This window comes from Pinus tabuliformis, chromosome 6, assembly GCF_031772625.1.
Source record: "Pinus tabuliformis cultivar Carrire ecotype Pingquan chromosome 6, CPIR1, whole genome shotgun sequence".
Lineage (NCBI taxonomy): Eukaryota > Viridiplantae > Streptophyta > Pinopsida > Pinales > Pinaceae > Pinus > Pinus tabuliformis.
The window spans coordinates 1,082,823,883-1,082,895,971 of NC_142292.1; the positions used below are offsets into that span (position 1 = coordinate 1,082,823,883).

Below are 72,089 nucleotides of genomic sequence, written 5' to 3' on the forward strand. Positions count from 1 at the left end.
TCAAAAAGCGTTGTCCTCAACGCTTGAGTAGTTCTTGATGCTTCTGTAAAACATTCTTGTCCTCCCATGTGGAATCTTCAGCGGGTAAGTTCTTCCACTTGATCAGATACTCTAAAATTGATCGATTTCGTAGCTGTTGGGTTCTTTTTTCTGTGACTGCTCCAGGTTCCAATATGATTTTTCCTTCCTCTTCAATTTTTGGCAATATTGTTTGAATTGGGATCTTTTGCAACTTTTGAATAAGTGGCCATACTTCTTCATCCTTCTTCCATTCATCCCTTGCTTCATTTATCCAATCTGGTTGGATGATAGAAATAGCACAAAATAATGCTTTCACATCCTCATCCTTGAAGAGTCTTCCCATTCGGTAAGGTCGCCATTTTTTAAGTGCATGTAGTATTGCCAACATTTCCTTCTCATAAATAGCTTGCTTGAGATGTAGCATTAAAAATACCCAATCACCTACATCAAAATATTTTTCACTACCATATTGATCTACTTGTTGTTTCGTTTGATTTTGCACCGAAGTGGCGTTATCGTTTAAAATTTGGAGAACTTGTTGTTGATGCTCAATGTGATCTTTCACTGCTTGAACCTTTTTCTTCTTGGTATGTCCTTCTATCTCTGGAGTTTGAGGAGTGGTAATTTCTTCCAATCCTTTACAAGATATGGTCAGATTCATTTCTTGATGCTCGATGTGATCTTTCACTTCTTGAACATTTTTCTTCTTGATATGTCCTTCTATCTTGATAGTTTGAGGAGTGGTAATTTCGACCAATGAATTACAAGATATGGTTGGATTCATTTCTTCTTTATCGATGTGATCTTTCACTTCTTTCACCTTTTTCTTCTTGATATGTCCTTCTATCTTGAGAGTTTGAGGAGTCGTAATTCTTGCCAATGCTTTACAAGATATGGTCTGATTCATTTCTTCTTTCTCTGGGGTGGGGTCCTGGCGTATATCTTCTACTTTTGATGTTTCTTGATCCTTTTCTTCCTCCTCTTCATATTCTATGTAAAATAATTTCTTCTCGGCACACTTATGACCTTTAGCGCATTTGCTATCACAACTGTAACAAAGCCCTTTTTCTCTTTTTTCTTCCAATTGTTGTGGTGTAGCCCTTGTAGGTTATGGAAGGCTAGGAGAAACAACACTTCCATCTTTATAGTTGTGAGGGGTATGATTCTTGGTTTCCATAATTTTTCTTTCCAATATGTCACAATGCCCTTTTACTCTTTCCAATTGTTGTGGTGTTGCTCTAAAGAAGGTGTTGCTCTTTGTATCCTCATAATGTGCTATCATTTCCTCTGTGAAAATTAACCACGTAACACGTTTTTTATGAGAAAAAAGCCCTTAATACCATAAAAATTGATCTGGTTCTTAATATGAAGATGCAATACATACCTTTTGTAAAAGTGGCACACCATGTAAATCAAAATATTGCTCCATCTGAAGTATCCAATTTACTGTATCCTTGCCATCAAACTTCCTCATCTTGTTTTTTCTTGATTTTAGGAGCTTGATCTTGAAATGACTCTAACTCTGTACTTTCGGATCTTTAAGTTCTGAAATTATGCCCTGTAGTAGCCCTCTGTGTCCTCTTTCCAATGCCACAAGTCTGACCCAAATTGGATTCTCCAAGGAAGAGTTATGTGAAATCTCCCACAATGACTTGCTTATATACTAGTTTAGTAGAGCTAACTTGTACGACGTGCCACGAGTCACTGTTTCGACATTTGGATCTAAAACATGCATACATGAAACTACAGTCTGTCCTCTTTCTGTACCTTCTTACGAAATTTCAATTCGATCCCCAGAGAGGAAGTTATGATGATTTTCTCCAAGTCACCTGTTTTGAATGTAGTTCAGGAATCTGCAAAAATACCAACTTGCTCAGATCATATCTCCGCAAATATCGTGGGAAAAGCTCTGAAATTCGGACCCAAGGCTCAGCGTAATTTCTTCTCAAATGGGTTTTTTTTGCGACTTCTGAAACGTCACAGAAAAAACGTTATAGCGAAAATGCCACGATGACCTGTTTGGAGCAGCGAAACCCTAGAATCCAAAGCTCTGATACCAAATGTTATGAAACCAGCTCAAGAAAAGATAGAAAAGATAGATCAATGCCTTAGAATTCAGCCTCTTCGAGGGGGTAACCTCCTTTACATTACATAAATGAACAATTCTTTGATGATACAAATGAAAAGACCTCCTTTCTATATATAGGAGTCTAAGGGGTTATAACATAATCAGAGCCGACATAACAATAATAATGTAAGGGCACAATAATAACAATAGTGGGCTTCTATGGGGCACAATAGTAACAATATGGGCACTACATGGGTACATCAATATAATAAGTGGGTTTTACTAATAAAAACAAGGGGTTACACTAGTAGTATAGGGGCCTAACATATACTGACGTTTGAACTTGTTTACATTATTGACTCACATGGAACCCTTTAAGGGTGTTGGATAAATCCTTAAAATATGTGCTGCTCTTATTATTAGTTTATTTTTCGTCTAACTTATAACTAGGTTAATTAGACCGCTAGGGTTTGTACATTTTGATAATTTCTATGTAAATGCGAATAGCAACAAAGGACTCTGTTATTTTATTGCTTGTGTTTATACAATCAAGTTCTATACTCAGAGAGGTTTCCTTCTGTTTGAAATGAGGCTTTACTTCCTTATGACAACTGGTTTGCCTAAGTCTTTTAAAACTGAAATTCTTATAGAATTAATGTCAGGTATAATTTCCTTTCAGATGAATTTTGTTAGTTTATGACACAAGACTCTGTTGCCTTTAACTATAATTACTACAAAACCTTTCCATTACTATTTTTCCATTCCTGGGTTTGCATTTGATGTTTCGTTACTTTTCTAAAGAATTACTGCAATTTTCATTAAAATACTGAAGGTGGTTCATTGTTATGTTCATGTAATCTTTTAATTTAAGAAACTGTTTAAAAGAATCCCTATTCTTCAAAAGGGATATATCCTACTCATATCTTTCTAGAATAACACAGACTAAATAATCAAATTATGCAATAACTCAGAAAAGTAAAGTTTTCTTTATCTACATAATTCTAAACTTTACCTAGAATTTATCACTTATTTGTATATGCTGTTTTTTGACAGATTTTAACTTATCTGAATATGTTGCTTTCGATTTTGGTTTACCCAGACCTGAACTTTGTTTTCCTCCCTACCGTGAGATTCATTATGCCAGAGAATCTCCCCACGTGATATCCCTGACCCCAGGTAAATTCTTTCTCTCCTTAGAGAATGTGTGTATATCCAGCTATCTGGTCTTAGCCAGATATAGCTCTCACAAATCTGTCTGACCTCTTAGCACAATCTTTTATTTTTTGTTCACCTCTCTTGATCTCAGATACCCAATCCTCTTGATCTTTTTCTTTAAAATACCCTCCAAGATTTAGCTTTTGTTTTCTTGGAATAGGTAACTGTCTCTTTTAACTAATTAATCAAAAGAAACAATATTTACTAACACCTGCAAAATTCATTTCCATAACTTAATTTGAGAACAATTTATAATTTTCAAGAAAAAGTAATAGTTTGTTTGGCTGCAGTAAAAACAAATATTTACATTAATGGGGAATATTACATCTTCCTCCCCCAAAATGGAACATCGTCTTGATGTTCTTCTTCCGTAAATAAACCTGGAAAGTTTTCTTTCATAACCTACTCATCTTCCTAGGTGGCCTCTTCCGGCCCATAGTAATGCCATTGCACTTTACCTTGGGTGATAACTCATTTCCACAACGTTCTCTCCAATCTAGTATAGCCAGAGGTTCGACCAAGAACTTGCCTTCTAGTTTGACCTGAACATAGCAACAAAACACATTAAGTCTTTAGCCAGTTTATATAATACATTCTTAAAGAGAAACTATATATATATATATATATATATATATATATATATATATATATCTTACCTGGATGTCCTGCCATTTGATTACATGATTAGCGTCATAAACATATTTCTTAAGTAGAGACACGTGAAAGACATTGTGTACATGAATGTGACTAGGTAACGCAAGTTGGTAAGCCATTGGTCTGATTCGAGCCAAGATTTGAAAGGGCCCACAAAATCGGGGTGCTAATTTAGCACTCCCAGTCCATTGCAAGGTTATTTTCTTGGCTTGCACTCGAATGTATACATGATCCCCTACCTGGAATTTCCGGAAGCTCCTCTTCCGATCAACAAATTTCTTTTTCTAGTCTTGAGCAATCTTTAAATTGATTCTTAACTTTTTCACCATTTCCTCCATCTATTCTAACATATCCATACCTAACAACAACTTATCCTCCGGTCCACTCAACCCAAGGGTGTCCTGCACTTGTGCCCGTATAACACCTCAAAGGGACTCATTCATAAGGATGCATGGTACCCATTGTTGTAGGAAAAGTCTACCAGGTGTAGATAACATTCCCATTTGGTGGGCTGCTGCATTACATAAACACGCAGCGTGTCTTCAATAGCTTGATTCACTTGTTCAATCTTCCCATCAGTTTGTGGATGATAAGCTGTACTGAAGTGCACTTGTGTGCCCAATCCCTCAAAGAGGGCTTTCCATAAGGCTGATGTAAATTTTACATCTTGGTTGGAAATGATCATCTTGGGGATTTCGTGCAGTTTAAAAATGTTTTGCATAAAAATATTAGCAATTTGGGTTGCTCTATAAGTTGATTGGACAGGTATAAAATGAGCACACTTGCTCAATTTGTCCACCACCACCATGAGGGAGTTGTTTTTCTTTCTTGATTGAGGAAGCCCAATAATGAAGTCAATAGATATTGTTTCCCATTTCCATTTTGGGATGGGCAGAGGGTAAAGTAACCCTGCTGGATGTTGGTGCTCAACTTTCACTTGCTAGAACTCCAAGCATTTGGCTAAGTACTCTGCCACCTCCTTCTTCATACCAGGCCAAAAAAATTCCTTCCGCAGGGCAAAAATCATTTTCTGGTATTTGGGATGGCCTGCATAAGGAATCTTATGGTATTCATCTAAAATTAAATTTTTAAGATGTTGTTGGTTAGGCACATATATCCTCTTCCTATAAATCAACAAATTTTCTGCATTTATTTCATAACCCAATTAATGTTCATGATTGTTAGGAATTTTTGCTTGCTGCCATAAACGTTTATATGTTGAATCATACATGGCTGATTCTCGAATCTGCCCAAGAAAGGTAGTTCATGATTCACTAAAAGAAATTTCATATACACAGCTTACCTTGTGGCTTAAAGCATCTTCCACCCGATTTTATTTTCCTTTTAAATGTTTGATTTCGAAATTGAATTCACTCAGGAAATCTACCCAATGAGCTTTCCTTGCATTTAAAGTTGGCTGTTTGAAATAATTAATCAGATTATGGTGGTCAGTCATCAATAGAAATTTCTTACCCAATAGGTAATGCCGCCACATTTTTAAAGCATGTATGACCATTGTCAGCTCCAAATCATATGCTGAATACTTTTTTTCATATTCTTTAAGTTTTCTAGATTCATAGGCCACCACTCTACCTTCTTGGATTAATACGCCGCCCACGCCTTCCTTACTAGCATCCGTACAAACCAGATATTCTTTGTTGGGATCAGCAATGCTTAGAATAGGTGTTATGGTAAGAAGATGTTTGAGTTGATCAAAGCTCCTTTGACAGTCGGGGGTCCATCTGAAAGTCTTTCCTTTCTTTTGTAAAGAGGTAATAGGATATGCCACTCTAGAGAAACCCTCCACAAATCTGCGATAGTAACCAACTAGGCCCATAAAGGATCTTATATCGGCTACATCCTTTGGTACCGGCCATTCCATAATGGTTCTTATCTTTTCCGGATCTACCGCAATTCCATCCTTGGTGATGATATGTCCCAAGTATTGGATTTTCTCCTTAAAGAAATCACGTTTACTATACTTAGCGTACAGTTGATGTTCTCTTAGGACTTGCAGAACAATACAAAGATGTTCCTTATGTTCCTCCATGTTTCGAGAGTAGATCAGTATGTCATCAATGAATATTAAAACAAATTTATCTAAAAACTAATAGAATATGTTGTTCATGAGACACATGAAGGTTACTGGGGCGTTAGTTAGCCCAAATGGTAAAACCACGAACTCATAATGTCCATAACGCGTCCTAAATGCAGTTTTTGCAATATATTCCTCCTTTATCCTGATCTGATGATACCTAGAATGGAGATTGATATTTGAGAAGACGGTTGCACCTTTCACTTAGTCAAATAACTCGTCTATATGGAGAAGGTGCTATTTGTTTTTAATGGCCAGCTTGTTTAGCTAGCAGTAATCCATGCACATCTATAGGGTTCTGTCTTTCTTTTTAAAAAATAATATCGGAGCTCCCCAAGGGGACACATTGGGGCAGATATACTTTTTATCAAGCAACTCCTGGAGTTGCATTTTTGATTCTGTTAGTTCTAGTATGCTCATTTAGTAAGGTGCTCGGGAAACTAGGCGAGCTCCCGAAATTATCTTAATGGTAAAGTCTATGTCTCTTTTTGGGGGTAGGCCTGGTATTTCTTCAGGAAATACATTTGGAAAATTTTATATCATAGGTATATTCCCTAGGGATACAGATTTATCTTTTGAGTCAGCATTCCCTACTCATATCGCATAAACTTGACAACCTTTTCTGATGCATTTGGCTAATTGGGAGGATTTTATAGGTCTTAATTGTAGAGATTTATGCACACCTTGAATTCCCTGTCTCTCCCTTATCTCATCTCGGAAGCAAATAGTTTTTGTCTTACAATTTATGAGGGACCAATGTTTCTCCAACCAGTCCATGCCTATAAGAATGTCGTATCACCCCAGGGGTAACACATTCAAATCATCTATAATAGATTGACTAGCTATTTTTAAAGGACAATTGCTTACTTTAGAAAAAACTCTTCTTTTTTCTCCTGTGGCTAGCTATACTAACCATGGATTTTTAAATTTAATAGCTTGTAATTTACATTGTTCCACTATCCTGGGACTAATGTAACTTAAAGTGGCCCTGAGATCTATTAAAATAGAACAGGTCTAGTAAAAAATAGTACCTTCAAATTCAACCATGGTCGGTTGAAAATTTGCTTGATGATCGTCGAGAGCTGCGTTAATTTTAGGGATGCTTCTTGCCACTTCTCCCACCATAGATGCCTCTTGAATTTGTGAGATTTGATCTTCTCCTTTGCGGTGGGGATAGTTATTGACATAATGCGGGCCTCAACATCCCCAACACTGTACAGGTGGTCTGTTAATAAATTCTGCTTCATTTCTACCGACCTGTTCCTTTGTCCTAGTTTCAGCTGGTACTTTAAATCTAGGTTTATTCACATTTCGGCTAGTTTGAACTGTATACAATCCTTTGTTGTTGGTGCCGTTATTCCTCTTGTGGTTGGGAATAAATTTATTTCCTTTTTTATCTGCCCACTTTTTTCTCGTATCATCCTTTGGTTTATTTTACTAATAGCAGATCCGTGCTTTCCGAATGACTTCGTCCATAGTTTTTGGGTTGTCAAATTCCAGCCTTTCCTTCATGAACATCGAAAGATTGCTGATAAACAGCTGTACTTTCGCCTTTTCTTCACAAATATAAGGAACGTACTGCAATAATGATGTAAATTGTGTTATAAACTCATCCATGGTCATTTGGCCTAGAAAAAGATCATGAAATTCTTTTGCTTTCTCATCATAAAACATTTTGGTTAGATATTTTTCCTTATAAAATTTCTAGAATTCCTTCCAAGTTATGTTTTGCTCATTGACCCCATGGACTATTTTTACTTCTTCTCACCATAATGTGGCTTTCCATTGAAGCTGTAAAATGGCCAGATGAGGCTTCAAATTGTAATCATACTTTTATAGCTGGAAATACTTATTCATATTAATTAACCATTCCTTCGTCGCTTCTTCTTGCTCATCATTGAAGATAGGAGGCTTGATTTTCTGAAACTCCCCTTGGAGTTCAATTTTTTTCTTTTTATGAGTCTTGTGATTAGACACATTACCTAATTCTTATTCTTGGTTTTCTTCACCTCCTTTCGTTTCCACATTTTCAGTTCAAAATTGTTGTTCCCCAGTTGTATGGCCATGTTTTGGACTAGGAACTAGTGGTCGATGATTCTATCTATCCGATAGGCTTTTGAGAATTTTTTCTTGTTCCTGCATCAATCTTTCATTGTCTACCCTGAGTCGGGCCATTTCACCTTTCAATTCTTACAAGGTCACCCAGATGTCTGTATTGGGATTTTGCGGCTCATCCCCTAGCTGCACCCATACCTCAGGATTACCCTTTAGAAATGGTGTTGGTCATGTTCCCAATACCGAACCGTGTCGTGGATTCCCAATTCGCCTCATACTAAGTTATGCTGCCTCCTACGTGGATAGCATTGAGTTTGTTATTCCTTATTCCAGAGGTCTCAGTTTTCAAAACTAGCTTTGATACCATATGTATCACATCCATATAACAGTAAAAACAAATATTATCACCCATTTTCGATAGTAATTACTTCAATTATTTTTTACCTTACTATGGACTAAGAGTTAGCATTACAAAACTAAATACAATTCATTAATATTTTTATGAAATACACTGACATATAAAACCTTAGTTTATTATGCATGGGTTCATAAACCATGAGGGTTCATTTGCACATGTGAGCAATTAATATTATGGTTACAATCATTTTATATTTATTGAGGTTTGTACTAAGGCATTTATTGTCTATCGATTCCCATCCTCAAAACCTCGCCAACTATATATGACATTTAATAGACTTGGATGTCCTGGCCAGGTGGTAGTCCGATCTGCTCCGAGATATTCTTCGACTGCTCTTTCCTTCGATATACCTACCGCATCAACGACTCCTGTCGACTTGATGGATCATTCGGAACTCGAGGGTTTTGAACTTCAACTCTCGGTGGTTTTTCTCCTGTTAATCATTGTGACGTTTCAAAAGTTCGCTTGTCTTTGGCTCTGCTCTAGTCTAGTGACTTGGGTCTTGGTTCCTTTGGTTGTCTCGCCCGATGTAGGGACTGGTTTATTTAGTAGCTCCATTCCACGATATCTCGCTACGTTTCAGAACTATCTTTCACCTGTCGTAGGCTCTTTAGAGACTGAACTTCATTTTGTTGTGCCAGGGTTTTACTCAGGCTCCTACTTGATGGTAAGATTCAATCGTTTTGGGCCTTACACTTTCCTGTTATATTTCTACAGTTCTTATGAGGTTGACAACTAATCACTGGTTGTTTGCTTGATCCTGTGGGCGTTCCTCAAGTGTTGAAGCTTTCACGAGGTGCCAAGGTGGAAGCCCTCTTACCAGCTTTGTCTTTCTAGAAAAAGAAACCTCCATGCATCGGGTATTTAACTCGTACTCCTCTTTTCCTTGGTAACACTCTGCGGCCAAAGGGCCAGAATTTTATTATAATTTTGGAATTAATTTCATGAAAGTTCTTTTCCTCGGCTTATGGAAGCTTCAATTCCTTTGTTTAGTTTTTTTCCTTTAACTGTGTGAATTTAAGTTGTTCAACCACATATTATAACTCTGGGTATTTTCCTTAGACCATCGTTTCGTGCTCACAGTGTCATTGGAAACTATAAAAATTTGAATGGTTCTAGCTATTGTTATTATATCTATTTTCCTCAGTTAAAACATTGTTCGTGATAGTTCCATTTTATATATGTATCACTGGATTTCTGTAAGGGTTTATTTTATTATAATGGGTCATACATTCGGAATTGTCAAGCTCTATATTAGCATAGAAATGTCTTTATTTTAAATGTAGTGGAGGACTAGATTTCCTAGCTTATGGCGCATTATAGCCATTTATGATGAGTCTGGGAACAACTCAGAATTCTCAATTTCTCTTTTTCATTATTATGTCTGTATAGGGTGGTATACCGACGTTTGAACTTGTTTACATTATTGACTCACATGGAACCCTTCAAGATTGTTGGATAAATCCTTAAAATCTGTGCTGCTCTTATTATTAGTTTATTTTTCTTCTAACTTATAACTAGGTTAATTAGACCGCTAGGGTTTGTACGTTCTGACAATTTCTATGTAAATGCGAATAGCAACAAAGGACTCTGTTATTTTATTGCTTGCATTTATACAATCAAGTTCTATACTCAGAGAGGTTTCCTTCTCTTTGAAATGGGGCTTTACTTCCTTATGGAAAATGGTTTCGTTGAGTCTTTTAAAACCGAAATTCTTATAGAATGGATGTCGGGTATAATTTCCTTTCAGATGAATTTTTTTAGTTTATGATAAAAGACTCTATTGCCTTTAACTATAATTACTACATAACTTTTCCATTACCATTTTTCCATTCTTAGGTTTGCATTTGATGTTTCTCTACTTTTGTAAATAATTACTGCAATTTTCATTAAAATATTGAAGGTGGTTCCTTGTTTTGTTCATGTAATATTTTAATTTAAGAAACTATTTAAAAGAATCCTTATTCTTCAAAAGGGAGATATCATAATGATATCTTTCTAGAATAACACAGACTAAGTAATCAAATTATGCAATAACTCAGAAAAGTAAAGTTGTCTTTATCTACATAATTCTAAACTTTATCCAGAATTTATCACTTATCTGTATATGTTGTTTTTCGATAGATTTTAACTTATTTGAATATGTTGCTTCTGATTTTGGTCTACCTAGACCTACAATTTGTTTTCCTCCCTACTGTGAGATTCACTATGCCAGAGAATCTCGCCTTGTGTTATCCCTGACCCAGGGAAATTCTTTGTCTCCTTAGAGAATGTGTGTATATACAACTATTTGGTCTTAACCTGACATATCTCTCACAAAGTTGTCTGACCTCTCAACATAATATTTTCTTTTTTTTTCCACCTCTCCTGATCTCAGATACCCAATCCTCTTGATCTTTTTCTTTAAAATACCCTCCAAAATTTAGTTTTTGTTTTCTTGGAACAAGTAACTACATCTTTTAACTAATTAATGAAAAGAAACATTATTTACTAACAACTGCAAAATTCCTTTCCAAAACTTAATTTAAGAACAATTTTTAATTTTCAAGAAAAATTAATAGTTTTTTTTGGCTGCAGTAAAAACAAATATTTACATTAATGGGGAATATTACATGCTTTTTATTTGCTATCTGAAATTAAATGAGGCTGAAAAATCAGTCGTCGTGAAACGAAAAACTGTGGCAAAGATGAAAGTGATTGGTTTTATTTTGTGGGGTTGCTCATCTTTTGAAATATGACTTTTCCTGCGTAACTTTGAAGCTGTTGTCGAAGGCGTATTGTGTTGACGTTAATGGTCACAGAAACATGAGCATGGGTGGGAAAGAAATCAGTGTTCTTTCTGATAAATACCCCTCCCATTTGCCATGGACAAACTTGGGTGTCGACATTGTCATTGAGGTAGGGGCTCTCGAATGCTGTGCTTACATATGCACTGAAGATGTAGATATGGTCAGTGAATTACATGATCCTTAAATACAATTCAATCATACAAGAAATTGGAAATTCTACAGACAAATTCCAAGTTGATAAGCACATAGGAGCCTGGGCTAGGAAGGTTATCATTATAACACCCAGAAAGGGCGAATATAACCCCACATATGTTTTGGGAGTCAATGAGGGTGATTACTTTCATGGCTATGATCACTACATCATTTCATTCCTCTGTTCGAGTCATGTTACTCACATTTTCATTTCCATTAATCTTTATAATGGAAAAAATGACAGTATAGTATAGATATGCAATGACCATTCAATTTTACTAGACAAAAATGGAGAAAGATTTACATATCCAATTTGGATGCAATACGGATCGTTAGTTCCGTCACTAAAACTTTTAATATTCAAAATGAATGATTTTCACAACATTCTTAACCATTTGTTTCGAGGGTTAAAGAAAATGGGTTATTTGGAATTTTCCAGTGGTTCCCTATATCTTTAGGTTGATTGTGCTTTATATGGTTACAGTGAAGTATAATAAATGGTTTCGATATGTTTATAGAATGAAATCACTATTTTCGATTTAGCTGGAGCCAACAAGTCCATTTGTGTACTTTTAGCCAACTAGAGTTTGTAAAATTTGTACTATGGTGATTGTTTGTTTTTTTAACTAGGTTGAGTTTAGGTTAGGGTTAGCTTAATGAGTTTAGGTTAGCACCAATTTAATATTGGATGAAAGAATAATCTTCCCACTAATGGAATGTTATTATCAAGGTTGTGCAAAGATCTATTGGACTTGGACACCTCTTGTACTAGTTTAATTCCCCAAAGTGACTATGATACTTCCCTATTAACTTGAAACCACCACTGTGACAAAAATTATACTCTCTTTTAAGTAAAGTGTTTGTGAGAGTGGTGGTTTCTAACTTATGCAATATTCCGCGGTGGAAAGGATTTCCGCTATGCCAGAGCAATATTTTGATGGTTAGCTCAAAATAAGTTCTTAGAGAACTATAGATTTCATAAAATGGATATAGATTTCAGAAAATGAAAGAAAGCTACATTTGAATTAGGGGCAGAAAGAAAAGCTGTAATTAAGACATTTTTTTTATATAGAATGATAATTTAGTCCATCAATTATATAAGATTAAAAAAAAAACCACATAATTACAACATTATAAAAATCACACATTACTTTCTTGGAAACATCTAAAACTCAAAAAAATAAAGAAACATATAAAAACTACTAAAGATGGAAACATCTCTATAATTGTTTTATCTAATAATGTAATTGATTTTTATCTCTTATATTTTGTAATTAAAGTTTTATAAGGAGAATGTTTACATTGTCTATAAAATGTTCATCTCTTCCTCACAATAAGATGGTGGAATTATTTTCTAGAACATATGTGTTATTTTCTCCTTTCTGCATCTTTTTAGATCTACATGTAGATCAATTGGTATTAGAGCATAAGACCTTGGAAGCCATCCACCTATTCAAAGATTTATTTTGGGGGGATTTGTGGCTTAACAATTCATCTCCCTTATTAGTGCACCCCACTTGCTTTATATTCCCATCATAGATTGTCGCTTGGGGTCATACCTTTCAATTCCTTTAGTGGATGAAAATCATGACCCCTGTCAAGAACCCTCAACCAAGGACTCACTAGTCCATGATTTAGTCATGGCTCTTCAAGAGCTAATTACACTGCAACAACAGAGACACCCTCTTGGGATAATGCCACTGGGTACACACTTTAAATTGCGCAAATTCTCATGCCAAATTAATGGAGAGGTTTTTTTATTCTTGGCTCCACCGTTTCCCCACCTATTTCAAAACATGTCCCACAATGGAAGAGGACATGAAGCTTGAAATCACGAGTCTGCAGTTGGAGGGCTTGGCACAAACATGATGGGATACTCAACTTGAGAATATATCTTTGGTCATTGAGCTCAAGGAACCAACATAGACCATATCCACATATATCACATCTTGGTATGACTTCTACCATGCCTTAAGAGCATGCTTTTATCGCATAGGATATCTCTAAAATCTCCTTGCCAAATGGTTGCAACTCCGACAACTACCAAATTAATCAGTGCAAGCATACATTGATGTTTCCTGTAAATTGCACATTCAACTCCATATCTTTGATCTAGAACATGTATTAATTATTAAATTTAATTCTGGTCTACTAAGGGTTTTTCGTTAAGTTAGCTTCTTTGACAATACTTCCTTCGACAAGGCATTTATTTCGGCCTTGGCTGTGGAACGTAAAATGGATCCTCAAATCCGATCTCCTCAAACCAAAAATGGCCCATCTCATGTCGGTCCATCTAATGTAGCCCTTGCCTCATCCCTCTGGTGTATATTTCATAATACCAACTCACATGTTTCTGTAGACTATTGATCACTTCATGATGTGCACCCCAACAAGACTCTTTTTATAGAGGTAGAGCAACCAAATTCCTCTACCTCACTTGCAGTTGTTTCTCTTGACAATCCTACCAAAGTAGACCCTTCTCTCATCCTTATGACTACTAATGAAGCTGACACCTCTGCTACACCTCTATTTACCCATAATTGTCAAATCAAACATAAGCTGGTGACTCTTATCCTCCACAATGGGAGTCAAAAGAATCTTGTGGCACACAACTTGGTTCACTGCTTTAGCCTTCCCGCCACTTCAAACCCCAACCCATATCAACTAGGTTGGGTCCAAAAGGAATTCCCTTGTATTACTATCTCCCAACGTTGTGCTATCACCTTTGTTATCAACCCTTTTCAAGATACTGTGGTATGTGATGTTTCTACTCTCGATTGTGCTTATTTGTTACTAGGCATTCCAAACCAAAAGGCCTAACACATTGTTTATCATTCTCAAGATCACAACTGCCACTTGTAACATGAGAACCACACCTATGTGCTCACATCCTTGGTCCTCACATCAACCCAACCTCTTATTGGTAAAGCTCCCATTAAGAAATTCAATATAAATCAATGCATTTCTTTCTGTTTGGTTCGCTTTGTCAAGCTAGAAAACAACACCAATATAATAACTCCTATCATGGCTCCACTACAACCAAAATTTGCAAATGTCTTCACCCAACCATGGGGTTGCATCCCCCATGTTCTATTGATCACTAAATCAATCTTATTCCTGACACTTCCTTATCCAATTCCCCATCATTTTTCATTTGTTGGAAAATCATCTATTGGACCTAATTCATCAAAGAAACATGTTGTTGCTAAATGTAATACTAGACTCAAAAATATGTAGTTTGCAAAGGGATATGCCACATCCAATGGTGGTAATAATGGGGTTTGTTACCACTCAAACTAGCATGGGCCCTAGGAGGGGATCATATATAACAACTACTATGTCAAGGGGAAACAATGGAATGATATCCCACTATCACCTCAGCTAAGACTCCCTGCTCTTTACAGACTCTCATTGATGTGAGGAGTCTAGGTAGGAGAGGAATCACAAAGGAAGATGGATCAATGATAATATATGGTGATTCCTAAAGCCTATTCACAACAGAGGCTCAAATAATTGGTTACTTGCTTTGAAAGCAAGGTGATTAGATTTCTGTGAAGGGCTATGAGGATACCTATACCTAAGGATGGGGAATATCCTTTCAAAAGAAGTATCCTAGACATAAGAATCCTAAAGGAGAAATGGCTTATATGTGACCCTTGTGGAATGTGAGTTACAAAGTTGTGGGACGAGAAAGAACCCAAGTGGGCCCAAACTAGGTCAAGGATGCTGCGTTGATCAAGACTAGAGATGTTTGACCATTTTAAGGAGGAGAATATGATCAAAGGATAAATTCTCTTTTTAATTTTAAATGCAATGATCCAAGTGAGGACACTAACCCAAATTAACCTATGGAAAGAGATGTTCTTATGTCTAGGGCTTGCTATATCTCAGGATTTTGCTGTCGAATTTGCTTCAAACTTGGAGGACCTATTGAGAAAAGAAATTTGCAGCAATGGACCAAAATTCAAGGGTTTTGAAAGGATACAAAGGATTTTTCTTGATGCCCTAGGTGACCTACTAGGGTTAGGCCTAGAAAAGAAGGAAGGAGGTGAAAGGAATTTTCCTTTTTTGTGATCACCTTTGGACTAGACCAGTGCCTAACCAATTGGAAGAATGGAGTCAAATGAAATCAAAGTTTAGGTAGGTTTAATTCCAACCAAGGAGTTCCCCAACAACTTCATATGGCCGAAGAAAAAACTAGGTTACAAAGGGAAATTTATACTTCTTTATATTCCAAATGATGACTTATCAAGGCAATTAATGAACATTCATGTACCTCTAGGATAATAATTCACCATACTTCAAATGATCATATGAAAAATATCTCATAAAGACAAACCCAATAACTTCACATAAGATAAAGAGCAGCTACACCAACTTCATGAACAAAACTATTCCATAGACAATTTATGAGACAAAATTACAAATAATCATGAAAAGGTACTCATAAGTATAGCGATATTATTCCAATCATCAAGTCTATACAAATAAATCAAAGCTTCAAGATAATAAATTAAGCTTTTACAAACATCAAAATGCATTAGATCTCTAATTTATCCCTCAAAGAGGCTAATAAAAATTGTTAAGAAGAGATAGTCCAATCCAAAAATGTGGTGAGAGAAATGAATGAGCCTCTCATCAACTTATACAATCCATAAGGGATTTTGAATAGTCTAGTTAGCCTAACAATGCCCCAAGTAATAAAATAATATACAATAATGACATGACTTGGTGACAAGCACACCAAGACAACTCAATAATACAAAGATAAGCCTCTCAAGAGGGCAATATAGCAAAAATAATGAGTCGTTGGTCCATTGAGAAGGCCTAGTGGACTCCAAAGTGTGCCAAGGTGAGAGAATAGACTCCAAACATGGTGACTAAAGGGTTGACCCCTTGATATCCAAGCAAGTCACATGTGGTGTCCCCAAGTGGGTGTGGGGGTACAATGACATCCTCATGGGTCTCCAAGTAGATCGATAATGCCTGTAAACGATATGTAAGGGGTAGGATGATGACATAAGCCCTCCCTTTATCTCTCGTGGTGAGAGACATCTTCTTTTGGATCCTAGAACCTTTGCCAAGTGTGTGGTACAAGTATGAAGCTGGTTGGGCATGATAATCTACATACATAATCCTCATCCAAAAAGGTGGAACACGATCAATCATTGAATGACATCGGGGATCCATGAAGTGCTCTCTTCTATAGTGGAGGCATGTGGCTCTTTATGCTCACTGCACAAGTGTCATTATGTCCCCTTGGAGAGCTTGGACCTCGTATAGGGAGACCAAACCCAAAATGGAGACCCAACTACAATCCTGCATTAGATCCAATATGTCCCCTTGCCCTCTAGTACAACAAACCATTAGAGTAATCAAGTAAAAGATTTTACAAATCATGGAACTGAGTGGACACTTCATGGTGGCATGCCCTTCTATAGTGGGCTTTAGCATGTACAAGTGTCTCCAAGCTCAATAATGGGGTTAACCAAGGACCCTATTAGTTTGTTTCAACCTTTAAAGGGGGTGACATGTCTATGGTACATCCATCATGCAATAGGTGGCATGTGATATAATGATGGAATGTAGTGGGGATTAGGGGAAACCTCTAAGCCACAAGATATGGTTCAAGGGTAGCTATAATGAGGGAATCCCACACTTGGGTATATGAGTGTAGGAGGGGGAAATCATGGTACATGAGTTACCCCTGCCTTCGTTTTTCCACCCTTCTTCATATGCCTTTTTCCTTTGATTGATTTTTTTCCATAACTGCTCGAGGCTCCAGGGGATGAGAGCATGATGTGTAGGACACAACAATAGATACCCCATTTAAGGTGGGGTGGTTCATTTCCCACCAAGGGTTGGGATAGTCATGGGTTACTTAATGTGGATGGGAATCATCTAGGGCCCATGGGACCAAGGTGATTGTCATATAAGGGGTAGAGCTCATGTTTGGATTTTTCTCACATGCTAAATTTGTATGTCCCAACCATATTTTTCATTTTGTGGTACATTTATTGTTGTAAGTGGAAAAATTATGCTTTTCCCTTTTTTTTTAGCTACATCAATCTTTGGGGCATAATTTGAGGTGCGACCCAAGGCGTGGATAAGGGAAGGGGGAGGCTAACCCTTTATGGACCCAGTGGAAAAATGTGGACCCGGATGGGAAAATTGATAAATGGGGTTAAAATGAGTGGAAGGGAGTGATGTATATGGTGTTAGGAAGCGGGGCCATGCAACCAAAATCAAGATTTCCCATGTAGTGTTGGCCCTAAAGCTAATAGCTAGTAAAGGAGATCCCACATGACTAAGATACAAGGATAACAATCAAATTGGGTAGAGGAGATAAGAATATAGACATAGCCCACTTTTTTCGTCGAACCCCCCCCCACACAAATCCATGCCCAAAAGTGTCCATGATAGTAAACAAAATCACTCAATTACACCAATGAGAGCCATAACTTTAGGGTTGGGAGGCTCACCTTCAAATTACGATCATTACAAATGGGAAGGGACTACGTGGATGGCTCGGGTGGCAGAGATAGTGGCACATCGAGCTATCTGGCGCTACAAAGGGTTGTTCGCAACTGGTTGAGGGCCATCTAGGAGAAAAATATTCTCCTATGGGTACCACCCACGAAAGGTGGGTATCAGGGTTCAAAGAAAGTCATCAAATGGTAGTAATGGATGAAATGTCAAGTTCAAATTCTAGTAGCAATAGTGCCACACAAGTTGGGGCAAAGCTAGAATCAACAACTTATGGGCAGAGTGTGGAAACTGTATTCTACAACAAGCAAATGACTCAAGATGGTAGTTAATGAAGGGCCTTGTTGTCAAAGATTTTAAGGACCTTGTTGAGGAAGATTATGTGGTAGACAAGCAATCTTTTGCTTGTTCTCAAATTCATGCTACTTTCTATGTAGAAATAATTTCAATAGCTCACCGCTCACTGCTTTTGATGGGAAAGTTTGCAAAGAGTTTTGTTGTTTCATAGGGGAAACTCTCACGGAGCAGAATGGCATCGGTTATGGCTACCAATGTGGCCCCTGACTTATCATATTTTGTTGGTCGGAAGGGACACACACTAGTGCATACCAAATGGTTGACAATGGAAATATTGGAGCACACTTTCCCTCATTTGATGGAGGAAGTCGAGATGCACTTGGGATGCTTCCCACTCTAAATAGGGAGGAATTGGGAAACCAAAAAAGGTCCACCAATCAGAACATGTGACTCATTGGGAAACAAGGAAAAATCAAATTTCTTTCTTGGAAAGATCTAAAACTCAAAAGGAAGGAAACATAAAAAACTAGTAAAGTTAGAAACACCTCTATAGTTGTTTTATCTAATCATGTAAGAAATTTTTGTCTCATATATCTTGTAATTAAATATTAATAAGGAGAATGTTTGCATTGTTTATAAAATGATCATCTTTCCCTCATAATAAGATAGTGGTATTGTTTTTCAGAACATCTATTTTATTCTCTCATTTCTGAATATTTTTAGATGTACACTTGGAAAATGTAATTCCTACTTGTCTTAGTTGTGATTTTTTCTACGTAAAAGATCTGTTCCTGTTCCTTAGGAGTTGTTTAAATATAGATGTTTCCTAGATTAGTTTGTGGTTGAGATATTATCTCAACCAAGTGATTTTGTATCCAAGATAGCCTACCTATCTTAAAACAACACTACATGCATTTATATGTAACATTATTTTATTAATTTAAGTGTGATCAGGTTTTTAAATTAGTATTAAAGCATGTATGGGCCTGGGGCCTTGGCCCCTCCTGGGCCAAGGGAAATAAGAGAAAATATTTGAACTGTTTTAGTTTTTGTTTGTCCATTATCATTGTTCGATGGAAATAAGAGAGATCTATGTGCTCAAGCGGTGTTTCATCATTCAACATGATTCCATATCTCCATGACTCTAGAATGATGATGCAGATTCTTCAATTTATTGGAGTAGAGGTGCACAGATCAAGTTCAGAAGTGGTAGTGAATCCAGATTGTGTAAGATGCACGAAGCCATGCTAAGAGGTAGTCAGCAAGTTGAGGACTAGTTTTTTTTTTGTGATCGGTCCTCTATTGGCTCGGTATCGTGAATCCCATGTGGCTCTTCCTGAAGGCTGTAATATTGGAGCTCACCCAATAGATCCACATTTGAGAAGGATATAGGAAGAAAAATCCAACCCACAGGGCCTCATGGCTTACGGATTTTTCCATCTTAGTGCTTGAGATGTGACGTTGTTGTCCTTGAAACAATTAAATGGGGTTATGAATCATTAGGACAATGAAATAAATATGCCATTGCTGTTTAGTATTTTTAATGTGTGAAGTGTTGTTGTTGCTGAAATTATCATGGAGGTGGCACATGAGCATGAGACGAATTCGTGCGAGTTGCCACAAAACTGTATATCTCATATTCTCTCCTTCACCACTCGTTTCTGAGTTGCATAAGCATCGATTTTTTCGGGGAATTCACCCCCTTTTCACCACAAATTTGTGGGTATTTTCATCTCACAAGACAATTACCAGTTCTACTTCAACACTCCACGCAATTTCTATAGACTTTTAGTCATATCCAATGCCCAAGTTAACAACAAATCGTATTTTCTACAAAACACCTGGATAGTTGATGTGTGGTGGCAGAGTCGGCTTGTGTGGGCACAATTTAGTTGCAAAACATGTTTCTCGACGGTCAACAACAGTCAGAGAAATATTGTTTGGGATTCGGCATCCATTTTTGCCTCAATTGGTGGGGGACGTGGAGACTGACAATATTGTTTCCAGGGTGTGGATTTGAGTAGCGATTACAGAGTCGTTGACTGGTGCGTTGTCCAATCCAAAAGATCTTTGTTACCACACCTTCCCTGATATTTCGTATTTTGGGGCTTTTTTGGTTGTGTTAGAGAAATCAGTGCGCAACTAAATAAAAGACAAGCAACAGCATATAAACACATCACAAGAAAACACAGGAGTTTTAACGTTGTTCACCAACCAATCTGGGCTACGTCCACCAAACATAGGCATCGACAATCTTTATTATCAAACAGGAGATTACAAGATAATCAATTTTCCTCACAAACTCTCACACCCACCCAAATCCGTATGAACACCTGTTTTATAGCTAAGAGAATCTAACTGCCTCATAAATCCTCTTACAACAAATATAGGGTGCATTAACTCTCTCCCAACAAAATAGAGCTAATATAGCAACTCAATCTTATTGTTGTCACCTACTGAGATTTTTGCCTAATTTATTGAAACCGAAAATATCAACAATCTCCACATTGACAACAATTAGCCTGATACCCTGTTTCTTTATTATTTAATTTTTCTGCAAGCCAAGAGAAGCCAAACACCAACGCAGCTTCTCTAACAAAACTGGTTTCGTGAACATGTCTGTACAGTTTTCCTTTGTATGCACCTTTTCAAGAGAGACTCCCCTTTCAGCGATAGCTTGTCTTACAAAATGGTACTTAATTGGAATATGCTTTGATTTACTATGATAGGCCAGATTCTTAGCCAAATGTATTGCACTTTGACTATCACAAAGTAACTTGATGTTGTCTTGTAACCTACCAAACTCACCAAGCAAACCTTTCAGCCAAACCGCTTCTTTGCAAGCATGAGAAGCAGCAATGTATTCTGCTTCAGTAGTGGATAAAGAAACAATGTTTTGTAGCTTTGACATCCAGCTAATAGCTCCACCTGCAAGAGTAAAGACATACCTTGAAGTTGACCTTCTCTTATCCAAATCACCTGCAAAATCAGAATCAACATACCCGCAAACAAATTCACTACTCTTATTGTAAGTGATACAATAACTACTTGTGCCTCTCAAGTACCGAAGCACCCATTTCACTGCTGACCAGTGTTCTTTACCCAAATTTTCCATATACTTGCTGACAACCCCAACTGCATGTGAAATATCTGGTCGAGTACAAACCATCGCATACATCAAACATCCTACTACATTGGCATATGGAATTCGAGATATATAATCCTTTTCTTCATCTGTATTAGGACATAAACTAGAAGAAAGCTTAAAATGGGAAGCTAAAGGGACTGACACAAGCTTCACATTTTTCATACCAAACCTCACAAGTATTTTCTCAATATACTTCTGTTGTGATAGCCACAACTTACCATTGCTCCTGTCTCTGAAAATCTCCATGCCCAAAATCTGTCTTGCTGCTCGTAGATCTTTCATATCAAATGTCCTTTCCATCTGAGTCTTTAACTTGTTGATTTCTTCAATGCTTTTGCTTGCTAAAAGAATATCATCAACATACAACACTAAGATAATGAATATGCCATTACTTAACTGCTTAAAGTAAACACAATGATCATATTCACTTCTTATATATTTTTGACTCAACATGAAAGAATCAAATTCTTGTACCACTGTCGAGGTGACTGCTTCAGACCATACAATGATTTCTTGAGCCTGTAGACAAATTTCTTATTGCGATGCTGAACAAACCCTTCCGGTTGTTCCATATAAATTTCCTCATATAAATCTCCATGTAAAAATGCAGTCTTAACATCTAGTTTCTGTAATTCTAAATCAAGCAAAGCAACTAATGATAACACAATGCGAATTGAAACTATTTTAACAACTGGTGAAAATATCTCATGAAAGTCAATGCCTGCTTTCTGAGAAAACCCTTTTGCAACCAGCCTTGCTTTGTATCTGTCCTCCGTATCATTCACACCCCGTTTTACCTTGAAAACCCATTTACATCCCACAGTTTTCCTGCCTTTGGGAAGTTCAACCAGATCCCATGTGCCATTCTTACCTAAGGCCATCATTTCTTCCTTCATGGCTGCTTTCCATTTGTCACTCTTTGAACCTTCTACAGCTTCTTGATAACACAAAGGTTCATCATCGTTAGTGGTCAAAGCAACTGATGTAACATAATCATCATACCTTTTCGGAGGGTGTTTGATTCTTGTAGACCTCCTTAAGGATGTTTCTGGTGCTTCCACAATTGGCTGACTACCATCTGTAGGAACTTCTTCATGATCACCATCTGAGACCTATTCATGACCTACATCTGAACCCTGTTCATAATCTGATTCTGAAACTTGTTCATGACTAGAATCTGAACTATGGTCATCATGACTATCATTAGAAGTGCTGTCAAACTGAATGTGCTGAAAATCAGATACATCATCCTGTTTCAATTTATTATCTACATCTAACTGTACAAGAGAGGATTCATCAAACTTTACATCTCTGTTGATGATGATTTTGCGGGTAGTAGGATCCCACAATCTAAATCCCTTTGTTCCATCACCATACCCAACAAAGATATACCTTTTTGATTTAGGATCTAATTTAGTTCACTGATGTTTAGGCACTAGAGAATATGCATCACAACCAAACACTCTGAGTTTAGGATAATCACAAGGGTGTCCTTTCCATACCTCTTGAGGAATCTTACAACCTATCGCTGTCGATGGTGACCGATTTATCACATAACAAGTTGTAGCCACCGCTTTGTCCACAACTCCTTCTGCAAACCAGCATTACTCAGCATACTCCTTGCTCTCTCCAAAAGAGTCCTATTCATGCATTCAGCAACTCCATTTTGCTGAGGAGTATAAACACTAGTCTTATGTCTCTCGATCCCTGCATCCTTGCAATAGTTTTCAAACTCCTTGGAGGTAAACTCACCACCATTGTCAGTTCTTAAGCATTTTATAGTTCTATCAGTGATGTTTCCTACCAATGCTCTAAACTGCTTGAAAACTGTAAAAACATCAGGATTCATTTTCAACATGTAGACCCACACTTTCCTAGAAAAGTCATCAATAAACGATACAAAATATGACGAGGCACCATACGAGGTTGTAGGTGCTGGACCCCAAACATCTGAATGGATATAATCAAGTATTCCTTTACTAGTATGTTTGCCTGTTTTAAACTTTTGCTTACTTTGTTTGCCAAACAGACAATGTTTACAGAAATCTAACTTTCCAGACCTTAGATTAGGAAGTAACTCGCGATCAGCCAAAATCTTTAACCCGGTTTCGCTCATATGGCCTAACCTTTGATGCCATAGGCGAATAGAACTACTGTCATGTTCAGACACGGTAGACACATGAAATGACCCTATTCTTCCTTCTAACTGAAACATATTTCCTACTTTCTTAGCTTTCATTACTAGTAAAATACCTTTGTAAATTTTCATTACTCCACCTTGAATTACAGTTTTATATCCATTTGTGTCAAGTGCCCCCAGTGAAATTAGATTTTTCCTTAAATCTGGTACATGTCTTACATCAATTAACATTTTGGTTGTCCCATCAAACATTTGCAGCTGTATACTCCCTATTCCCACAATATTAGACGTGACACCATTACCCATGTACACGACTCCATCATTAACTGATCTATACGTCTTAAACCATTCTCTATGCATACACATGTGGTTTGATGCACCGGAATCTAACAACCAATGTTGATCATGATTTGACAAATTAACTAATAAGACTTCGTCGCTCATACCTGAACCAGATGCCAAACCTGTATCGGTCGTATTCGCTTCCTTCTTCTCTGTCGATGAAGCTTCTTTAGAAGTTTGTTGTCGCTTCCAGCAATCCTTCTTCAAGTGCCCCGATTTGCCGCAGAACCAACACTTTACTTTACTCTTCTTTCCTTTTGACTTTGAATGCGAATTGCTGCGCTTACCAGAGCGTCTTTCTCTAGAACGACCTCTAGCCATCATTGCCTCTAATGTAGAGGTGTCAGCATTCGACTGCTTCCTGGTCTCCTCGGACAACAAAGCTCTAACGACATCATCAAATTCAATGGTTTCGGATGAACTAAGACTTATAGAAGTAACAAAATGATCCCACGGCTCGGGCAACGAGCACAATAAATTTATGGATTTTTCCTCGGATTCAAATTTTACTTCTATGCTTTCTAATTGCACCATTAGAGTATTAAAAACATTCAAATGATCAGTAATGGAAGTACCTTCCTTCATTCGCAAACTCTATAGCTGCCACTTCAGGAGAATCCGATTTGTCAAGGATTTTGTCATATACAGCTTCTCCAACTTCGTCCACAAACCAACAACAGTCTTCTCTGACACGATGTTAAATAAAACATCATCAGCCAAACACAGTCAAATACCGCTCAAGGCTCTTCCATCCAATTCATTCCATTCATCATCTGTCACGGGGTAAGGCTGTTTGGATTTTCCCAACAACGCCTTCGCCACACCTTGTTGTACCAGCAGATCATGCATCTTTAACTTCCAGATCTCGAAATTGTTTTTGCCGTTAAACTTCTCGATTTCAAATCGGGCACTCTGAGTTTTCGCCATCTCGTTTAAAACAAACAATCTCCAAATCCAACTTTTAAATAAAAGAAGTTAATATATACAAACCTCCTATGTCTTATATTACACTGCCTTTGCTTTAAAAAAAAAAAAATTGCTGTGCGAATCACAATAAAAAAACCCAAAAAAAAACAATTGCAATTTTTTACCCACGCAATCGTTGGCGCATTGGCGCTCTTGTAACTCCAGAAAGACCGCGATGGTAGAAAAAACGCTTAGAGTAAAAAAAATGGCACGCTTTCTAATTGTGGATCTGCGCTAATCTGAAAATTGGCGCACTGGCGCTCTTACTACAGCCTTATCCACGCCTTTCTAATTATTGGCGCTATTGTGTTAGAATAACCCGCGCTAATAAAAGAAATTAGACCAAAAAATATGCACTCATTAGTGGTACCATAGTCCGCACCACTCATCAATTTTCCTGCGTGTTCTGGAAATCAACACGCACCAGCAATCGACACAACACGCCAATTATCAATGCAACAAAGTTTAATCCACCGCAGCAATGTTTAATCCACCGCAGCAAAGTTTAATCCACCGCAGCAATGTTTAATCCACCGCAACAAAGGTTAATCCACCACAACAAACGATGTCACGTGGAGTTTCACGCATTATTTCAACGGTGTTCCAGTTCTCTTTGAGAACTGATGCGTGCACAAATTCCAAATAACCTGCGCAAATTCCAAATCACCTGCGCAAATTCCTTTATTACGCAGCAATGGAGTGCAGTTTTATTATGTGTTTATGGTTGGGAGCGCCGTTCAGCCAGCCACACAAAACCAGAGAGACAGCCAACGAATCGCACGGCACCTCCGAATAGCCTTCACCACCGTTCCCAGGCACCACCTAACAGCACGTAGGACGTTCAATCCATAGTACCTCAGTACCGCTGTGCGCTCCTCCACCTTGCTCTAATACCACTTGTTAGAGCAATCAGTGCGTAGCTAAATAAAAGACAAGCAACAACATATAAACACATCACAAAAAAACACAGGAGTTTTAACGTGGTTCACCCAACCAATCTGGGCTACGTCCACCAAACATAGGCATCAACAATCTTTATTATCAAACAGGAGATTACAAGATAATCAATTTTCCTCACAAACTCTCACACCCACCCCAATCCGTATGAACACTTGTTTTATAGCTAAGAGAATCTAACTGCCTCATAAATCCTCTTACAACAAATATAGGGTGCATTAACTCTCTCCCAACAAAATAGAGCTAATATAGCAACTCAATCTTATTGTTGTCACCTACTGAGATTTTTGCCTAATTTATTAAAACCGAAAATCTCAACAGGTTGTAAGCTTGATTCAATTTCTAGAAAGTTGGTGGTGCATATTCCTCCCTGGTGCAACTGCAGCGTGAAGCATGTGATGTCGTTTGAGGGATTTGTTTTGAGTGGAAGTGTTGATGGACCGTCGTTAGAGATATGGTGACCGAACATTTGTTAGCGTTGTTGGAACATATACTTTTTGTTTAAAGATAGTTTCCCTTTGATAAGTCACTCAACATTACACACAACTAGAGACATTCTCATAAGTGGCTTCAGCGTTTTTAGGTTGTTCAATGGGATTGCCATGGGAGGTATGAAAATCAATGGTTCACTTGGATTACAGTACGTTCTTCCTCATCTTTGTCTTTATAGCAAACCGATATAAATTCAGTTGTTTCTTTCAAAGAATGGTTGCTTTTACATGCTTGGGTAAATGGGTAAATGATGTTTTTATGGTGAAAGTATTTTGGAATCAAAATCAATATACATATTGAGATTAACCACTTCAGTATGAAGTTATTTTTGTTAGAATTGGCTACTCTAACAAATGACAAGTTAAGTATGGGGTTCTAAGATTTAATTGACAAAAAAAAATATGCCCATGATGTGAACAATTTCAAAAAATTAGGTAAACGAGAAACAACAACGATTATGATGGAAAATCGATTGAAAGTTTATGTGAGTTTGTGGAATAGACTCATGATCATGGTGTATTATGTCTCAAATGCATTTATTAGTAAGAAAGTCTAGGATGTTTTATAGTGGTCTTTGTAAAGTATGTACCTCGTAACTACAAGAGTTTGAGTATGTAATGTAAGCCTAATGAGGCATGTGTACCCCCATAATGTTCGTGGTAATCTTAAAACCACTCTGCAATTGCAGTTTTGTGGTCAACCAGAAACCACTTGGGAATTGAGGTTTGTGGTAAGCGAGAAACCACTTTTGAGAGTATATGTAAGTTTAGGTTTGTGGGATGTTGGAAACCACTTTATAGTGTAGGTTTATGGTAAGCTAGAAACCATGTGTGAAAGTGAAGTGGACATGGATTCTTGTAGGCATGGTTCAGGGTTAGCCAACAAAACCCTGGGCATGGTTTAGGGTAAGCTAATAAAACCCAAAACATGGTTATGAGTAACCTGAGAAAACCCATGATGATGATGATGGAGGGGGATTTACAGGTACAAGTACAAATATGCAATTATAATAGTTGATAGAACCATGTATGTGAAGGGCATCCTAGTAGACTGGAGGTTGCAGTGGTTGGGAACCCATGCATTTTGGCATATGGTTTTTCCTTTATATGGACATTGACATATCTTTTAATCAAGTTTTTAAACACCAGGACCACAACTAGACTTTGCAGATTGAGATCGACATAAGTAGTCATTAAGGGGAAAACTTGGAAAATATAATTCCTACTTGTCTTAGTTGTAATTTTTCTATGTAAAGGAGTTTGTTCCTATTCCTTAAGAGTTGTTTAAATCTAGATGTTTCCTAGATTGGTGTGTGGTTGAAATATTCTCTCAACCAAGTGATTTTGTATCCAAGATAGTCTACCTATCTTGAGACAACACTACATGTATTTATATGTAAGATTATTTGATTAATTTAAGTGTGATTAGGTTTTTAAGTTCTACATGTAGATGAATAATGTCAATAAAAAAAACCATATAGTCTATAGAAAAAATTTGTTGGAAATGATAGAAATTTTAACATGATTTTGAAAAAATATTGCAAAAATTGTAGCCTCATTACAAAATGTCCAAAAAATAGCAACAACAAAAATAAAAATTGTAGCAGTAAGTCTAGCCCCAGTAAGTTCATGACGATAAAAATATCAGTGGGTAAAAACCAAGAAAATAAAAATGTTGGTAATAATACTAGGCCCAGTAAGTTCATGATGATCACAACATCAATGGGTAAAACCCATCATTTCGTTCCTCTGTCTATGTCAGTCACATTTTCACTTTCATCAATCTTTATAGTCTTTCACTTTCATCAATCTTTATATTCTTGATAGTATAGTAAATATATGATCATTTAAAAAAATCACTAAAAAACAAACATCATTCACTAATAAAACAAGGAGGGTTTCCAAGCAACAAGTCCCTGCCAATGCAAAAAGTCTTGCGGGAACAGTTCAGGTAGATTTAGTATAGTCTAGGCTGGAGTTTGAGGAGATTCACTGGCAAAGGAAGGAGCAGAGAAAATAGCACCAACAACTCCGTGTGAGTAGTACATAGTTGAATTGGGCAGGACCTAATCTCATATCAAAGGTGCCTTTCTTTAAGGAAGGGAAAGAGAGGGCTGAAAATCTTTCACATGTACGAGAATAGGGGGCATCTATAAAGAGGATAGAGATATTTATATATGTAATTACTTCTTTCTTAAAACGAGATGAAAAAGGAAGGTCTATGATATATCGCCTTCGAAGTAACATAATGTACTTATCTCCTTGGACAGAGTGGCTCGATCTCGACCAACCCCGCCTTCTCTTCAACCCGTCCTGGGAATAAACCTAACTTACCGATAGTATATAACCAAGTTGTTGTAAACCTAGCTCTTTTATTATTCTACTTGTGCAGACATCAGCTTACCTTTGGCACCTGATCCCAGCGAGCATTCAAAAAATAAACTTGATCTCTCTTGGGATGGTCATCTATGTGGATATGAAATTCCATTGCAACCCATTGTGGTCAATGAGTTGTTTCAATATTTGGAAATGGACTCTCTTGCTCTGCTAATTGTTTGTAGAATGATGTTGAAGTCAAATCTAGGGAAAAAAAAATGCAATATGTGGTGTGTAGCAAAACCTACTGTGCTAAATCCAGTCTTGTAGAAGGCTATGAACTATGCATGTTACCTAACATGGGGATAGTTACATTTAGCTTTCTTCTATCTTCTACTGCTATGATCAGAAGCTATGGGCAATAAAATAAAGAGTATTATTATTGCTCCACTTAGTCAGCACATAGACCATGTGATTCACTTGGATGTAAACAATCAAATTTTCAAACATGTTGATGTACTTCAAATGAAGAGGCTTGTATATGATATAGACAACCAATTCCAAGAATAGGAAAATAGGTTTCCAAACACAATGAAAGATCACATTCAAAGGATACAAGGAGCAACCATACCTGTTACGAACCAGAATTTGGGTTCGTAGGTTCAGGGATTACCTTTGCCTAGATGTAGCTAGAGCTCTGGCCAACTGAATCTCCCCACATTAATGCCATTGGTATATATGGCATGTGTGGGGTTGGAAAAATGACATTGCTCCAAAAAATCTACAATACTTTCAAGAATAGTAACATCTTCGATGTTGTAATTTGGGTTACAATTAGCCAGTTTCCCATTTTAGAGTTTCAAGATATTACTTAGAAAATCAAGTTAGAGCTTGCAAGTAGTTCCAATTTTGAGGAGGAGATTGCATTGTCTACCCATCTCAAGACGAAGAAATTTCTTCTTATTCTAGATGACCTGTGTAGCAGACTCAATATGAAAAAATTAGGTGTGGACTTTGACAAAGGTAGCAAAATAGTATTTTCTACATGCAATGAAGATTTGATTGAAAAATTAATCTAGAAAAGTCATTGCAAATACAACCCCTGTCATTTGGGAAGCAATGATCTCCCCCCTTATCATACCCATCTCGTCAAATGAGTCCCTTATGTGTTCTCAGAGGAGTTCAAGATCATACTCTCCACGATCGATGCCATGTGAGTTTCCTGGATAACAAGGGATGATCAAATTGGACCCAAGGCGATTCTGCTGGATCCTTCGTCTGTGGGATCTGAGGTTTTTTATGGCACATGGACTGGTAACTATACCTTCACTTCCAAAGGGAAGTCCCTTGTCTACATCCAGATATATCCATACAAAAGAATTCTTAACTACACCTCTAGAATTATTCATCAGGTGTGTTTCACTAGGCTTCTACCTAACACAAAATACTATTACATATGTGGAGGCCAATCCTTATCTACTATAAGTGAACAACACAAGTTTGTCACACCACCATCTCTAGGTCCAAATGGCTATCTCACTTGAATAGCAGTTATTGGTGATTTGGGCCTCACATACAATTCATCTAGCACATATGATCATATTGTTGAAAATGATCCGAGCATGATTCTTATGGTTGGATATCTGGTCTATGAAAACAACTACCTAACCACAGGCAAAAAATGAGAACCATGCTATGAATGTGACTTCCTAGAAACTCCTATCAGAGAGACATAGCAACTTCACTGGGATGCATGGGACAGATTTATGGAGCCATTATTGTCACACATACCAACGATGGTTCTAGGAGGAAATCATGATATAGAACCTCAAGTAGGAGAGCTCACATTTGCATCATATAGTGCTCGATTTGTAGTTTCCTCTGAAGAGACTGGATCAAACAATAGCCTATCTTATTCCTTCAATGTTGGAGGTGTTAGCACTCGAATTTGGCCTCAGGCTGAAGAAGGCAAAATCCAAGGCAACATCAAACCACTTAGCCTCGTAGCTAGCCCTACTAGGACAGGAGAGGGCTCTCTCCGGGTCTATCTCGGAAAAAGGTCTTCAAAGGGTTGAGATGACCAATAAAGAACACTGATTTTAGGCTAGTAAACTGATAGGGAAAGTTTGATTTCAAATTTTTAGGGTTTTGTTGGAAAACTGAGCACGACAATTTTGGGTGCGGGGATGAGACACAGTTTTTGCAGAGGTCTTTTTGGGGTAAGGTAGGAGATTGTCTTGATGCCTTTGAAGGAAGTGAATGGATAGGTATGAATGGTGAGGAGCTAAGGAGAGCAAGAAACCATCAGGAGTTCTCCTTAAACAGATGAAAACATAGATATTAAGCAAACTTAAAGGCAGAGCATAGAAACCATGAATTCTACCTTAACACTTCATTTACTTAATTTGCAGAAGAGAAGAGTAGGAAAATTATACACATAACAAACTTACAAGTACATGAGAGAAAAACACCACCAACACAAATCACCACAGGAATCCCAAATAGTGCTGCAAAACCCTGGTCTTTCCTTGCCAAAATTGCAGAGATACAAAGAGTAATACAGTCTAAGCTTATCCCTCAAGAGTCCAACCGTGAAAATGACTAAGAAAGTACATAATATAGGCAAGATAACACATTTCCTTGCCTCTAGGGGTCGAGCTCATCATCCTAGGAGCTGTTTCAACCAATTCTAAACTGAGCACTACAATCTAGGCAATCAAAACAACTTGCCTCTATAAGTTAGGAAACCAATTCATTCATTAATTTTTTGCTATTTTATGAATGAATCTTCTAGAATAGGTAAAAAAAGTGTCATGTCATCATGAAAATACATTAGTTACATCAAAGAGGGTGAAAAATCCCATGAAAATTCAAAACTAGTCAAAAGTTGCGTTGTCCTGAGCCGTAGATGAAAAACTGGCAAATTTCCCTGATGCGTAGCGCGCCATTTCTCAACACGTAGCGCGCCTTTGAGCCCACGTTTGGGGCATTTCCTGGCATCCAAATGAGGCTCAAGTGGGCTTGTTGGAAAGGTCTGGATGTCTACTCTCCAGCCCAAGTGGAATTTCTCAATTTGGTGCCAATTTGCCCCTCCAAACATGCAATCTCCCAAGACTGCTTCCTGTGTGTCCAAAAAGTGGCAGAAGGTCATTTTTTGCTTGTTTTTTGACCTTTTGAGGGACCAAATCTCAATGAAATGTCTTGGAAGTGGCTGAGAAAGTGTAATTTGTCATAACAAATCCAAAAATGCAGAGTTTTTGTGAAATGGACCTCCCCATCTTCAGGGTAGCACGCGGCGCGCTACGCGTTGAGGGCAAAAACCTGTTTTTAGCAAATAAAAATTCAAAATTGACCAAAATTGCTCCAAATTTTTTGAATTTTGAGCTGGGGTTGTATCATTGAGCACCATGCTCCTTCAAGGAGGCTTCAGCCAAAATCTGAAGTGGATCGGGCCTTTTTCTCCGTTTTAGTGCCTTGGCCAATCGTCCTTTGAGTACCTTCATTTGCGCTTTGCACACATGCATGCGAGCCCAATACTGATTCTTCATGTGGCGGAGCATATCTTTGTCCCTGTTTGCCTTGGCTAGCAACTTCTCTAAATGAGTGTTCACCCGAATGAGCATAGACCCTTGCTCAATAGGTGTCAAATCACCGGGTCTCTTGCGAGCTAAGTTCCGGTCTTCTCGGATCCTCCGCAACTCATCAAGAGTGTGTTCATCCTCTAACTGTTTGTTGCGTTGCTCTAAGTATTTGATTGTCCAATTTGCCATTTCCAATTTCTGCTGCAACAAGTGATTTTCAGCCTTTTGTTGCTGAATGATCTCCTTTAGCTCCGAGCTAGGAGAACTGATGTCAAGGTCAATAATGTCTATGTCCGGATCACCTGATGGTCCCTCATCAATCATGGGCTGCTTGCCTCTCTCCTGTACCTGTGCTGCTGTTGAAAGCGAGGCCCCTTCCACCTGATGTGGAGATAACACTCGCTGTGCTGACGAAGAAGGCGAGACCCCTTCCACCTGATGTGGAGATAATACTCTCCGTGAAGATGCAAATAAGGCCCTGTGGCCTCTCTGATATGTAACACATGCTAGAGTGCTGACATGCTCGGGCTCTGGAATGTGAAACTGATGTGAAGGCCCTCCCTCATCATGGACAATCTCAAGGGGTGGCTGTGGCACCGTGAAGAAGTCGCGAGAGATGAAATCCTCCCAAGCAATACCCTGTTGTGCCAACTGATGCATCACTATGATCTCGATCAGTGCATAATGATATATACTCTTGTGTTGTTGTGCGGGGTTCTTCCTTTGCACTAAGGGCACCATCGTCTCTATATTTCGGCACATGAAAAATGGAATGTTCATCATTCATACCCGGGTGAAATGCATCAACAAACGGATATGGTACGAATATAAACGTGAAAATCTGCCCTCACAAGTGAAATAGCGCATAATGAGCCTCATCAAGGGTGCATACTCATCCCTTAGGAATCTGAAAGGGAAAAACAGCAGTTAGGTGTCTCATACACTCGGGTTTGATATATGGTTGATAATGAAATCTGTCTAACTGCTGGCGCTTGTTCCACTCCTCCCCAACATTGGTATCCCGGTGGCTTGAGCAACAATTTCGGGTGATAGGGTGAAATCCACTCCTGCAAGGTTCACATGACCATTGTGTAAATGTAGGACAAACAAGCGGACTAGTTCTCTGTGATGTTGAATTTGTGAGATCCGCTCACAATATCCAAAGCATGATTGATACTGAAAACATGTCATTGCAAGTGGACAAGCTTGCAAATGAGCCAAAGAAGTGGGCTCCTCCCTGACATGCCGACCACATTTACCACCCTTGTGATGCCTCCTTGGAACTTCTACCTCTGGTGTTGAATCACTGTCATAACTCTGCTCATAATCTGATTCGGTTTTTGACATGGTTTTGAAGGCAAGATGGCTGAAATGTATTGCTGACTTTGCACCCAATTAACTGCTGTTTGACTTTTTCAAATGCTGTCACCAAGGGGACATAAATACAAGGGGATTGTTAGGGATAGGGGAACATGAGGGAATTAGGGACAATAAACAAAAATAAGGAATTTAGGGAAGACAACATGGGAAATCATAATATTGTGGAACTTTAAGGTGGAAGTAGGGTTTGGGAATTTAGTAGGTTTTGAGGATTTTAGAGAGGAAGATTATAAAATTTTATGGGAAAATTTGAAGGAGAATGTTGATGAAGATGAGGGAAAAGAGGGATAAAAAATGGGCAACCTTGGATAGCAAAATATTTTGAAACCCTAGCACCATTAAGTCTTTAAATCTTCCACATCAATGTAGGGTTTTGACTTCTCATTTTCATGGCATTTTAACATATTAATTTCTCATTCATCTTGCAAAACCAAAACTAGCCATGGAGGAGAGGCCTACCTGAAATTTGCTTGAGAGAAAAGAGGATTTGGTAGCTTGCTGGCAGTTTATTGGGTGAAAAACCCAACGTGTAGCACACCTTGCCCAACGCATAGCACCCCTCTGGTGCGTAGCGCCTGAAAAAAATTACACTGAGGAAATCGCACTGATGCGTAGCACGCCCCTGACGCGTAGTGCGCCCACCCTGATGCGTAGCGCACCCCTAAAACTGCCCAATTTTCTCAATGACTCTTGAAATCGCCTTTGCAAGGATTCACTTGGCTTGTGAGAGGCAAATGAGTTGCTAATGAAGAGTGATGTGCTTTTATAGGCTCCCTTTAGATTTTTTATTTGCTCAAAACCCACTTTATAATGTTTGAGTGTTGACACTTTTTGAATTAATTGGCTCTGACTTCTGGTTTCCTTTCTTTAAAAAAAAATTGGTTGAAATGATGATTTCTTCTGAAACTTTTTGCAGGGATAGCTTCTAAGATGCTTTGGCAAAGGAGACCAAGGCTGCGCTTCAACATTTGGAGAATTTGAAATTTTGACAATTTTTACAAAAACGAGATAATGACCTTTGTTTTTCAAAAACAAAGTTTTGAAAACAAGGTGATAATTTAACTGTACAATGATGAGAATTATTGAAATGATGCTTTATGAAGGACATCCCTCTGGCCTGCTGGTACTTTATGACCTCTCAAGACAAAAATTGACTCAACCCTAGACCTAAGACTTCGAAATTTAAAACAAAATGAATGACCCTTTGAAGATTTTATTTACTTAAACAAACCTGAACCAGTAGTGCCAAACAGGAGGGGAATAAAAGACACAAACTCCCTCCACTGGGGTTATGGCATGCCTAACGGAATGCAACATGATCACACTGATGGGACACCTAATCATGAAATGCAAAGAGCTTTGATCTCTGGTGGAGGGCTACTAGACCGACTCTAACAGGAGGGGTACACTTTCTCATGCTTATAGCTTATATAGATTTCAATAGATCTAGTGAACAATATGGTTGGCTAAAACAAGATCTTAAAAATTTAAACTGTGAACTGACTCCTTGGTTGATTTCATCATGGCATTGTCCTTGGTATAATAGTTACACTAACCATTATCAAGAATTTGAGTGTATGAGAAAACAAATGGAAGACATCCTATATGAATATGGTGTAGACTTGGTGTTCAAAGGCCATGTACATGCATATGAGAGGATGAACAAGTTTTATAACTATGTCCTAAATCCATGTGGTCCGATGGTGGAAAAATTGAGAAACTTGCAATAAGGCATGAAGACGAACCTCGAAATTGTCTAAACAAAATACATAACCAATGAAGCGTGGGGCGTGTTTTTCAAAATAGCTTTCAAAGACAAGGATGTTTCAGAGGAAATAGAGGATATTTCCTGACAAGTTGTTGGCCATGTTTTCTTTTGTTAAGTCTAAACCCTTATGCAACACCTTTTGGTAGTTGGGCTTTTGTTTATGTTCACTAAAGAAACCTTCCATGTTTTCTTTTGTTAAAGTCTAAACCCTTTTGTAGCATCACTTTATTCTTTGTTTTCTGGTTGGGAATCATTTATAGTCTATATTAATGAAATTTACGCCAATAGTAAGACTTCTATTATCTAACCAACGGATCCAAATATATTTTAATTTTAAATACTCCATCTACAAATAAGAGATGCATAACACAAAATACTAGCTGTTAGAGCAGTTTTTACAGGTTTGGATTTTATTTAAAAATATTCCAAAGTAAGTTTTAAGAAATTTACAAAATTAAATAACTTTAGTTACCTTAATATTTATGAGATTGGTTTAGCCTATATAGAATAATTTCCAAATTTTACAAGAGAAAGAGCCACATCGTTATATTGATCAGTCTTTTGATGCCATATATGCTTGTTACAAATTATAGTTTTTCTTTTATTAGCATTCACCTATGGCTTTTATTATTTAAGTGATGGTAACCTTACAAATATTCTCATAATATTAATTTTTTAGCAAATCATAAACTAAGTTATGGTCAGGAGGATAGCTATCATTGTTATAGTTGGGCAATGTTGTTTTATGTTTGAAAAATATACATAATCCAATCAAGATTTTGATGAGAGATGGATAGGAGCTCTATCTTGAAAACTAATTTTAGGTCTCATGAATATTGGCCTCCCCTGACATTTTATTATAATTATAATCAAGTCGTTCAATTTAATGATAATTCATTAAATTTCATAGAACAATTACTTAAAACAATCCATATAATATTTCTACAATTTTATTGCAACTTTCAAACTTCCATGAGTTATTTAAACTAATAATGATAGGACCAACTAATATATAAAAAAAAATATACAACTCAAATATGAAACTATTATTATTGGTATTCAAATACAACAACTCAAATATGTATTGTGTGCCACTTTGTTTTCCTTAGTTGCTACTACTCGGGCCTCTTCCTGTGCTTTCTCTATGACATGATTCAAGACACAAAATACTCAACAAGTTTTGTCTCACACGAATTTAAAACTGAAATAATACCCTAATATTTTCAAATGATCGAAGACCTTTGCCCTTCAAAAAAGGAGTAGTATGTCAAGTTTTTTTGGGAGTTCAAGAATGTTTTTTCCTCTTCATGGAAAGCAAGCTAGCCACCAATAAGCTTGCCTCACCTTAAATTTATAGTGAGTAATTCATTTAAGTTTCCTAGAACTACCTATCTAAGCAAGCGAGGAAGCCACCCAACGAAACTTCTTACCCTTAGAAAACAAGCAAAGCAAGAAAATATTCAACTCATAACTATCGGGACTTGTAGATATCATGAACTATGGGACTTTGTAATGTTTAAATTGACTCAGATGAGGGCTTTTTACACATCTATTCAGATCACATTGTGTACCTTGTGATTAGGCCTTTTAGAAATGTGACACCCCTCTGTTTCTTTGTAAATATCTTTTGTTTTTAGATTGGACTATTTTTAGTTGTGATGGATAGGAAGCCATAATGAACTCAAGTTGGAATAAAGCATGATGATGTAATAAATAATTTTATTAATGCAAAGGAAAACTGGAAATTACTTGGGAAAGAAACATTGTAGTTAAAGACATTATTGCCAAGATCTGAAAACCAAGATTGACATATAAAATCAAGACATATCCCCTTAAATCACTCCTAAAATCCCAAGGGTTTGATTAGCAAGATTTAATATGATGGGAGAGAAAATATATTAAATCACTTTGTTGCAGAAAAACATCGAGAAAAGGGTGGGATAAAGCGTCACGGGAGAAAATGGTGGGCTTTAAAAAAAAACACAAAGAAAAGAAATCCTAGGTTAGAGGTTGATATACCTTGAAAAGTGGGACGTCGCTTAGGAAAGATCTTCTAGGGAAGAAAAGGCTTAGATTTCCTTTTCTGAAATGACAAGAGGTTGTTGATTTATTTGGAAACAAATCTCTGCTCGGGGGGAAGTGGAGGATCAGTTCATGGTTGGGAGGACAATTTTTTTATCAAGTACGTTTTCAGTAGTGACTACGGTTAGAAAATTTATTAAGTCTATCTGCTTTGGAAGTGTGTAGTTGTAATGAGAATTTACTACAGTCAAGATTCAATCATTGATTATTACAGTCAAGTATCCATTTGGGATTACTTTAATTTTTCTGGTATGTGAGTAATCCTTTAATTAAGGTTATGCTTTAGTAGTAAACTCATGGAAAAATCGTATCTATGTGGGATTGAATTAAATTGGTGGAAATTATTATGATGCGCAAGTGAGGTAGAATGGTCATGTTAGATTAAATTGAATTGCATTAGAAAACATGTTGCATACTGTAATGTTATTTCTATAAATTAAGTTAGATTTAATCTTGTAATGGAGTAGGGCTAGATGAAACAAGATAATTGTTAAATCTGAAGCAGATGGTTAGTGGTGAAGTATCTCAAAGTGTAACAAGAATTTTTTTTTTGTTTAGGGGTGAAAAATAATTAAGGAGGGTAAGTTATAACGAACTTAGAGTAAGCTGAAATTTCTGATATATGTTAATAAAATGGTGGGTATTGTTTTACAGTGAAATTATTTAGCTTGTAGGGATCCACCAGAGATATTGTAGAACACAAATTAAGATCGAAAGATAAATAGTTCTCTAACTTAACCCTTGAGGGGAGTGTTTACTCAAGCCGAAGAGATGTGAGGGTTTTTTATTCTTAATTGGATAGTGATTGAATCTAGTTCAGATGAACCATGTCACAAGAAAAATTATTTGTTTTAACTTAAGAAGATATTATTCATCACAATAATTTCAGTTATGCAAAACTCCATGGTCTTGTGTTAGGTGTGTTTTATATATTCTTTCCACGACTAGTCATATGTGTGGGGAGGGGGTTGTCGTCACCCCTATTCGTTGCACCGAGCACATCAGGGAGGTCACAGGGGGGTGGTAGCCTTCCTGCATGGGGTCCGGGTGATCCAGGTGGATATTGGTGGCCACCTGCTTATTCCACTTGACCCCCACTATTGTTTCTTTCAGTTTTTCAGTTTCCTTAATTGTAGCACAGTTTACTATTTTTTGAATTTTTTTGGGTCCTGAACTTTCGGAGCCGTTTTGAGGCCCTAAATGACAGTTTTTTGGAAAACCAACTATGAATCCGAATATTTAACTTAATATTTGTTGTCTGTAGTTGTAGTCCTTGGATAAATATTTCTAATGAGGTATCGTGTGCGTCAAACGGAGAGTTATTCCAAAGTTACGACCTCGGGAAGTTGATGTACCAACTTACCCCAACGGGGCCCATAGTTTGTCGTTTCATCTCCTAGGGTAAAGTTTTTGGAGGTTTAGGGTTTTCCATTGTTTCTAAATAATAAATAGGCCTTCAAGCCTCATTGTAACATATTTTAGAGGCATGTAACCGCCACATCTCTTCTTAGAGATAAGCTACCATTGTCCGAGCTTGTTTATTTCGATTTTGTAAGCATATTTCAATTCTTCGATATTAATGAAATGAAGTTTTATTTCAACTACATCTTTGTGTGTATGTTTATATCTATAATTTTTTTTCTTGTTTAAATTTAGATCACCGAGGCAATGCTTTGGGAAAAAAAAATTGGACCCTATATTAGGTGGGTGGACCTATCTATGGTTTTGTGTATGATTTTTGCACATGGTTTTGGGCATGATGGTTTTCTTCCCACGGTATTTTGTAGATCCGGTAGAGGAAACTACGGTTATGTTCTAATATAGGGTTAATGAATTAGGGTTTATGAATACTTCTATATGTATATATATGTATTGTAATATTGAAAGGAACATCATGAAAAATCAATCTGGTAGTCCTGGTTTTGGGATCTAGGGGAAATCTCTGTGTATTTGTTTTATATTCCCGTCATTGTTTATTTTCTATTTTTTAAAATTCATCTACAGGTAATTTATGTATACGGTTAAAACCTACATTTGGTATGAGAGTTGTAACGGATTCAAAGGGATGCCTTTGCTGCTGAGGGTTTTGCTTGGGCTTGTGGTAAACTGTCTTCAGTACAAGATCTACGGGATCGATTCTTGCAGTAAAAAAAGATGGCGAGAAGTGGAAAGATAGATATCAATCAATTTAATGGTCAGAGTTTTGAGTTGTGGAAACTCAAGTTGGAGGATCTGCTCGTGGATAAAGATCAGTATATTGCGCTAGGTTCGGGTACTAAACCAACAGAAATGCCAGATGAAGACTGGGCGAAGTTGGATCAGAAATAAAAGAGAACAATAGTGTATCTCAGATTAAGTATTGTTGAATGTATCAGGTGAATCTATGGCAAAGGATTTATGGGACAAGTTAGGGACTTTGTACCAATCTAAGTCTCTGGTGAAAAAAGTGTTCTTATGGAAAAATATGTATAACCCGAGTATGAAGGATGGAAACTTGGTGACAGAGCATTTGAACGCCTTTAATACTATGGTAAGCCAATTGCTATCTATTGATATTAAAATTTTAGATGAAGATAAGTGCATTAGTTTACTGTGTTCTCCACCAGATTTGTGGGAAAGTCTGGATGTTGCAATAAGTAGCAATACAACTATCTTGAAGTTTGATGAAATAGTCTCATCCTTGCTATCGGAGGAGATGAGATGGAAAAATATGCCTTATGTGTATGAGGATGGTCCTAGAATAGAAACAAAAATAAGTCTTCAAGTGGGATATCTAAATCTAGATGGAGATCTAAATCTCCAGGAAAACCTGTAAAGGTGTACTGGAAATGAAAAAATGAAGGGAACTTTAAAAAGGACTGTAGATCTAAAGCTCCTGAGAAAGGAAATGTATTTGATGATGCTCCTTATGAAGAGGTGAAACCACCTCAAATGAAGGTGGGGATGTGTACTTGGCGTCTTCTTCAAGTACACATGTAGATCATGAGGCACGGTTGATTGACTCAAGTGCATCCTTGCACTTCACTCCCCATAGGGAGTGGTTCTGTGAGTATGAGAAATATGATGGTGGTGATGTCTTATTAGGGTATGAAAGGAAGGCTAGAATCATCAGATGAGGAAAATTGAAGTTGAAGTTGCAAGGTAGAAGGATTATAACACTTGCGGTTGTTCTACATATTTCTACATTGGCCAAAAATCTAATTTCTGTAAGCAAGATGGATGATGCAAGTGTAAAAACATTTTTTGATAAAGGTACCTGTAAGATGGTTTGGGGAGCATTGGTATTGATGTTGGGAGTTCGGATTGGAAATATGTACAAGCTTTTGGGTAGTACTTGTTATCACCCCAAGAAACTCTCATAGGTTGTATATCAGAGATGATTAGGAACATTACAAACTCAACAAAAATGTTGGAAAATGGTGGATGAATGCAAGGAATGATGCATATTCAAGCCAGATAACCACTTCTACTATGCTTAACCCCAGACATGGGTGAACACCCCCAGACTACAAGGCTTTAGACCACCAATTACTCACAGTTTAAGGAATAGGTGAACATTTTGAATACTGACCACAACAGCAGATGCACAAGACCATGTGATGGCCAGCTGCAACCAGTAGAAAGGTCTGTAAATCTATTTCCTAATGCACAGAAAGGATGACAGCTCTCTGGCATCAAGAAAACAGAAACCTGCATACACCTTCAATAATACATACTTGATTCTAACACAGAGGTGGGATGACATCCCCTCTAATGCTAAACATCAAGAGCACATGAAAAATGCATAACATGCACAACCTGGAACAAAGAAGAAGTGGAAAGTGAGAAATTAACAGCAAAAGAAGATTGCATTAGCTAAAAAAGAAGACGAGACGTTGCAGGTATCACAGTAGTTACAGTCTCCAGAAGTTGAACTTTACATCAAAAGCAATATCCATCCACCCTCATTACATCTTGTTTTTGGGTATATATGGAGGTTGATTACAAAACTATTTGCTACCCTATGTGTGGAGGGGTCATAATGGACCACCAACCACATTAACTGTTTGATATGGGTCTCTAATACAATTTGTTGCTTTCATGAACAAAATTTGACATTCTCTGGTACTTAGGTGTACTCCTCGAGTAGGTGGAGTGTTCTATGAATAAATTTTCATAACTGTTGGAGGCTGTACTTTCCTTCCTTGGCCGTGCTGTCTTTTGAATGAGGTAGTTGAAGATTAACTGTGTAGAGTGCTGGTGGGTAGCTGATCGCTGTTATCCTTCATCCCTTGGAAGCATGGTATAGGCCAAACACACGAAAACTGCATGGAAAATGAACAAAGGGCTGGGAGTAAACGTTAGCCGTTGGATGGAACTGACGGATGGCTAAGATCTCACGGTGGGAGGCGATGGGAAGACGTGGGGCGGAGCGACTATGAATTGTCAGATCACATATATGGATGGTGGAGATGATTTGATAGGGGGTATCGGGAGAAGGACGATCGGAATAGACAAGGGTCGTCGGATCTTATATGAGCAGATCCGACGGTGAACAGGAGATAACACGCGGGGATCGTACGAGACGACGGTAAGCAGTTCCCCCGCACTGCTTATCAGAGGTGGGTGGTATTCGTACATGACCGTGCGATCCAATATAACAACGATGCGTGGGAGATGGGACTGGTGGTAAACCACCGCGATTGTGAGTTAATGTGTGGGCAAGTTTCAGCGGCGGGAGGAGCGAATGTTGTCGGATCGTGTGGCAAACGATCGGACCGCGGAGGTTTAAACGCACATGTTTATTGTTTGATGTGATAGGGGAGGGCCTCACCGGTAGCGCTTTTTTCGTATGCGCGCACTCATATAACCATGATCTCATGGGTTTAACCTTGCACCCGGGACCTGAGGGAAAAATGGGTTAATATGGGATTTATAAAGGATTATAGAAACAGAAATGACGGGTTAAGGGAGAGAAATGAGAATGAAAGGGAAGCGAGGAATGGAGAGGTTTAGGAAGGAAAACAGAGATAGCAGAGTGAAAGGAAGTAAGCGGGGAAATAGGGAGAAGCAAGGATAATCATTTTAAACCATCTCTGAGCCAGCAACCAAGGACCAAGCTTATTCCTCCTCGTCGAAAAATAGCAACATGTAGCAGAGCTAACACTGGCTGCTTCTGGGGATGAGATCCTCCCTATGAGGTCTCAAGAACCTGAAGACCATTGCCTTTCTAGTTGAAAACAAATTTGCCAAAATTCCTAGTGTTCCATTGTGCATGGAGTCTACTTTGCCTACACAAAACTGATAAAAACAAAATATTTACAACTTTTAAGGCCAAAGACCTTAAGCAACATAATTTTTCAGAGAAAACCCATTAACTGGGCCATCAAAAACTGCCTCTCCTCCCATACATTTCAGTATGAAGGTGTTGTTCCCTTGAATCTGAGAAATGATGAATGGCCCTGTCTAGAAAGCATAAAATTTCCCATGGTTGCCTTTCTTTTCCTTCAATGCATCCCATTTCAGAACCAGGTCTCCAACCTGAAAATGATCTAATTTTGTCCCTTTGTCAAAGGCTTCCTTGATCTTTTTTTGATGTGCTGCAGCGTTTTCAATCAGTTGTTCTCTAATCTGATGTACCTCTATTAAATCAATGACCCTCTTTGGCATTTATTCTTCCTCATTTTGCTCTTCTTGAAGGAATTTTGCCACAGGGAGAGTTAACTGAATTGGGAACACAACTTCAGTGCCATATACCAGCTTGAAAGGAGAATTCCCTATGGATTTCTTAATGGTTACTCTGTCAGCCCGCAGTGCATATTTGAGCTTAACATCCCAATTCTTTTTATTGTCTTCTAGCAGCTTTTTAATTATCCTTATCAGGCTTTTATTTGAAGATTCTGCTAGACCATTTCCTTGAGGATAATATGAGGTGGAATGAACCACTTTAATACCCATTGAATCACACATTTCCACCATTTCCTTTGCCCTGAAAGCTGTTGCATTGTCTGTGACTAATTTATGTGGACAACCAAACCTGGTAATGATATTTTCAATTAAAAACTTCATGACCACATTATGATCAGTCTTTCTGGTAGGAATTGATTCAATCCACTTGGTAAAATAATCAGTGGCTACTAATATCCATCTATGCTGGCCACTGGAATGTGGATTGACTTCTCCAATAAAATCCAAGTCCCACAGCTGAAAAGGTCCTTTTGCCTGTATTGGTTTTAAGGGCATGGACTTCAACTGCTGCTTCCCTTCAAATATTTGGCACCTGTCACATGATTTAAAAAATGAAAACACATCAGAAAATAAGGAGGGCGAATAGTACCTAGCTCTGAGAATTTTATGGGCAGTGGGTTTCCAATAATGGTGTCCTCCACACATGCCGGAATGAAACTACTACATAACTTCTATTGACTGTTCTTTGTTCGGACACCTCAAAAGCGCTCCAGATGGATCCCTCCAGTAGAGCAGATTTTAATTAATGCAATATTTAGCTGCCCTAAGCTTTATAGTTCTAGCTTGACTTTGATTAAGGTCTGAAGGAATTTCTAGCTTCACCAAAAAATTAATTATTGCAGAATACCAATCACAAGAAGCTAGATTTTCTGCTACTGACTACTTTCTGTTTGGTTCAGCTGCTTCCTCTTCTTCACCTAACTGACCAATTTCTACAATTGTGCATAGGAAATCAATATCTAATGATTTGTAGTTTTCCTTAACTAACACTCTGGCAAGACCCTGACCTCTGACAAGTTTGCTGGGCTTCAGTTCTATATTAAATTCAATCAACTTTGCAATCCATTTAGCCATTCTTCCATCAACATCAGGTTGTGTTAAGACATCTTTTATTGCAGCAAATGGTACATATGCAATTATCTTGGAATGTAGAATGTAAACTCTGAAAGCTTTCAAGGATTTGATAAGAGAATATGCTTGTTTTTCAATGATGTCATACCTCAGTCTAGCATCCCTTAAGTTTTTGCTAAAAATGCCACTGGATGCTCTGAACCTTCTTCATCTGCTTGCAATAAAACTGCTGCAATGGTATCTTCAGAGGCAAATGAGAATACATGGAACTCCTTGCTGTAATCTGGGCTTATTAAAGTGGGAGCCTCCATAATAGCATTTTTAATGGACTCAAAAGATCCTCTTGCTACACCAGTCCATCTGACCTCTAATGCTTTCTTCAACATGGAGGTAATATGCTTCACAAGTTCTGCAAAATTTGGTATAAACCTCCTCACAAAATTAATTTTTCCCAGAAAAGACTGTATGTCCTTTTTTTATCTCGGGACAGACAAGGTCTGTGTTGCTTTTACTCTTTCTGGATCAATCTGGACACATACAATAGAAACAATATGTCCCAACAGCTTGCCTTCTTCTAAAGCAAATTGATATTTTTTAGGATTGGTTGAAATTCCAAACCTTCTGCATTTCAGGAACACTTTTTTCAAATGCTGCAAATGATTTTGATGGCTGCTGGAGTATACTATTATGTCATCAAGGTAGATAAGGACAAATTTATCATTTTCTCCTACAAATGCTATATCCATAGCTCTTTGAAAGGTTTCTCCAGCATTCATCAATCCAAAAGGCATCTTGGCATACATAAAAGTGCCCCACGGAGTGGTAAATGAAGTCTTCTCTTGGTCATATGGATGCAGAACAATCTGATTAAACCCTGAAAATCCGTCCAGGAAAGACATCACGTTGGCTCCTGAGACCTTCTACAACAAATGCTCCATCTTAGGTAGATGATAGTTATCTCTCTTAGAGCATTTGTTTAAGTTTATGAAATCAACGCACAGTCTGATTTCTCCACTTTTCTTCCTCACCACTACTAGGTTGGCTACCCATTTGGAATATCTAAGAGGAACTATAATCTTGGCAGCCAGCAATTTTTTAATTTCTTTTTCAATTAGAGGAAGAAGCATAGGATTTATTGGTCTCAGCTTCTGTTTGAAAGGAATGATGTCTTTCTCTAAAGGGATTTTATGCTGAATATTCTTTTTATCATAAGTTTTCAAGTCACTATACTCCTAGGCAAACACATCAGCAAATTGCTTCATTAGTTTGCAGTATTCAGAACTTTAGTCAGCGGACAGATGAGTGGACACATTTACGTATATGGGCTGACCTGGACTTCCTATATCATTCTTACAGACTGCAGATTGATCTTCTTTTTGGGAAACCTTGTAAGGCACATCATTATGGTCAAACAGTCTTTCTAGAGGAATTAAACCCTTAGGAATATGATTGCTGGGAAGCTGGACGATGCTATTTTTACCAATTTTATTTCTAAGCTCGGATTTGGGGCTTTCTTCCAAGGCTTCATTCTCTTGGTCAATTTGCATTTCAAAAAACTCACCAATGACTTGAAGGAACCTATTTAATTCATCATCATCTTCAAAAACTTTCCAATGGTGGACATTATCAGGCAATGATGGTCTATACTTTATTTGGACTTCATAAACTAGTCTGGGAGGCATGGGAGGGACAAACATGCTAGCAGACACAGCAAGGGAATCAACAAGCTGATTTTTGGCTCTAGGAATATATGAAATACAGAAATTTTCAAAGGAATCTTTGACTCTCCATACCTCATCTCTGTATGCTTTTAGCCTTGGGTGCTTTGCCTAAAATGTTTTATTTACTTGCTGAATGATCAAATCAACATCTCCAAACACTTTTATGTTGCTGATTCCTCTGTCTTTTGCTGCGTTAAGGCCCAATAACAGAGCCTCATACTCTGCTATATTGTTTGTGACTTGAAAAGCCAGCTTGAAAGACAGATGTGTGCTTTCTTGTTCTGGAGATATCAGCACCACCTCTGCTCCTATGGTCTCCCTAGAACATGCTCCTTCAAAGAACATCTCCCAAACCTGACTTCCTTGCTCTTTCTCGGCCTGATTTGTTGGTTTTCTGAGCTGCATTGAGGTCTTCTGAGATTCTTCTATTTAGAGGATACATGCTCCAAAATCAGTGTCCACTGCATATATGGGATGATTAGTAGGATTCTTCTCATCACTGATGATGTATGCCAACTGTGCTTCTCTGTACAATCTCTTGCTTTCCCCTCCAAAAAATAGGACAGTAGCATAAGATAGATCATTCTGTAATGTCCCACCTAGTCTCTTAATCAATCCTCTAGACAACACCATGCCAAACTTAGGAGGGACATTTGCTACCACAGTATCCATCATCATACTCTTCATGGGCAGTTGAGTTAGGGTAATGGCTAGATCTTTGATTAATCCTAAGCATTTCACTTTCCTTGAATCAAAAGAGAATAAATCATGATATGGTCTAGTGATATCAAGGCCTAACTCTTCCATGCCGGCTTTAGGCATCAAATTGTGGCTGGCCCCTATATCTAGCAGGCAGTTGTGGAGGATTTTGTCATGAATGGTCAAGGAGACATAAAAATATGGAGAATTATTATCGCCAGGTTTAATCATGGGGCTAAGCATAATGACAAGCTTGTCATCTTGCAAATTGATAGAGTCAATGGAGGTTTGTGTGGTTTCCAGCTCAAGGGCCTCAAGGATAGGCTTTCTAAATACTTCACTCTTTACCAACTCTACCAGAGGCACAAATATTTTTAATTTCTAGACTTCTGACTGAAAAGTGAAAGAGGAGGGTAACTTGTCAGAACCTCTTACCTCTTGAACTGGTGTTTTTAGGATGACTGGGTTAGCTGCTGGTCTTCTCTGTATAATATTCTATGACACTGTTTGGATAGAAGCTCTTTGGGCAGGATTCCCTTTGACATTTTTTGCATTTGACCTCAAGTTATATCTTCGCTGCTCCTCAATTTGTAGGACAACTTCTCTATCCCATTCTTGATTGTCTTGTTCCGGCAACAATGATTCTTCATAAGCAGCCAAAGTAAAAAATGCAGCGCTGCCTTTATCTTCCTTGCAGTGAATTTCATCCTCATCTTCAAATTGTTCCTCCTCCATGACTACATTTTGGACAGAAGCTTTAACTTTCTGTTATTCTTTTGATTCTTCACCCCTATGAATGATTTTCAACTGTTCATTTGCTCATCTAAATGGATTTGAATTTCTTGGAGCAAATGTGTTCTGCTGCCTTGTTTTTCCTAAATTCTGCTCAACCTTTAGCTTAGAAATTTCAGCAGCCAATGACTCTATCATCTTAGTCATTTTGTTTAATTTAGGCTCTGAAAATGATGCAGAGGAAGTAGAAGCCTGACCTCTTTGCCTCCTTCTGTCAGCTTGACTTTTGAGCTTTTCTGCAACCATAATATTGGATTCCACCTCCAGTGCTGCATCCTGCATATCAGCTAGAGTGGCACATCTCCTTTCTCTCAATAACAGGTAGAAATCAGAGTCAAAAGCATTGGCATAAGTGAGTTTGGCAGAGGTGGGGGTAGGCTTTACCTCAGCTGGTATCTTACTATACATACGATTGAATCTTTTATTAAAATCAGGTAATGATTCCCCATTTTCCCTCTTCAGGTTACCAAACTTAGTATGATAATACAACAAGTCCTTTTTATCTCCCAAGTGCTTCAAAAACGCATCATCTAAGGCTTCAATATCAACAATAGATCTAGGGGCTAGTTCTCTGAACCACTTCCTAGCCTCTCCATCAAGGCTTTGTACAAAAACTCTCATCCACGCATCATTTTCACTTATATCTAAATTATCAGCATAACTGTAAAAAGCTTCTAGGTGTTCTTCTGCTATCACTCCCTCTGTGCCATTGAACTTGGGCATATACTTCTAATGCTCTCCCACAGGCATGGGATTTAAAGGAACCGGCAAGACCAAGGGTCCATATATAGCAGCAACAATTCTTTCTATCTTCGTTGGTGCTTGCTGGACTGCCATGATTGGGATATGTGGAAGGATACTAGCAGATTGAGCAGTTGGAAGTAATGTGATGAATGGCAGAGACAAAGGGATGTTTTGGACTGTATGGGAAACTTTCTTTGGACTGAGATTCAAAAGGGAACTAGATGGACAAGGGGCTGTGTTAATCTCTTAAGGAATTTCCTTATTAACAGTGCTGGGCTCTAAATCTTCAAACTGTATATCTTTAGCTATAACTCTATCTTTCAGAGATGCATGAGATTTCTTAGGCTTACCTGATCCTGATGCCCCTTTCTGTGATGCTTTCTTCGATTTGAAAGCCCTCTCAGGGCTAGGCACTGGTTCAGCTGGTGATTTATGAGGATTTCTTCGAGTATGTCTTACAAAACTGAGCCAGAACTTCAATGTGGAGTCACCAAAGGTTAGTATTCCCCAGTGGAGTTGCTAGATAGATGATTACAACCAGAAATGTGCCCAGACCTTGTCTATCATCAAAATCTGGAATTGTGTCGTTCTCCTAAGGAAGCTGAGCTTCAATCTCCTCTCCCCGGCAACGATGCCAATTAATGTTATCACCCCAAGAAACTCTCCTAGGTTGTATATCATAGATGCTCTGGAACATTAAAAAATCAACAAAAATGTTGGAAAATGGTGGATGAATGAAAGGAATGATGCATATTCAAGCCAGATAACCACTTCTACTATGCTTAACCCAGACATGGGTGAACACCCCCAGACTACAAGGCTTTAGACCACCAATTACTCACAATTTAAGGAATAGGTGAACATGGAGAATACTGACCACACCAACAGATGCACAAGACCATGTGATGGCCGGCTGCAACCAGTAGAAAGGTTTGTAAATCTATTTCCTAATGCATAGACAGGATGACAGCTCTCTGGCACCAAGAAAACAGAAACCTGCATACACCTTCAATAATACATACTAGATTCTAACACAGAGGTGGGATGACAGCCCCTCTAATGCTAAACATCAAGAGCACATGAAAAATGCATAACAGGCACAGCCTGGAACAAAGAAGAAGTGGAAAGTGAGCAATTAACAACAAAAGAAGCTTGCATTAGTTGAAAATGAAGACCAGACGTTGTAGGTATGACAGTAGTTACAGTCTCCAGAAGTTGAAATTTACATCAAAAACAATATCCATCCACCCTCATTACATCTTGTTTTTGGGTATATATGGAGGTTGATTACAAAACTATCTATTATCCTATGTGTGGAGGGGCCATAATGGACCACCAACCACATTAACTATTTGATATGGGTCTCTAATACAATCTGCTGCTTTCATGAACAAAATTTGACATTCTCTGGTACTTAGGTGTACTCCTCAAGTAGGTGGAGTGTTGTATGAATAAATTTCCATAACTGCTGGAGGCGTTTAACTGCTTGAGGCTATACTTTCATTCCTTGGCCATGCCATCTTTCGATTGAGGTAGTTGAAGATTAACTATGCAGAGTGCTGGTGGGTAGCTAATCACTGTTATCCTTCGTCCCTTGGAAGCATGGTATAGGCCAAACACACGAAAACTGCATGGGAAATGAATGAAGGGCTGGGAGTAAATGTTAGTTGTTGGATGGAATTGACGGATAGCCGAGATCTCATGGTGAGAGGCGATGGGCAGATGCGGGGCAGAGCGACTATGAACTGTCGGATCACATATATGGATGGCGAAGATGATTTGATAGGGAGTATCGGGAGAAGGACGATTGGAATAGACGAGGGCTGTCAGATCTTATACTAGCAGATCCGATGGTGATTGGGAGCGGAAGCTACGTGGGAGATAACGCGTGGGGATCGTACGGGATGGCGGTAAGCGGTTTCCCTGCACTGCTTATCGGAGGTGGGCGATATTCGTATGCGACCGCGCTATCCAATATAATAGCAATGTGTGGTAGATGGGACTAGTGGGAAACCATTATGATCGCGAGTTAATGTGCGGGTAGGTTTTAGCGGCGGGAGGAGAGAATGCCATCGGATCATGCGGCAAACGATTGGACAACAGAGGTTTAAACGCACATGTTTATTATTTGATGTGACAAGGGAGGGCCTCGCTGGTAGCACTTTTTTCGTATGCGTGTGGTTATATAACCACGATCTCATGGGTTTAACCTTGGGCCCAGGACTCGAGGGAAAAATGGGTTAATATGGGATTTATAAAGGATTATAGAGGAAAACAGAAATGACAGGTTAAGGGAGAGAAATGAGAATGAAAGGGAAGTGAGGAATGGAGAGGTTTAGGAAGGAAAATAGAGATAGCACAGTGAAAGCAAGTAAGTGGGGAAATAGGGAGAAGCGAGGATAATCATTGTAAACCATCTCTGAGCCAGCAACCAAGGACCAAGCTTATTCCTCCTGCTAAAAAAACAACAACATGTAGTAGAGCTAACAATACTATTATTTATGGGTGCAACAGTTCTGTGGTTTGTGAAAGTGGAGCAAAAATTCTAGTGGTCTCTAGATAAAATACTATGTTGTGGCATCAAAAGCTTGGATATATTGGACAGAAGGGAATTCAAATACTTCATGGTAATGGTATGGTATAAGGTATGTCTATTTTCTCTCTAGATTTCGATTTCTGTGGACATTGTGTATATGGGAAGCAAAATCAAGTGAGTTTCCCTTCTGGTTCTAAGAGGGCGAAAGGGATATTAGAGCTTGTGCACAATGATTTGTTTTTCTTCCATCATTCGGTAAGTTTGTGTACTATGTATCATTTATAGATAACTTATGAAAGAATACATAGATATATTTCCTTAGGAAGAAATATGAATTCTTTGACATGTTTAAATAATTTAAGGCTCTCGTGGAAAACCAGACAGAGAAGAAGATAAAGGTGATAAGGACAGATAATGGTGGAGATTTCTGGAAGAAGGAATTTAAAATTTTTTGTAAGAAGTGTGGTATAGCATGACAAAAGAATACTCCATACACACCTCAGCAAAAAGGAGGTTGCAGAAAGAATGAACAGGATGTTGATGGAAAAGGCAAGAATCATGCTAAGTGGTACTAGTTAGGAGAAGAATTTTGGGCATGGAAAAAAGGCGGCGGAGACTGCATGTTACATTATGGGAATTTTGAGGTCTAAAATGGTCCTCCTAAGAAAATTGTATAACCAAAATAAACTTTATAAGAACCAATAGGACCCAAGATGATGATGTCAACCATGGGGGGTGATTCACCATTTTTGGAGTAAAAAAGTAAAAAGATTAAAAAATAATAAAATAATAATACTATTTTTTCAACTCTTATTTTCAACTTATCTCCCTAATTTTTTACTCAAGTTTTGAGTGGCAGTACTCATTGGATGCAAAATTTAATTCCTCATCCAAAGAGTACCCATGCTACATACTTTCGATGGACCCTCCTACACGAAAAATGAGAAACACATGAAAAAACGTGATTGAAATAATATTTTTTATGTATTTCCAATTTTTCATGTAGCAGGGTCCATCTAAAGTATGCAACATGGGTAATCCTTGAATGAGGAATCAAATTTTGCACCCAATGAGTGTTCCCACTCGAAATGTGAGTAAACCCATAGGGAGATAAGTTGAAAATACGAGATGAAAAAATAGTTTTCTTTTTTTCATCTAAAATTTGATGATGTAATATAATCTTATTTTATTATTTCCACTATTATTTTATAATTTCCTTAGGAGGCCCATTTTAGACCTCAAAACTCCCATAATTTCTAGTTAATAGATCACCTTCATTAGCATTGGAGGATAAGACTCCACATGAGGTATGGACTAGTGAGAAACCCTCTCTTTCACATTTGAGAGTATTTCGCTGTGATGCATATGTACATGTTCCAAAGGAGAAAATAACCAAGTTGGATAGTAAATTTTAAAGGTGTATATTTATTGGGTATAAGGATGGTTTAAAAGGTTATAAGATTTGGAACCCAAAAACAAGGAATGTTATGTACAACCAAGATGTGGTGTTTAGAGAGGTGAAAGATGTTATTAAGCATGAAGTCCTACCAAAGGAGCTTGAGAAGATAGAGTTTGAGCTAAAGGAGGAAGAATTATACTCTACAAAAGAACAAGAATCAGAAGACGAAGAGCCACAAAATCCAATTGTGATAAATTCAGTTCGAGAAAGATGGTAGCCAGAAAGGTATAGTCCATATTCTTTCTATTCAAAATTTTATTTATCTATTACTGATGATGATCCTAGAATTGTCAGGGAGGCAGTAAATTGAGAGGATGGAAAACTATGGAAATAGGCCATGGTTAATGAAATGGCATCTTTAGACAAAAATGAGGCTTAGGATCTGGTGGAGTTGTCAGCTTAAAGGAAACCCGTTGGAAGAAAATGGGTGTTTAAGAAGAAGATGAATGAAGAAGGCAAGGTGGAGAAATAGAAAGCTCGATTGGTAGAAAAATGTTACTCCCAGGTGTTAGGAGTTGATTTTGGTGATATTTTTTCTCCTATTGCCAATGTAGCTTCTATTAGATTACTTTTATCTGTTGCTTCTACTTTTGATTTTGAGGTAGAACAGATGGATGTGAAGACAACATTTCTTCACGGGGATCTAGAAGAAGAGATCTACATGAAGAAAATTTAAGGCTTTGTGGTGAAGGGAAAGAAAGAACTAGCATGCAAGACAAAAACATCTCAGTATGGGTTAAAATAGTCACTAAGGATGTGGTATCAGAAATTTGATACATATATATGGGGACTTGAATTCACCAGAAGAAAAGGGGATCATTGTGTGTATTTTAAATTAATTGGTGACCATGTTATTTATCTGGTCTTGTATGTGGATGATATGTTGCTGATTGGAAATGAAAAAGAAATTATCTAGGATTTGAAGACCCAATTGTCCTCCAAATTTGACATGAAGGATATTGGTGCTGCAAAATATATTTTGGGCATGGAAATTAAACTAGCTCAGCAAAGAGGAAGCTCTGGTTAAACCATAGGAAGTATGTCGAGACAATACTGCAGATGCTTAATATGCATGATAGTAAACCGGTGAAGGTTCTTATTACTGTAGGTGTAAAGTTATCGGTTGAACAATGTTCCATACGCAAGTGCAGTCGATAGCTTGATGTATGTAATGGTTAGTTCTAGAACATACTTTACACATGCAGTGGGAGAATTGAGCAGGTTTATGTCAAAACCAAGGAAGGAGAATTGGACAACAGTGAAGCGGGTTTTCAGTTATTTGCGTGGCACTAGTGATTATGTTCTGTGCTACTAAAGAAGACCAAGATTGGACAAAATTTTGGACATTTGTGGCTTTATTGATGCAGACTAGGCTGGAGATCTGGATCAGAGAATATTTACAAGTGGGTATGCATTTAACATATTTGGAGGTGCACTTAGTTGTGAGAAAGATACAGTCTGTAGTGGGACTTTCAACTACAGAGGCAGAATACATGGCAGCCACTCATGCAAGCAAGGAAGCATTTTGGTTGCATATATTGTGTTTAATTATGGGGTTAGTACAATGAGCTATAAGGATAGAATATGAAAACCAAAGCACAATTTTCTTGGCAAAGAACACTACTTATCATTCAAAGACAAAGCACATTGATGTTCAATATCACTTTGTGAGGGATATAGTTGAGGACAAAAAGGTGTTGCTGGTAAAGGTGGACACATTGAATAATGTTGCATATGCATTGACGACGTCTGTGAACATTGAGAAGTTTTCATGGTGTACAGAAATAATGGGCGTTGCAGGGCTAGACCAATAACTAAGCTCTCCTATGACCCTTTGTGTGGAAAAGAAAACAACAAGTGGGAAAATGTTGGGTGTGTGTTATATTACTTGGGCAAACCTACCTATGGTTTTGTGCATGGGTTTTGCACATGGTTTTGGGCATGATGGTTTTCCACCCATGGTATTTGGTAGATCAAGTCAAGGGAACTACGATTATCTTCTAATCCAGGGTTAGTGGATTGGGGTTTATGAATGCTTCGGCGTGTATATATATGTATTGTAACATTGAAAAGAACATAATGAAAAATCAATCTAGTAGTCCCCGTTTCAGGATCCAGGGGGAAATCTTTGTGTATTTTTTTTATATTCTCTTCACTTTTTATTTTCTATTTTTTAGAATTCGTTGTAGGTAATTTCTTTGCAGGGTTAAGACCTACACCTTAGATTCCATACATAGCACAAATGGTGTTGGATGAGGGATCGATGGTACTAATACCCTGGAATAGGATAACATGCCAAATATAACCAGATAAATATAGTCTGACAAATATAAAAAGACATATATAACAAAACAAATATAAGAAAATGCCTACTTTGATATCTCTACAACAAGTAGGAGGAAGGTGATAAAAAATAAGTTCATTCTGGGGATCGTAGTACCCAAATCAAAATGGAAAGAGATAACAAGAATTCTTAGGGTTATCTTAGAAATTCTATATAACTTCTTTCACTTAGAAAATTTCAACATCGTATGGGGAAATTGGGGACTAAGGTGGATTATTCTAATTAGGAATTTCAGTGCAGGACCCTAGATTGATCCAAAACAGAAATAGGGGTTGGACTAGCTACCAAAAAAGATTAGGCATGATGATTTAGGTGGGAGGTCATTGGGACATCCTTACACTATGCCTTCAAAATAAATAATCATAAAGACGAGCACTGAAGGATTTCCACTCCATGGGACATTTGAAAATAATAAATAACTAGGTGACAATGAATAGGATAGACGAGACTTAAAGTAGAGGATAAGCGCTAGAACGAGTATGAGATACTTGTTTAATTTACCCAACATCCTGGACGAAATTTTAATTTATCTCATTCTGGAGTAATGACGATTGATCACTAGTTGATTAACCAAAACTTCCATTAAAGGTAAAATTTTAAGAAAAAAAGAATTTACATTTTCTAGAAGTAACGAACAATTTGAACAAAGTAATAAACAAGTACAAGAAACTATTTCACCATTGTGACATAATTAAATCCCTGACAAACATCATAGAGTGATACTTTACAACTTTAAAAGGAGGTTATAATTTCATAATGTACACATTATGTAATATTATGCATAGAGCATTGAGACAATACATACGATTCTCAAATTAGAGGAAAGAAAAACAAATTGCAAATTAAGGAACCATAAAAGATATATATATATATATATATATATCACAGTCAACATTTTACTTGCAAAAAACTACTTATACATTAAACCAGTAACAATATACAAGGTCCCAACCATTGTATAATTTTAATAACATTGTAAACAAGTATAGTGGCTTGAGAAGTCTGAATAGAGTATGCCCCTTTCCAAATTCATAAATAAACAAAACCCAAAATCACATCTTCAGCTTTGAGTAGTCTTAGTTGCCAATGGTACTCAAACCTTAAGTGAAAAAGGGGAGGAGCCTATGAAAAATAAACTTAAGCTAGAACCTGAGCTGAATTCAAAACTGTTAAAATGGAGTACAGGGGCACGAAGGTCCAACAAAGATTGACCTGTAGCAGTGCAGGAGACGGTTAGTGGATGAAGATTCGATATTACGAAAAGTAAGATCTAGAATAATTTGAGTAGACACACATGCATGAAATAGTAGGAGTGAAACAATAAGAAAAGACAATAGTTGGCAAGAAAGGAAATTCCATAAATGTAATTATAAAAGTGAAATCGACTAACCTAAATTTTGGTGAGAACATAGTTTGGAGAGACTAACTTCTTTCTAATCAAGCCTAGAAGAAGAAAGAAATTGATATTTGAATTGTAACAAACAAAATAATAGAGCTAGGAAACTCTTAAAATCGCATTGGAAAGCTAATAACTATTTTAGTGAGGCAACAACCAAATTGTAACACTTCATAACACTTCATAATAACATATTAGTGGTAATGAAGGAAGATTTACCCTAAACCATACTATAAATACAACAAGTACAGATAAGAATTACCTAATGACTAAGTAAAGAGTGTGATCACCGTGGTTTCTCAAACATGGTCGACCTCCAGAAAGAATGCATATGCGCTTGCAGGATTTAAAGAAATGGTACTTGTGCATTAGAAAAAAATTAAAAGGGAACAACAATAATCAAATGTGAACTTAGAGTAACGAACAAAATTCCAGTGGTTTTAAGGTGGATCCCTCATGGGGGAAGAGCTAAAGCTTCCATGACCTTGGACGACCTCCATATGCCAATCCCCTATAGTGCATGAATGTATTCGAGAAACCAACGTGTGATATACACCAACAAAAGTCTAAATGATTCACTCGCTACGTGAATGAGGGGTTTAGGATTTGCTAAGTCTTGTCTCCACTATTCAATCTAGATTGGTAGCTTAGCACCATTCAACTAAACTAGGTTGACAACGCATATGTCTTTCATGAATATTGAGGACTTGTTCAGGTTGGAGCCAGAGTGAACCTTCCTCATCCAATTCGGGTAGACTGGTTTGAATTTCGCAATTGTTCCCCACCACTTTCTTGAGACATGATACATGGAAGACTGGATGGATTTTTAAAGTTAGTGGCAAGGCTAGCTTGTAGGCTACTACCCCAATGCGCTAAATTATTTGATAAGGTCTGTAGAATTTGGGAGCTAATTTCTGGCAGCCCTTTTCTTTGAGTGATGTTTTCTTATATGGTTGCAACTGTAGGAATACGTGATCCCTTTCTTGAAATGTGTGCTCTAAATGATGTTGGTCTTCATGTTGCTTCATTCGATTCTGAGCTTGATGGAGATTATCTTTGAGACAAGCTATCATAGCGACACGGTTTTGTTGGAGTTGATCAACTAGTTGCACCTTAGAGCATCTAGGGATATAAGGAATAGGTGAAGGTGGGAGTTGGCCATACACTACTTCATATGGAGTCATCTTGGTGGCTTCATGATAATTAGTATTATACCATGATTTAGCTAAAGGTAGCCATTGTACCCATTGATGTTGCTTTTCTGAAGTGAAGCACCTTAGGTATGTCTCCAAACATTTGTTGAGTGCTTCAGTTTGACCATTAGTTTGGGGATGATAGGTAGTACTTAGTTCAAGTTGGGTGCCTTGTAGCTTGAAAAGTTCTTGCCAAAATTGCTAGTGAAAGTTGGGTCACGATTAGACATAATGGAAGTTGGCATGCCATGTAGTTTGAAGATCTAGTCCATGAAAGATTGAGCCACCAAAGTGGGGGTAAATGGGTGGGGTAGAGCATAAAAATGAGCATATTTAGAAAGTCTTTCAACAACCACCATGATGACTGATTTGTTGCCTGACTTTGGTAGACCAGTAATGAAATCCATAGAAACATCCTTCTAGATGGAGGAAGGGATTGGAAATGGTTGTAAGGTTCTTAGTGACTTAATTGTTTCTCCTTTATGGAATTGACACACATCACATTCAGATACAGGGTAAGAATGTCATTCTTCATGCCCGTCCAAAATAAATAACAACAAGTGCGAGCATAAGTCTTCTGAAATCCTACATGCCTGACAACCGGAGATGAGTGCAACTTTGCCAAAATGCAAGTTTTGAGGGTGGATGTCGGTGATATAACTACTTGATCCTTGTAGCAAAGAATCTAATCCTTTCAAGAGTAGCCATATGAGGAATTAGGATCTTCTCTCAAGTTATTAATGAGTTGGAAGAGAGAGGGGCGTGAAAACCATTCCTTGTGGGCTTCTTCAATCTAATCTAGTATGGGAAGAGAGATTGATAGCAGGGCGCTTTAATTCTAAAATTGGCGCAATAAAGCATTTGCTACTACCTTGTCATGCCCTTTCTTGTAAATTATCTCCTAATCATATCCCAAAATTTTGGCCAACCATTTGTTTTGTTGTGGCGATGGTAGACATTGCTCCAAAAAATATTTGAGGATTTGATGGTCTGTGTGAATTTGGAAACGTTGTCTGAATAAGTATGGTCACCAGGTATCTACTACATTTAAGATATCCATCATCTCTTTCTCATAAGTAGATTGTCCCAGATGTTTCCCACTCTGTTGTTGGCTGGTGAAAGCCAAGGGTCGACCTTCCTGCATTAATACAACACCAATACCAGTACCTGAAGCATCACATTCAATCAAAAAATATTTGGTGAAGTCGGGTAGAGCCACAAACACCTATTATGCTACATCAGTCTAGAGGAATGAATTTTTCTTGAGAAGGTTAGTTAGGGGTCTAGCAATGCGACCATAATTGCGGACAAATTTGTGATAATAGCTAGTGAGACCCAAGAATACCCTCAAACTCTTCAATGTTTTTGGTTGGGGCCAACCTTGCATTTCCTGTATCTTTTTGGGATCAACCCTAACACCTGCACAACCCATGATGTGTCCCAAATACTCAGCTTCTTCCATGCCAAAAGATCACTTGGACAATTTGACAAATAATTTGTGATTCTGGAGCAGTTGTAAGATAAGGTCTACATGATGGAGATGTTTTTCCCAGGTTATGTTGTAAATGAGAATGTCATCAAAGAAAACGAGGATAAATTTTCATAGATATGGTTTCAGCGGGTGATTCATGAGGCTTTGAAAAGTGTATGGAGCATTATAGAGACCAAATGGAGTGACCAAGAATTCATAATGGCATTCATGAGTTCGGAAAGCAGTCTTGGGAATGTCTACTTCCTTCATGTGGATTTGGTGATAGCCAGAGCGAAGATCTAGCTTGGTAAAGAATTGAGCACCAAGTAGATCATCAATGATCGAGATATGAAATTTGTCTTTGATAATGAGCTTGTTGAGGGCCCAAAATTCCAGACACATGCGCCATTCCCCATCTTTCTTTGAGCATCGTGACCATTGGTGATGAATAAGAGATGATGCTAGGATGAATAACACCTGCTTCAAGGAGTTCCTTGATGATTTTTTCAATTTCATTCTTTGGGCGAAAAGATATCGATATGGGCACACATTAGGTGGTTGGGCCCTTGGGATCAAAGTGATGCTATGATCATGTTCCCCTCTAGAGGGTGGAAGCTCTTTAGGTTTGTCAAATACCAACTGGTGCTAGTTTAAGACTTGTTGCATCTCAGCATGAATATGAAGAGTAGTGGGTTTTATGGCCTGGATGGCATTAAACTACGTGATAACTCCATAATGGACCTTTTTTAACAAATTTTCCATTCGATGTGAGTTGATGATAGAAGGAGCGTCTGCCTGGAGTCCACGAAGGGTATGCATGTGGTCATTCTGCTTAAATCTCATATATAACTCCTGGAAATACATTGTGATTAGGCCTAGTGTGTGAAGCCATTCAACACCAAAGACAACGTCACAACCACACATGTTAATTGCAAACATGTGGGTATTTATGTGGTAGTCTCCCATTTGAAGTTTAATATTTTCGCAATGGCCTTCACATTTCATTGTCCCCCTATCAACAATCAAGACCTGGAAATTAGAGACTTCCCTTACAAAACAATGAACAATTTCAGTGACTCGCTGATGGATAAAGCTATGAGTGCTGCCACTATCAATCAATACAACTATAGGGTGATGTTTAAGAAAGCCTCTGATTTTGAGAGTTTGCGGCGTAGAAATTCCTGCCAAAGCATGTAGTGAGATAACTGGTTCCTCTAGCGTAGCTGTGAGCTCATTTTCCTGCTGGGTTTCCTCAACTTCATCCTCTTGTCTCCCAAGGGGTGGGGCTTCCTCAGATGAGCTGTGATTAGTAACATCAATTTGAAATAATTTTGGTTCATTGCATTTATGCCCCAGGGAGTATTTTTCATCACAATAGTAGCACAGTCCTTGTTTTCTTCTTTCAACCATTTCTGTTGGAGACACCTTTTGAACCTTAAGTGTTTGGGTAGGGCCTTGAGCTTGGGTGGGGCATCCCTTGGCTATGAAATTTGGACAAGGAGACTGGGCAACTAAAGCACATTCTACTTCAATAGCCTTTGTGCAAGTGTCTATCCATGTAGGTGGGTGGTGCATTCGAACACGTGCTTGGATGTCTTCTTTGAGACCACTTATAAAACTTTCCAAGTAGAATTCATCTTCTAGGCCTTCTGTGAAGATGGCCAATGTCTCAAAGGCTGCAATGTAGTCTTTTACAGTGCTTGTTTGTTGGAGCTTAGTAATATGACCCAAAAAATTAGATTCTCTGTCAAAGCGGTCACAAAGAGATTTTGAGAACACCTGCCAAGTTATGTTCCCAGGATAGCATTTCCGATGCCACTGCCACCATAGCCATCTCTCTTGGTCCAAGTAAAGGTCTCGCACACGTAGTTTAGTTTGATCATCTCGGATATCACTCAGAATGAAATATTGTTCCACTTGTGCTACCCATACTGCTAGATTAGAGCCATCAAATTTATACATGTCTAGCTTGGGTGGTCGAGGGTGGGAATGTTGGTGATTTCCATGGAAGTGAATATAATGGATAGATTTTCCTTCAAGGTCTTCATTAATACCATGTTCCTTTGGATGCAACCCCGATGTGCTCATATTGAATTGTGCCATGAATTTTTGCATCTATTCATGGAAAGAGTATAACTTTTGTTCAAGGTGCTCGATCTTCTCGTTGACCATGACTTGAGCTCTGGTTTCTACCATACACAGATCTTGGTCACTTGATGTCACTTTGAAAAAATTTGGGACTGCCCAAAAATTGAAGCTGACAAGTGAATGGTACCACTACGATCAACTCGTCGTCCTAAATCTTATGGGATAAGTCTCTTGTAAGCATCTTGGAATGGCCTCTGATTTCTTTTTTACTCTAAATGGAGTTTTACTCCCTGCTAATCAATACTGTAGTGGCCAAATTCCAAAAAACTTTATTCTACCTAATGCCCCACAAAAGTCAGGCCCAGACTATAGGAGCCACAAGCCTCACTGCGTAGATGGTCAGATCTGCCTATGAAACCCCAACATCTGAATGTGAGTTAGACTGTGGTGGTGACTGAACCCCAGCTACTAGATCTAAATGGTACTGTGGTGGTAGAACCTCAACTGGTGGATCTGATTATTGTGGCTGTGACAGAACCCCAACTGCTAGATCTGAATCGTACTATGACAGTACAACCCCAACTGGTGGATCTGATCTGACAAATAAGATAATGGGCGATCTTCAGAGAGTCAAGGGAACTAAGGTCTCAAAGGACTATCAGGTCCTAAAGATCACAATATACATAAGGGTCCAACAATAGTACTCGACCCAATCTATTAGGGCACTAACTAAGGAGGATCAACTGTAACCTTAGCCGTACTACCCAACTACCCTATCGTACATGTAAGTAATCTCTGTGAGTGTTGTTCTCAGTGTATAACAACAAGAAGCCGATGGCTTATCTAAGGTGAGGTTTTAGGTGAGCCTAGGGGGCTTTCGATATACCTAGAGGGTACATGGAAGGAAGCCCATGTGCGGTTCCGTCTAATGCGCTACTACTCGAAGGGGTACCCACATGGGTTACAAGGGAGTCTAACAAGCATGCCCACCTCTTGTATTTCCTGTGTGCATGCCTCCCCAAATTCGCAGGTTTATGCGCTCAACAACAGATCCCATGGTTTAAAGATGTAGGAACACGTCTCTAGCCTAAAAAAAAGATTATGCCAAAAATGGAGGTACCACTAGCCTTGGAAAGATCTCTGAGACCACTTCTTATGCTATTGACCTGCAAGAAATTCTATAATGCCGAATATGCAAAGAAATACAACCTAGAACACATAATAAAATGAGAAAAACAACAAGTATTTTATTATTCAGAGATAAAAGCAATGTTCACTTGCCTCTTCGAGGGGGCAACCTCCAGCAAAGCAGACCTCGATTACAAAATAAGACTCTATATTTCTCAATGGGGAGTGTATAGCCTTTATATTGGATTCATACATACAATACCATGGGTCATTACCATGGTTCTCTCAATACCATATATCTAATACAATGTCCTGTTTGCAACTAACTGTGGTCCATTTCTCAAATGCGGGTCAACCACTTACAATTATTAATACATACTTTATTGAATCTTTAACTAAATATGACTATGACTCGACCCTATTTGGTTTATTACATAAATAAAGGGGTTAGGGTTGGACCCTAACACGTAAATACATTCCTATGCCTCAAATCATGGGACTGAACTCATACGCAGAAAGATACACTTAAGTGGAAACATTAATCCCTAGCCATAGGCACTTTGACGTCGAATTTCCAAAGGTACATTCCATTATATTATAAGTGCCAAATAACCCTTAGAAAAGAAAGATGGTGATGTGTACACATATTTTCCCTAGGATGGGAGCCAAGCATCAAGATAAATTATATGAAAATGATGACATTAGTGATGCGTAGGTCATAGTAAGGTAAGTGCATGCTAAGAAAAATGAATTACAGGGCTCAAATGTATATGGTCCATGAATGTAATTTAAAGTTTAATTCGAATCTTGAAAATCTCATACACATGGGAATCAAGTGATATGAAATGGGGCAGTAAGAGGCTTCTTGTCTACTTACAAGAACCTCTCCCACTCCAAAGCTTATATATTCCCAAGATCTATGCTTATGATTGATAATTTGCAGAAATAAAGGACTTGAAAGAGGTCTATGTTGGTGTTTGTTTTTAAACATTTCAAGTGCTTATGTACATTTGCTTATGTTGATGTAAAACAAACATAATAGTAAATACAATGCAGCAAATAAGAAATCACATGAGACAACATTATAATTAGGAGTTCACCCAAGCCTCTTGGGCTACGTCTCCGTGAGCTCTAGTCAACTCGACTAGGCTCTCTAGTATTATGGTAATATTTCTTTTACAAGTTCCACACTCAAATCCATTGGTTTACAACTGAACCTATGGGTTTAGAATACCATGTTATCCCACTATTTGTCCTTTAGCTACAGACAGACCTAGGCTTCTCTGGACTTGACTCCTTCAATCAGTGCTCTGAGCTTCTTGAGCTTCTAGCCTCTCTGACTCCCTCAGAATTCTGTATTGTATCTGGAATCCTTCTTCTGTCTTTATTAAAATAGTCACCAACAACAGCTTGATCATTTCGACCTCTTTGTTGTTCTGAACTTCATTGCAGCTTCATGGCTCTTTAGAAGTCCATTTGAGCTCTCTGGCTCTACAACTTTGCCTCCAATCTCTGGTGGCTATGCATCTCCGCTCTGCTCTGGCTCTGGGCTCTAGCTCTAGGCTCTCGGATCTGGCTCTGGGCTCTGGGCTCTGGATCTCGGCTCTTGAATCTGGCTCTGGCTCTGGCTCTAGCTCTAGCTCTCGGCTCTGGCTCTAGCTCTAGCTCTCGGCTCTGGCTCTAGCTCTGGCTCTCGGCTCTAGCTCTGGTTCTAGCACTTGTATCGGGGATTCGTCGATCGGCGATATTGGTGCATCACTATCGGCCCCAATCGAATTTCGTATATCGCAATCGCAACGGACTCAGGGGTCTTCCCTTTTGCTGTGTCTATCGTTGATCGCCGACCATCGCATATCGCAATCGGCTCACCCAGGGTCCCAATATCACATGGCGACCTACCTCCGATCCGATATATTGGAGATCGCTAATTGGGGGTCCTTAAGGCCTTTGTTCTAAGTCCTCCCTTTGAACCTTCCGATGTGATTTTTCCATATAAATCCTTTATTTCTCTTAAGTCTCGTTTATATAAGAAATTGCCTCCTTTTCAAAGGATAATGGGCAAACTTCTTTCTACAATAACTTCTTCATCCAAAGTCCGTTTTAGCCCATTCAAATTGCATTAGATTAAGATTGAAAATATATATGCAATGGAACTATTTTTAGAAGCATCCTTTGACTTTAATTTTTGAGTAAAAATTCATCTAGGATCCTTTTCTAATCACACCTTCCCACTAAAAATCTTTTGGTCTCAAAAAGTCTGATATATTGATCTGAACGGTAAATGAGAGTACATCACCCTCTTGTTTCAGCCTCCATACACTTGCCTTGCATAGTGCCTCTGAACCAAAGCCTTTAAGCACTTTCCTTCCTGGATGTGCTTGTCCTCCTGGGAAGATTTGTCTTCCTCCTTGACTTCCTGCAGAACTCTTGCTGAGAAGATCACGTAAGGTAGTTTCAACTTCTATGCCTTGATCATTGATCCAAGGTGGCTCAAACCAATGTGAAGTTACATCTGCTTCACAAAATTTTCATTTGTACTTGTTTGACTTACTGTCAACAACAATAGGATTACAAACAACAAATGGATGGCCTAAACTCCTTCTTCAACAAAAGAAACAGATTCCACATCTTGTGAATTACCTCCATGTCATTACATTTGCATACAAATGATTGACTAGATAACAAGCCAACAAAACATGCCTTTAAAATAATTGACCCTTCAAGTCAAGCATGTAGAAAAATAATTATAAAGTTCTTTTTCAAAGATGAAACACTTCATCATTATCTCCATCTTGGAGACCAAATCAACTTTTTCCAAGTCAACATTACATGCATGTTTACAACAAAGTAATAAACCCTTCAAGTTAATCACACATACATGTTCAAATACAAGGAAATCATCAACATCCCTGTGTTCGTGCATATCATGCTTATGTATGCATTTCATCCTTTAGCTTTTGCTTAAGCACATTGTACTTTCAAAGCTGAAATGAAATATAATGTTTCATCCTTCAACTTTCTCTTAAGTATAGTGTACTTTTGAAGCGGAAATGAACATATTGTTGCAGCAATAAAGTGAGTCTCCTACTCAACTTTTCCATTTACCTTCTTGGTAAAACCCTGCAACTTGCATTCCATTAACCAAGAAATGAAAATAGATATGACCTGATATAATGAATCTTCAAAAGACATGCAACCTTAATTGGATAAGAACTCTAACCATTTCTTACCAATCCATTTCAAAGGTCCTTCCTTTGTCTGCACATCAACAACAACATGTGAATCATCTTGAAACACATCAATCATGGAATCTTTCTTTCCATTCCTGTCATTTTCTCTTTCCACCTTCTTCAAGTTTCGTGGAAGCATTGTTGGATTCAGAGTCCAACACTTTTCAGCAATGTGTCCTTGCTTATGGCAGTAAGTGCAACACATGCGCATCCTCTTGAAAACATGATTTGCCTTGTCCAATGGACCTTTGGCTTTTTGCTTCCTTTCCTTCAAAAGTTTCCTGTATGTGGCCATTCTATCCCAACATCTGGAAACATTATGGTTAACCAAACCACAAAAGGAACATGCAATTCTTTTCCCATACTTACATGGAGATTTATCATGCTTTGCATAATCAAAAGGAATATGATGAGAACCAGATTTATACCTTTCTCTTCCACCTTTATTGCCTTCATGAGGAGGTGAAGTGAATGAAGAAGTAGCTCCCTTTGGAACACCATCAACCTCTTCAATGGTTTCAGAGTTTCCACAACTCTCTGGTTCAAATGTATGCTTATGAACACCTTCTTTTTGCAAAGTATGTTTCACACTATTACATTCCCCAAGAATACAATATTTACACTCTTGAGGTAGAAGACCCATAATGAAAATCCTTCTTGGAACTATTTCAATTGTCTTCATGGCAGCTTTGGAACTTTCTCCATAAGATTTTCCATAGCCAAGACCCAAATACTTAGGCCTTTCCTCAATCATTATTGGCTCAACAATACCTTGTGCATGTTTTCCCACGCCTTTTCCTTCATAGCCCATCTACGACATTAACTTGGAACTTATGCCTCTGGTATGTTTTTCAAAAGAACTAATATAAACATTCTTAGAAGACTTTGAAGACAAACAAGAATTGTTTACCTCTTCTTCAAGTTGATACTTGACTAAGGCTTCTTTTTTAACAAAGAGCTGTGTCTCCAACTCATGCATCCTTTTTAGGTTCATATTTGCAATATGAAGTTGCCTCTCCATTTCCTGCAATTTGTCAGAAAGCAACTGCTTCTCTTCCTTCATGGAATTTAACTGCTCTCGAAGTATGATGCTCTTCCTTCCATCCTCATACATTTCTCTCACCATATCCATCATGATGAACAAGTCTTGCTTCATGTCTTCATCAAAGAATATTGTGAAGAAAGAAGAATTTTAGGACTCACTTATATAAGTTGTCATTATCAAAATGAACAAAAGAGCTTCAAACAAGATTAACAAAGATCTTATTCAATCAACCATTTGCAACAAACCTCTTGTGCTTCAAGGATTGCTTTGAGGTCTTTTAGGATAAGAGGAATGCCTTCAGCCCTTCTTCCTTCTTGTCCTCTCCTGGACTTAGCTATCAATAGCTTTTACCTTTGCAAACTCACACAACAGTGAGTTTACAAACAATCAAACAGCTAAATTTTTTCTACTGTTTGAACACCTTTCAAGTTAAGCAAGAAGATAGATTGCTTTATCAATCAAGCATCTTGATCTGATATCACTTGCATCATGATATAACCTGCTCTGGTATAACTCAGCTTTGATATCACCTTCTTTGAAGGTGGGGTTAATCAACCTTAGGCTTTGATATAACTGCTTTAATACCCCCTGATCTAAAATGGGGTAGTAAAAGGCTTCTTGTCTACTTACAAGAACCTCTCCCACTCCAAAGCATATATATTCTCGAGATCTATGCTTATGATTGATAATTTACAGAAATAAAGGACTTGAAGAGGTGTATGTTGGTGTTTGTTTTTAAACTGTTCAAGTGCTTATGTACATTTGCTTATGCTGATGTAAAACACACATAATAGTAAATACAATGCAACAAATAAGCAATCACATGAGACAACAATATAATTAGGAGCTCACCCAAACCTCTTGGGCTACGTCTCCGTTAGCTCTAGTCAACTCGACTAAGCTTTTTCGGATTATGGTAATCTTTCTTTTACAAGTTCCACACTCAACTCCATTGGTTTACAATTGAACCTATGGGTTTAGAATACCATCTTATCCCCCTGGCTATCCTTTAGCTACAGATAGATCTAGACTTCTCTGGACTTGACTCCTTCAATCCGTGCTCTGAGCTTCTTAAGCTTCTGGCCTCTTTGACTCCCTCAGAATTCTATATTGTCTCTGGAAACCTTCTTCTGCCTTCAGTACAACAGTCACCAGCAACAGCTTGATCATTTCAACCTCTTTGATGTTCTGAAATTTGTTGCAGCTTCATGGCTCTTTAGAAGTCCATTTGAGCTTTTTGGCTCTGCAGCTTTACCTCCAATCTTTGGTGGCTATGCCTCTGCACTCTGCTCTAGCTCTGGGCTCTAGCTCTCGGCTCTCGGCTTTGGCTCTGGCTCTGGCTCTCGGCTCTAGCTCTGGATCTGGGTCTTGTATCGGGGATTCGCTAATCACCAATCGCCGATATCGGTGCATCGCTATCGGCCCCAATCGCAATGGCCCCAGGGGTCTTCCCTTTGACTGTGCCGATTGCCAATCATCGACCATCGCATGTTGCAATTGGCTTACTTAGGGTCCCGATATCGCATGGCAGCCTACCTTCGATCCAATATATTGGAGATTGTTAATTGGGGGTCCTAAAGGCCTTTGGTCTAAGTCCTCCCTTTGAACCTTTCGATGCGATTTTTCCATAGAAAGCCTTTATTTCTCTTAAGTCCCATTTATATAAGAAATTGCCTCATTTTCAAAGGACAATCGGAAAACTTCTTTCTACAATAACTTCTTCATCTGAAGTCCATTTTACCCCATTCAAATTGCATTAGATTCAGATTGAAAAGATCTATGCAATGGGACTGTTTTCGAAAGCATCCTTTGACTTTCATTTTTGAGTAAAAAGTCATCTAGGATCATTTTCTGATCATCAAGGTTATGATGAAGGTTTATCTTCCCCTTACAAATCTCTATACCTATATAATATTTATAACAAGGATAATTAAATTTCGGTGCCAAAAGATAAGAGCTAAGAATAATACATGTAGATAGGGAAATACCAAAGTTGATCTCAACACTAGCCATCTAGTACTGTGTTTTTAGGAAAAAAAAATTGGTAGGAGTGTATGTGATAGAATGGTATCAGATCCCCACTTGGAGCACTGAGACTGTACGGAATCATGTGACAGTAATACAAAAAAAAAAAGTGTAGAAATACTAATATGAAATATTGATAGCAGGTTATATGGTTTTATAAGGTACATAAAGTGAAGCAGGCCACCACAAATGGTAGAGAATGCCCCGCCCGCCATCACAATTGGTGAAGAACTATAGGTGGAATTGGGTAACATATGTACCCCACAAAATTCTCAGTTTATGGATGTCATCTGAAACCTACAACAAGAATTGACATACCTAAGAAACAATAATGAACATCTATTGAAGGCTAGTAAAAAACAAGAGAGAATGATAAGGAAGTTTACTGAGAAGTCCAACCATAGAAGTATAGAACCATAAGGGCTAAGAGGGAAAAAGGTGGAAACAGAATAAAAGAAGTTTGAAATTGGAGGAGAGTCAGATAGGAAATATCTGAAATCATAAAGAAAAAGGAGGAAAATGGAGTTACAAGGAGTGTTTAGGAAAATGAAACCCCCTATTTTTGATGGGGAAAAAGAGGAATATGTGGAAGCATGGCTTCTTAACATGATAAAATACTTTCAGGTATATGAGTATGATAGTAATTTGAAGGCCCGATTGGCCATTTACCAGCTGTAGGTAAGGCTACTCTCTGGTGGGAAGAGGCTAAAAGTGTACATATGTTGGAAGAGAAAACAATTTCTTGGGAGGAATTTCAGAAACAATTTAAGTATCGGTACCTGAGTGATCAATACTATGATGAATGTGCTAAGGAATTTTATGAGTTAAGGTTGGGACAACTAACTATGAATGAGTTTGTAGAAAAATTTACAAAATTATTACGGTATGTGCCTTATATTAAAGAGGAGAAAGCTAAAGTAAAAATATTTTTGAACTGTTTACCAGCACCTTACAAAGAGAGGATTGAGTTTGACAATCCTAAGTCCATGGATGAAGCAGTAAGAAAAGCTAGATTGTGTTACCAATAGTTCAAAAATAGAAGTGAAGGCTTAAAACCATGGCAAAGTAAGGACAAAGCTAAGTCTGCAATGAATATAAAAAGACAGAAACCTCCTTATCTTAACTTTTTTGGAAATCATCATCGGAGTAATAAATTCAGCAAGGGAAATGTAAATAAACCTGCACAGTTTCCCATGGGGTCAAAGCCCATGGAATTGAACAATAAAAGTAACATTGCGGGAAAGGAAAGAGAACTGTTAAAGTGTTGGGGTTGTGGAAAACCACACATGTTAAGGGATTGTTCTCATAATCTGTGATCTATTCAAAATATTCAAGCAATTCATGAAGCGGCAACTGTAAATGATGTTGCCAGGAATATTCCTAGATTCAATGAAACACTAAAAGATAGACAGGATGAGCATCAATCTACTATGATTGAGATTGAAGGTACCATTCTAAATCGATATGTTTATGTTTTAATTAATCCAGGGGCTAGTTTGTGTTACATTAGTCCCAAAATTGTGGAAAATTGTAAATTGAAATTTGAAACATTCCAGAATGCATGGTTGGTACAGTTGGCAACTAGTACCAAAAGAAAGGTAACCATTCAAATAAGATAGTGTCACCTTGAATTAAATGTTTATCCTACATAAGTGGATTTAAAAATTCTTCCTTTAGATCTTATGATATATTAATTGGCATGATCTAGTTGGAAAAATGGGGAGCTGTTATGAACTGTCTCATGAAAATAATGAGTTGTAGCGGTCAAGGTGAACAACCCAGATAAATTAGAGGAAAACCAAAACCAAAACCAATATTGATCCATCAAATTTCAACCTTACATTTAAAAAGGAATGCAAAAAAAGGACATAAGGTATATATGGTGCAAGTGGAAACAAATGAAAAATAAAGAGAAAAGGAAAATTTAGGGACACTACCTATTATCAGAGAGTTTCAAGATGTTTTTCCCAGAGGAAATCCCCAAGTTACCTCCTCGTAGGGACATATATTTCTCTATCGATTTAGTACCAGGTTCCACTCTTGTGTCTAGAGCCCCTTATCGAATGAGCATACCAAAGTTATTAGAACTAAAACTGCAGTTATACGAACTACTAGACAAAGGTTACATCAGGCCTAGTGTCTCACCATGGGAGGGACATGTACTATTTGTCAAGAAAAAGGATGGCGAACTTAGAATGTGCATTGATTATCTTATTGAATAAGTTAACTACAAAAAATAAATATCTGCTACCCCGAATTTATGACCTATTTGATCAAGTAAGGGGAGCAACTATGTTTTCAAAAATTGATTTAAGGACTGGTTATCATCAATTGTGAATAAATGATGAAGATATTGACAAGACAACTTTTAGAACCAGCAATGGTCACTATCAATTCATAGTGTTACCCTCTGGTCTCACTAATGCACCAACAACCTTCATGTGTCTAATGAACATCATACTTCATAAATATATTCATAGGTTTGTGTTAGTATTCATAGATGACATATTAGTGTACTCTAAAGATTAATAAGAGAACAAATAACATCTCAAATTGGTGTTACAAACTTTAAGAGAATATCTACTCTACACAAAACTTAGCAAATGTGAGTTTTACAAGAACATAATACAGTATTTAGGGCACATCATTTCAAAGGAGGGACTATCTGTTGACCCTCAAAAGGTTAAGGAGATTATGAATTGGACCACACCTGAGGATGTGTCATCAATTCATTCATTTATGGGGATCACAAGATACTATTGAAGGTTTATAGAGGGTTTTTCACAATTGCCTTATCCCATTACTTCCTTACAAAAAATGGAATAAAGTTTTAATGGACAACCAAATGCAAAGAAAACTTTGACAAGTTAAAACAACTACTAAATGAAAAATTGCAGACCCAAATAAGGAATTCACTATCTGATGAAAATAAGATCTTGGTGTAAGCCAAAATCCCTTTTCACGTAAAGGTTTTGATCCTTGACCTGTGGGTTATGGCCCACAAGTCTCTTCGGAAGCATTCAAATATAACTTTTTAAATTACAGCCGTGGATCTTCATTAAAATCGAACATCCATGCATAGGAGATAAACAATATGGAAACAATATATGTGTGAAGTCTTAATACCCCACGACATGCATAATTAACAAACACACGGAAGTATATAATTCCGCTCCAATTCATTTGATACGGTCTCAAAATATATACAGCCACCTCTGTAAATGTCACCGTCTGCATCATCACCCAACGCCAAGCGATGCAAGTCTTCGCTGCTCCCATTCGATACAATTGGCAATCGCACGTCGCCATGATTGAATACCAAAACAATCAACTGCTCCACAGCTCTGATCCGAAGTTCCCGGATCCGACTTGGCTTCCAAACTGACTTATAGAAATTGGCGTCCGATTTATAGTGATATGATACCGCCTCAGATCCGATCTTAATTCAAATAAGTTTAATACATATCGCGTCCAGCTCCCATTGAAATGAATTGCGATACGGAATGATTCCGATCCGAAACGGTGGCTATACACAGGACCGATACATCAACAAGTCGACTCTTAAATTTGTTTCAAAGCTCCAACGCAACACGCGAATTCAACAATGCCAAAATTTAATTAACACAGAATTCTTACTATTGAAATGACCAATTATAAACACACACATGCGTATATAGTACTAGAACACGTTTCGTATATATACAGAACAAATTACATTCCAGGCCAAGGCATTTCAGCCTTAAAACCAAGCTCACAATCGACTACATTTTTCTCACTCACAATTTCTTCCCCAAAACCGAGATCTATTACACCCCTATCGCATTTATATAAGAATCCTTAGATAGGAAGGATCGATCCGATCCTCCCCTGATTTTCTCCAACGAAAACTCCATAATGCATGCACGCTTTAAATCTGCTTTATCTGCTTTAAATCTATTTTTAAAGCAAATTTTCCTATT

The 72,089-nt window shown here is 37.9% G+C and overlaps 1 pseudogene; it reads left to right on the forward strand.

The window, feature by feature from the left end:
* Positions 1-11,331: 11,331 nt before the first annotated feature.
* On the forward strand, positions 11,332-35,341 carry LOC149262674 (purple acid phosphatase 23 pseudogene; annotated as a pseudogene).
* The last annotated feature ends 36,748 nt before the right edge of the window (positions 35,342-72,089 follow it).